This window comes from Pseudorca crassidens, chromosome 3 (assembly GCF_039906515.1).
Source record: "Pseudorca crassidens isolate mPseCra1 chromosome 3, mPseCra1.hap1, whole genome shotgun sequence".
In the NCBI taxonomy this organism is placed as follows: domain Eukaryota; kingdom Metazoa; phylum Chordata; class Mammalia; order Artiodactyla; family Delphinidae; genus Pseudorca; species Pseudorca crassidens.
In genome coordinates, this window is record NC_090298.1 from 37,429,437 (window position 1) to 37,501,525 (window position 72,089).

At 37.4% G+C, this 72,089-nt stretch overlaps 1 long non-coding RNA gene across 2 annotated transcripts; it reads left to right on the forward strand.

Moving 5' to 3' along the window:
* Positions 1-26,613: 26,613 nt before the first annotated feature.
* Positions 26,614-48,326, forward strand: LOC137221267 (uncharacterized). 2 transcript variants are annotated; one of them, XR_010941955.1, is made up of 4 exons: positions 26,614-26,800; positions 30,614-30,641; positions 45,545-45,619; positions 48,022-48,326. It is a non-coding gene; the product is annotated as an uncharacterized lncRNA (long non-coding RNA). The 2 variants fall into 2 exon arrangements; XR_010941954.1 differs by lacking the exon at positions 26,614-26,800 and having other exon boundaries at positions 27,865-30,641.
* The last annotated feature ends 23,763 nt before the right edge of the window (positions 48,327-72,089 follow it).

The following is a 72,089-nucleotide window of genomic DNA, read 5'->3' on the forward strand; positions in this document are numbered from 1 at the left end:
GGTAGAGAATGGATAGGCTTTTGATTTAGTTTAGAAAATCAGATTTTCATATTGTTTTTTAGCTTCTTTTTAATCTGTAGAATATAAGATTATTTTTGTTGTCGATGTGAAATATGTAATTATTATAGAAAATTTGAAAAACACAGAGAAGTGGGAAAAATAATCTCATACTGTTAACATTTTGGACTGTTGCCTTATATCTATGCATTTTTGTCAACAAAATGTTTTATGTTTTTATTTCATAATCATCAAATTACTGTAAGTTTCTATATTCTATGAATAGTCTTTTGGGGGTATTTTAAAAGGTGATTGAATAGTAACAGTATTCTGTTACTGAAGGAGAAATACTTAAACATGAAATTTCCACAATATTAAGTTCACATTCATTTACAGAGGAAAAGAATCATAATTTTTTCAATTGTAAAAAACTTGAACATGATAATTCTTTAAGATTAGCTAATGTGGGTGTAAATATATTTAATGTTGGACTGGTTCACAAGTATGCAGATGATTATATCCTTTCAGTATATTTGCAAGATTTCCATATCTCACTACCTTAGTGTGATTCATAATTGGAAAAATAAAGGATCTGTGTATTTGGAAGCCCTAAAGGAAGAAAAAATATCTATACAATTATCCTCTGGTAAAGTGTAATTTGTTGAAACTTTCAGAACTAGGATTTTAAATATCATTTAAAAGAACAATGCCAGAGAATTCTAGGTCTCAGGTTACCTGAAAATGTAAACAAGTTTTAAAATCGGTTTGACAGTTGGATCTGAAAATCTAGATTGAAGTCTTGCTTCTATCATTAACTAGCTAAGTGACTTAGGACCACTCAGTTTTTCTTGAATTCAGTTCCTTCATATAATAAATTGAGGGGATTGAACAAGAAGATCTTCAAAATCCCTCCTAACTCTAATGTGCGATGAATCATTCCTTCTAAGCCTGTCACAGCAGATGTGATTTGCCATTAACATTGTTTTTTTAAATTTCTTTTTTAAACCTCCTGTTTCCAAATGACAAAATGGTAATGTTCTTGAGAGCTGGAGAGTTGTGTGGGGTTCAGCTTGCCCTTTCACTAAATTTCTTCAGTTGTGATATTTTTCTTTCATACATTTTCCCCCATGGCACTATCCCCTGAGGGATAGACTCATAAACTTTTAGAATAAAAGGAAATTTAATGGTCGTCAAGTTCAACCCACGATTCAGTGCTCAAATGTCCTCTAAAACATTTGCACCAAATACTCGCCTCTGTGCCTGAAGGTTGAAGATTTATTACCTCCCAAGGCTGCCATTTTCCCAGTTCGTACTGTACTGATTACTAGACAAAGTTTATTTTGAGTTGAAATCTCTTTTCTGGTAACTTCTTCCCATTTATAATTGCCTATCTCAAGGTTATTTGGATATCTTCTCCATTTCCTTTCATCAAGTACATTTTTTACATCTTACTGTGTTCTCTTTTTTAAAAAATATTTATTTTATTTATTTGGTTGCACCAGGTCCTAGTTGTGGCATGTGAAGTCTTAGTTGCAGCAGGCATGTGGGATCCAGGTCCCCAACCAGGGATTGAACCCAGCCGGGCCCCCTGCATTGGGAGCACAGAGTCTCAACCACTGCACCACCAGGGAAGTCCCTGTCTCACTATGTTCTTTTAATTGGAAACAACCTAACTGTTCAACAGTAAGGGATTGGTGAAATAAATTTTTCCCAATCTATATAAAAGGAGTACTGCATTAGTTTTCTAGAGTTGCCATAACAAATAACCACATATTTGGTGGCTTAAAATGACAGAAATTTATTCTTTCACACTTTTGGAGGCCAGAAGTCCAAGATCAAGGTTTGGCAGAGTCATGCTCCTTCTGAAAGCTTTAGGGGAGAATCTTTCCTTGTCTCTTCAAGCTTCTGGTGGCTCCTGGCATTCCTTGGTTTATGGCAGCGTAACTCCAATTTCTGCTTTGTCTTCACATGGTCTTCTTCGCAGTGTCTGTGTGTGTTCTCTCCTTTTCTCACAAGGATGCCAGTGATTGGATTTAAGGTGAACACTAAATCCAGGATGATGTCATCTCAAGATCCTTAACTAATTACATCTTCAAAGACCGTTATTTCCAAGTAAGTTCACATTCTCAGCTTCCAGGTGGACATGAGTTTGGGGGGGATACTATTCAACCCATGACAAATACTATAAAACTGCTTAAAATGATGAAATGGATAAGTACTCAATTGGTCATACACTATCTTGTAGGACCAGGCACAAGTTCTCATTGATCGTTTGGGAACATCCTATTTTAATAAGTCTATCATCATTAAGCTTTTTAACAAATTATCAACATGTGTAGTGTTATATGTTGAATTGTGCCTCCCCCCCCCCCCCAAATTATACTGAAGTCCTAACTCCTAGTACTTCAGTGTGTGAGCTTATTTGGAAAGAGTCACTACAGATATAATCTGTTAAGAGGAGGTCAGACTGGGGTAGGGTGGGCTCTTTATCTGATATGACGGGTGTCCTTACAAGAAGAAGACACAGGAGAGAAAAACCACGTGACAACAAAGGCAGATTGAAGTGTTGCAGCCGCAAGCCAAAAAATGCCAAAGATTGCCAGTAAACCACCAGAAACTAGGAAGAAGCAATGAAGGATTCCCTCCTACAGGTTCAGAGGAACATCTGCCCTCCCTGCCAACACCCTGATTTTGGACCCCTAGCCTCCAGAACTGTGAGATAATAAACCTCTGTTGTTTTAAATCACCTAGCTTGTGGTAGTTTGTTTTGGCGGCCCTAGTAAACCAACACGGGTACAGTTGACCCTTGAACAAGATGGGGGGCTTAGGGGTGCCAGCCTTCTGCACAGTCCAAAATCTGAATATAACTCTACAGTTGGCCCTTTGTATACATGGTTCTGCATCTGTGGATTCAACCAACTGTGGATCCAGTAGTACTGTAGTATGTATTTAGTGAAAAAAATCGGCATATACGTGGATCTAGACAATTCAAACCTGCATTGTTCCAGGGTCCACTGTAGTTTAAAAAAACAAAAGAAACTCTGAGCTCTGGGAACAGGATTTCTGAACTCTAAACGCCTCCACCAATAATAAGGTGGGGTTTTTTTTTGGTTTTTTTTTTTAACATCTTTATTGGAGTATAATTGCTTTACAATGGTGTGTTAGTTTCTGCTGTATAACAAAGTGAATCAGCTATATATATACATATATCCCCATAACCCCTCCCTCTGCGTTCCCCTCTTACCCTCCCTATCCCACCCCTCTAGGTGGCCACAGAGCACCGAGCTGATCTCCCTGTGCCATGCGGCTGCTTCCCACTAGCTGTCTGTTTTATGTTTGGTAGTGTATATGTGTCCATGCCCCTCTCTCACTTTGTCACAGCTTACCATATACTTCCCCCTCCCCATATACTCAGGTTCATTCTCTAGTAGGTCTGTGTCTTTATTCCCGTCTTACCCCTAGGTTCTTCATGACCTTTTTCTTTTCTTTTTTTCTTAGATTCCATATATATGTGTTAGTATACGGTATTTGTTTTTCTCTTTCTGACTTACTTCACTCTGTATGACAGACTCTAGGTCCATCCACCTCACTACAAATAACTCAGTTTCGTTCCTTTTTATGGCTGAGTAATATTCCATTGTTTATATGTGCCACATCTTCTTTATCCATTCATCTGATGATGGACACTTAGGTTGCTTCCATCTCCTGGCTATTGTAAATAGAGCTGCAATGAACATTTTGGTACATGACTCTTTTTGAATTATGGTTTTCTCAGGGTATATGCCCAGTAGTGGGATTACTGGGTCATATGGTAGTTCTATTTGTAGTTTTTTAAGGAACCTCCATACTGTTTTCCATAGTGACTTTATCAATTTACATTCCCACCAGTAGTGCAAGAGTATTCCCTTTTCTCTACACCCTCTCCAGCATTTATTGCTTCTAAATTTTTTGATGAGGGCCATTCTGACCGGTGTGAGATGATATCTCATTGCCGTTTTGATTTGCATTTGTCTAATGATTAATGATGTTGAGCATTCTTTCATGTGTTTGTTGGCAATCTGTAATAGTAAGTTTTTTGAAGCCTTGATTACTGCTTTCATCATATGCACTGTTTTCTTGACACTTGCGATAACTTTCAGCCTAGAAATGCTATGGCTTTAAACTGAAGTTTGCCTAAAGCTAGAGTAGAATGTCTTGGAATTCCATGATCAAGATAGCAACTTTGTGGAGGACTGAGATTTTCCTAGATTGAGCCCAGTATCAACTAGAATTTTCCCTGATCTGAAATTTCAGTAACTTAATCAAGAAAACTAAGCCTTACGCTAAGAACAATCAGTGGGTTATAGTCTAATAGAATCAGTCTTAACTCTGTGCCGGGAAAGGGCTCCGAATTTCAGTACGGGTGAGATTTAGAGACAAATCTCTCTTTCTCTGTCTCTCTCTCAATCTCTTCCACCATCTTTTCATTTTGTTAAAATTGCTGTTCCTACATAGTTGATAGTATGTTGATAGATAGTTTTCTAAAATGTCCAGGAAACCAAGGTAGAGAAATTTCAAAACGTGCTTTTCCATAGCTATCTTGGAGAGAAAAAGGGAACCAGGCAGAGCAATAATTAGAGATAATGGCTTAAAATGAAATAAAAGTAGTAGAGATTTCTAGTTCAAGCAACATGGTAGACTAGGGCATCAACTACTTTCTCCCTCTATTACAGATTCTTTATAAAGAAATGTACCATAAGAAGGTACACTAAAGTATGACTGAGCTGAAAGGAAGGAAGGAAGAGAGGAAGGGAAGGAGGGAGGGAGGGAGGGAGGAAGGAAGGATGGATCCGTAAGTGGGAACCTATTAGTACACTTAAAGCCAGAACAGTGAGCTCTGAGTGGTGCCTCTGCAGCCTGGGTGATATCATGCCTGGATATGGGCTGTGGAGTTTGAGCATATTCACGTTTGCTTGGGGAAAGGAGGCATGGACATAGCTAAAGACTGTTGAGCTTAGAGATTGGAAAACAGCCCCAATCCTCCTATGAAAGGGACTAGAAGAAAGGCAATCCACAGAAAATGAAGCTAAAATATCCTTAGCCTCAGTATCAATGTGGGGAATGCAAATGAAAATAATGAGTTACTATATTATTCTCATTGTATTGGAAAAAGAATGTCTAAATACCACATATAGTCTTGGTGTGGGGAAATGGGAGCTCTTGTACACTGCAGGCAGGCATTTAAATTGGTGGAACCACTTTGGATGCTGCTTTGTAGTACTTTGTGCAGTGGAAGATGAACATGCCCTGAGACATACCAGTTGCACTTCTAGATCAATACCCTGAATGTACGCTCGCTCAGGTGCACAAGAAGATGTTGTAAGAGATTATTCCTTGAGGCACTGTTTGTAATAGGGGAAAAATGGAGAACTTCTGAATGTCTAGCGATAAAGGAATAGATACATCAGTTGTTATATGTTCATATGAACATACTAGTGTTTAAATGAATGAACATGAACAAATCTGGAAAACAAAGTTGGGGAGAAAAAGCAAGTTGTTGAAAGATATGGTCAGTATCATCCCATCTATGTAAGTTTTAAAAATCCAGAGAATATTACATTGGTAATGCTATACAGGTGTAGTAAAATATAAAAATATAAACTGTAAGCTCTGTACATACTTTTGGATATTACAGTATGATGAGGGAGGAAGTGGAATAGCATTGGAGTGAGATGGTGGTTATGTTTGGTGGTTCCGTTTGGTTATTTTAGTTGTTTGCAACATTTTATTTTAGAAAAGAAGGAGGATCAGATATAAGTATGGTAAAATAATAGTATTTGTTAAGTTTGAATGATGGGTATATTGGTTTTCATTCAGTATTTTCTAAGTTTTCTGAATGCTTGAAATATACATATGTTAAAAAATTTATGTAAATGTATTGTTTTGTGCCGGTCTCAGTCTATTGATAACCAGTGTTGTGGCTGGACCAGCCCTTATGGTTCTTATTATGACTGCAAGATGCCCTCAGCAATAACCATCACCAAACTTGGAAAAAAAAAGTTTTATTACTTAAAGGTCCTGGAAATTACATGGCACACCTGGGGCCACACAGCAAGGTTGCCGGTAGAGAGAGAGAGAGAGAGCACGAGGCTGGGGTTCTGTGTTTTGGGGGATTGAGGGTGGGGACCTAGGATTTCACGGGCTCACTCTTTATTGGTGAATTTAAATATAAGTGGAAATTTTAAGCACAGAAAGAGAAAAAAAAGCAGCCCAAGTGGTCAGTTACAGAAATCAACAAAAATCTCTAAAACAAAGGAGACTAAAGCAGGGTGGCAGTGGTGTCCTGGCTCTATTTCTGTGGCTGGCAATGTGTTTATCTGAGATAGCTTTCTTTGAGGGGATGACTCTTTGTAGTGGATGACAGCAATCAAAGCTTAAGTCAGGCACTTGCATTACAAAAGAGAAAAAAAACACCCATTCAGGGCTTACACTACATTTATAAAAATAAAAATAAATATAACATGTCGTATATAACAAAAGCTCTGTGTGTGTATGTGTGTGTGTGTGTGTGTGTGTGTGTGAAAAACGTAGGCAAAGGAAAGGCAGGACAAACTTCTGAGTAGTATAAACATGGAGAATCCTAGGACTAAGAAACTGGCTTAAATGCACGAACTTATTTGAGAAACCACATTCCCATATGACAATCTAGTACAATTTTCTGGTTTTAAAGTACAGGCATACCTCAGATATATTGCGGGTTTGGTTCCAGACCATTGCAACGAAGTGGATATCGCAATAATGTGAGTCACACGAATTTCTTGGTTTCTCAGTGCATATAAAAGTTAAGTTTATACTATATTGTAGTCTGTACAATAGCATATGTCTACAAGATAATGTACACACCTTAGTTAAAAAATAGCATATTTTTAGCAAAAAAGTATTTTTTTTGTGAGCAGTATGTCTTAATAGTGGGCTTAAGATATCCAGTAAGCAATGTTGTAAATATAATCATCCAGTCTTTGTTGTTCCATTTCTAGATTGCGGAGTAGACTGAGCATAATTCTTAAGGGCCCTAGGATTTTTGGAATAGTAAATGAGCATTGACTTCAACTTAAAGTCACCAGCTGCATTAGCCCGTAACCAGAGAGTCAGCCTGTCCTTTGAAGCTTTGAAGGCAGGCATTGACTTCTCCTCTCTAGCTATGAAGCTCCTAGATGGCATCTTCTTCCAATATAAGGCTTGTTTTGTCTACACTGAAAGTCTCTTGTTTAGTGTAGCCACCTTCGTTAATGATCTTAGCTGGATCTTCTGGATAACTTGCTGCAGCTTCTACATCAGCACTTGCTGCTTCACTCTGCACTTTTATGTTATGGAGATGGCTTCTTTCCTTCAACCTCATGAACCAACGTCTACTAGCTTCAGACTTTTGTTCTGCAGCTTCCTCACCTCTCTCAGCCTTCACAGAATTGCAGAGAGTTAGAGCCTATCTGTGGATTAGGCTTTGGCTTAAAGAAGTGTTCTGGCTGGTTTGATCTTCTATCCAGACCACTAAAGCTTTCTCCATGTCAGCAATAAGGCTGTTTTGCTTTCCTGTCATTTGTGTGTTCCTTGGGTAGCGCTTTTCATTTCCTTCGAGAACTTTTCCTTTGCATTCACAACTTGGCTGTTTTGTGCAAGACTCACCTTGGCTTTCAACATGCTTTCCTCACTAAGCTTAATCATTTCTAGCTTTTGATTTAAAGTGAGAGACGTGTGGCTTTTCTTTAACTCGGACAGTTAGAGGTCATTGTATGGTTGTTAATTGGCCTAATTTCAAGACTGTTGTGTCTAGGGAATAGAGAGGCCAGAGGAGAGGGAGAGAGAACCACTGTCTTAAATGAGCGCAGTTTGTGGCACCCCAAAACAATTACAATAGTAACATCAAAGATCACTGATCACAGATCTCCATAACAAATACAATAACAATGAAAAATTTGAAATACTGCAATAATTACCAAAATGTGATATAGAGACAGGAAGTGAACAAACGCTGTTGGAAAAATTGCACCAATAGACTTGCTCAACACAGGGTTGTCACAAACATTCAATGTGCAAAAACAAACAAAAAAAAGCACTGTGAAGTGCAAAAAAGTCAAAGCTCAATAAAATGAGGTATGCCTGTAAGCCAGAGAAGTTTAGAGATTTGCCCAAGGTCACATGTATATTGGTGTAAAGCTGGGTCTAGAATCCAAGTGTTCCGAGTCCTGTCCCATGTTCTTCCTAAATTGCCACAAATAGGTCATTAGTGTACAACTCATGATTTGTACTTTGGCTTCATAAGGTAGATCATGTTGTGAGCTGTATTTCATAGATTCCCTTTATTTTATATTCTCCTAGTTCTTTCTATAGTGAAAGGCATTTTGATGTATTAATATTAGGAAGCCCAGAGTAACTCTTGAGGTGATACAATTTACTTCCATGTGAGAATCTTCCAGTTGGCATCAAGCTTGAGACTCAAGTAATAATTAGCTTTTAGGATTTTTTTGCAATACAAAATCAATGACTTATTGACCTATCTCTGTTTGCCAAGCCAGGCTTAAAGTAGTAGTACAGGTGTGCTGCTGTCACACCAAAAGATCAGTTGTTTGAGAGTTCTGCTGGTATGTGTACTAACTAGCAATCTTTTGGATTAAAAGAAAAATATATTGTTTATTTTCAACTCTAGTTAGTAATAAAAAGTGTTCAGTGATTATATTAGATTCCAGATTGTCTTATCTTTTCTTGACAATCTAGATAAATAGACTGTGACTAGACACCATTTTTAGTGTTGTCAAATATTTTGTAGAACTACATAGATTTTGTGTAGAAGGGGTTATATTTTTAGCAAAGGAATTGTTTCCTTGGGGAAAAATACTGAAAATGGAAGCATTAAAACAAGTGACAGGGAATGGAGGTCATTTATTGTACCTATCTTCTTTGTCCTATGTTTATAGTCACTAAGCATTCCCTGGGGAGGGAGCAAAGAGCTGGGTATCAGGAACTGGATTCTTGCTATTCTGATAAGTCCACCTTTATCAGTTATTTGCCATATGTCATTTCTCCATCTGGAAATGGATTTTTTTTTTAAATACATGGACTCCCGTATTATTTTTAAATTTATTTTTGGCTGTGTTGGGTCTTCGTTTCTATGCGAGGGCCTTCTCTAGTTGCGGTGAGTGGGGCCCACTCTTCATCGCGGTGCGCGGGCCTCTCACTATTGTGACCTCTCTTGTTGCAGAGCACAGGCTCCAGACGCGCAGGCTCAGTAGTTGTGGCTCACGGGCCTAGTTGCTCCGCGGCATGTGGGATCTTCCCAGACCAGGGCTCGAACCTGTGTCCTGTGCATTGGCAGGCAGATTCTCAACCACTGCACCACCAGGGGAGCCCCTGGAAATGGATTTTAATGCTAAATAATCCAGAGATACAGTGTGAGAAGGTATTAATTAATTCTTATTAAATATAGCCATTTACAGGGCTTCAGTATCGATGTTTGACTGTTTGAAAATGTTAAAACATCTGCAGCAGAGAGGCATTGGACATGGGGGAAAGTAACAAAACATTTAATTTGGACCTTCTGCAGGAAGCAGTATGACAGCTTACATGATATGCTTTGGAGGTTACAAAGGCCTGTTGCAGGAGTGGTTTGTTTCTGCTCCACGATGCCCGGGGTTTCACCTGGTAAAACTCAAGTGCTGGGAGTGACTCAACACCTACAGTCTGGGGTCATCTGGAGCCACCTTTACTCACATGTCTGGCAGCTGTTGCCAGCTGTTGGCTGGGATCTCAGCTGGAGCTAGCTGACTAGTCTACACGCACTTGGCCTTTCTATGTGACCTGGGCCTCCGCACAGCATAGAGGACTTAGAGTGGTTGAACTTTTCATGTGATGGCTCAGGGTTCCATAAGGGAGTGTCTAAAAAGAACTATTGGAGGCTGCATGGCCTTTTCTGACTTAGTCTCAGAAGTCCCATAGCGTCACTTCCATTGTGACCAGTTATAAACCTACCAAGAATCAAGAGAAGGAGGCAGAGACCCCTCTCCCTGACGACAGGAATACAAAAATAATTTGGAATCATGTTTTAAAACTGACAGAGGCACCTAACTGAGAAGGAAATCCAAAAAAGAGGGGAATATATGTATACATATAGCTGATTCACTTTGCTGTACAGCAGAAACTAACACAACACTGTAAAGCAGCTATACTCCAATAAAAATTAAAAAAAAAAAAAACTGACATAGGCTACATGACTTGAAGGCCTCTAAAATCAAAAGAAGAGGACAACAAAAGGAAAATGGTGAGAAACTCTGCCCTCTTTTCCCAGAGCAGGCTGCCTGTGGAAGGTTCAGCTCTAATTAAGCTGTGGCCGCTACCAGCTATCCAAGTGTTGCTTTAGTGATTACTCTGAGGTTCTCACACGTCTTCTTTCAGGAAGCCCTCCACACTAACATTAGATTAGCATGGACAGTAGGGACCCCTAGCCTCAGCCACATTAATTGGTCTGTGTTACCCACTAGGAGGGAGTAGCAAAAAACGGTCACTTCATCATGTCAGCCTACTTAAAATGTTCAGTGTTAGATTACTCACTCCCAGATGTATGAAAAGGTTTTTCAGGTTTCAACACTATTTTTAGTACAATTTCAAGGAATCTCCTTCCTTAATATAGAGCTCCTCAATATAATATTCTCTTCCAGGAGTACTACCTGTCCTCACACCTACCACAGAACCTTGACGGGACTTGGTTTCACGATTCCCGACGCAGACCCCATGTCCTCTCAGACTCATGAGACGAGACGTTTTTGAGAAGGAGCTGATTATCCCAGTCAAAAACTGGCCGTCCAAGTCTCACTGTGGTGTGGACTCCACAGTGCTTCCAAACATTTTTTTATTTCACAGAGCCCAAAGAAATTTATATTTACTCAGCATCCTCTTTTAAATAGGAAGGGTCTATTTTTAATCAGTGGCAACTGGCTTATGTATTCCTCCCGTCCGTTTCTCCACGTGCCTGTGTAAAAGGAATCAATATTTGTATACCTATAGCCCATTCTTGCCAGGCTGATTAGGAAACTGGGGGTAGAGAAAACCACTCTGGACTAGGGTTCTAAAAATCTAAATTCCAAGCCTGTCTTTACCATGTGAGTCGTCTTATGCTCTTGGTCAAATCAATTGCCCTTATTATTTAGCACTTCCTTTTGCCTCACTTTCCTTTCTCCATTTACTTCTTTCTTCTTCTACCATTCTTTTCCCCATAAAATAGTTCTTCATATTTTTCATTAATGATACTGACCTTACCTGTCCTTCCTGTGCCAATGAAACAGATCATCTTTGGGAGATTATCTCTTCTTGCATAGAAGATGCCTGTATATTCTAAGTGACAATTTAGGTGACTCTGTTTTGTCTATCTGGCAGTGTTTACCAGAAAAAGCTTTTTTTTTGGCCATCGTAGGGAAACGTGTTAGCTATTTGGAATGGTTTCACTGGTTGAAATCCGAACCTAGATAAGGAGACTGTAGCTGCTCAACTGGCATCCCAAATCCTACAGTAAATCTGAAGACACTTATAGTTTGATAGTGCTACGGAAAGGAAGCCTAAGAGAAACTTTTCTTTTGAGCAAACGTGTGACCCAAATGTGACATGCTTCCACTTTAGTTATATCTTTCCCCACGTTTCCTTAGCTGAATATAATTTTTTCCTTCGGGTGGTAGATAAAGATAAAGGAACCAAAAATCAATGTCTGAAGATGAAGTCCTCGGAGTAAAGGAATACAAAACAAGGTATGAGAAGGAATGATGGGGACTGAGTGTGGAGGTGGATGTAGGCTTGTGGTGAGTGTGGGCGTCATGGTGAGTGGGTGGAATGGTGGCAGAAATCAGAGGGCTTCTCTTAATACAACATTCAAAGCAGAGGAAAAGCTTTCATTTTGGGGGGTGGGGGGGAAAGAAAGTGAAAAATCTTCCCTGGCCAAATATACTCCTCAATGTGATTTGCTGATTTATAGAAGAAAATAGGAGTGTTTCCTAGTTTTAGAAAAGGATGTAACAGAAAGAAACCACGACACAGATAAAGGCAGGTCATGGGCTTAGCTGGTACGTCTTGGCTGGCAGGGTCCTTTCATGGTCCACCCTTGGAGGGTTGCCACATGCTGGGTCTCTGCTCAACAGCTGTATGTCTTGAGACGACAGCACACTGGGAAGAGTCAGTCACTGGCTGCTGTGGATGTGAGAGGAAGGAAGAGACAGAATGAATAAAGGGCCAGATAATGCTGTACAGGCCAAGGGAGCAAGACAGACCCTAGGGTGAGAGGTGCAAAGCCACAGACTAAAGAACCATTTGGTTAACTTTGCTATAACCATGATCCCCATCATTGACTTTGTCAATGTGGAATGAAGCACAAATACTCTGAGAGGATTCATGACAATAACTTGCATGTTTGTTTGTTTATTCCACAAACACGTATTGCATAGGATGGTGTGGGAAGCACTGAGCTGATCATGGGGGAACCAATGATAAGAAGTCAGACTCCACTTTAAGGAGCAATCAGAGTGGAGTCAGAAGGAAAGACTGTATTCCATGTATGGCTCATCTACCACAAATAATTTATAAAGACTTGTCTCGTCATTTCAGGCTCAACTTTTTCTCCAGACTGACCTAGTTGTGTCCAAACAACAGTTTCACGAATTTTAAGAGCTGGTGGGAGTGGAGTGGTTGTAATAGTGTGTTAGTGGGGGTGGTAGGCTAGAAATACCCCTCCAGTAGGTACCCACATTCTCATCCCTGGAGCCTGTGGATGTTCTCTTATTCGGAAAAAAGGCTGTTTGCTGACACCTTGATCTGAGTCCAGTGAAACTGCTTTTGACCTCTTGGCCTCCAGAACTGTGATGGAATAGATTTCTGTTATTTTAAGCCAGGAAGTTTGTGATAATTTGTTACAATATCCACAGGAAACTAAAGTAGTGAGGAATGGCCTGTAAAAATGTGAATATAGTCTTGCTGCTCTTAATTTTTTTGATGATGCCATATTCCTCCCAGTGATGTTTGGGCATATGTATTTATACTATATACCAGAAGATTATTCTTCCCCTTTCCTCTCTTCCTTCCTTCCCCATCCCTTTCTTCTCCTCCCCCCACCTTATCTCTCTCACACACACATCCATGCATGTGCAGAAATAAAAATGAGGCAGTATTGTTGCAGAGAACCAAAATGCCTTGGTGATTTATCTAAACCAAGATAATTATTTACTTATAATGAGTTCCAAAATCCTGCTTTTTTTTGGGGTATTGAAAAGTTTTAATGTTTAAAAAAAGAAAAAAAAAGACAGGAATATACCTCTCTAAGTCTCATAAGTACATTTCAGGGTTGCAGAAAATTTGCAGCAAGAAAGAACACTGCTCTGAGAATCTGAAGATCAGATTTCAAGTTTCATCTCTGCTGGTAACACATTTAGGAGATCAGGATTTTCCAACAATTCAATTCTTCAATTCTACGGAAAAGTAGAATTGATTTGCCCTAAACTATCAAAATCCTGCTTTGAAGCATGTGCTTCTTCAAGAACTTGAGGTTGGAAACAAAGTGTTGAAAACCATAGCAAAATGTTGATTGTATGTACAATAACTTTGCCATGTTCTCTGCTTTTGAATTTTGATGTTAGTCAAAATTAGAGGCAAATCCTAACAAGTAACAAAGAGCGGTAAGTGATAAGAATAAAGGAAGGCTGATTCCTTAGCAACATCCCTGGCTTGGAGGGTTGTTTGGACAACAGCTGTAAGTAACAATTATGTTGATACCGATGGCCAGTCTATTCAAAATCATGGGCCTCCCTGGTGGCACAGTGGTTGAGAGTCCGCCTGCCAATGCAGGGGACATGGGTTCATGCCCCGGTCTGGGAAGATCCCACATGCCGCAGAGCGGCTGGGCCCATGAGCCATGGCCGCTGAACCTGCGCGTTCGGAGCCTGTGCTCCGCAATGGGAGAGGCCACAACAGTGAGAGGCCCGCGTACCGCAAGAAAAAAACAAAGTCAATTATGTTCTAAAAAGACACCATTTACATTATTGTCCACGAATCCAAAGGTAAAAATCCCCATGTTTATGTTGATTGCTGTAGCAATAACATTGGATGAGGTTAGTTGCACAATCACTGAGCACTTCCAGAAAAGTTCAGCAGCAATTTTGCGTAGATTATTAGAACAGTTGTTAGCTTCTGCATTACAGGTTAATGATGCCAGCAGTTGGAATCTCTTAAGACTCTGCATGGCCACTCCAGTAATCTTTTGTCAACTGAGTTGTTTAATGCCAGAAACAATGTTAGTGACCAGTTCAGTTTGTGGCAGGCTAAGCTGAGTGGCGAATCAAGTATAGCATATCCACTTAGCCTCAAGGAAAAGGGAAGAAAAATATCTTAACGTCTGGTCACTTGGTCAACCAAAATAAAGCAAGGATTCAGGTTCTAACAGGAGCATTCTATCATTGTCGTTGTAGCTCCAGAGTAAATGCTGGAATTAAGATTTTGGAGTTATTTAGCTCCAGAGAAATGTGGGATGTGGTTGGAGTCACTGGAGTCAAATAGTAGAAGTAAAAATGTATTCACTTCCTTCATATCTCCTGAATCACTAATGAACCTTTCCACGGGGTATTCTGCTGTTCTTAGTCAGAGGGTATTGCACCATCACTTGTGATTTTTCACATAATCCCCACATTTTATAAAATAGTTCCTTTATTAAACTATCATTAGTTGCCCAATTCAAGTGTGCATCTTTTTCTTCCTAGACCCTGATTAATTGATGGTTGGAATGTACACCAGACATAGAACATAGCCGTCTTGTTACTTTCATGCATTTATGTGAGGCTTTTCTTTAGTATGTAGTTTATATTTAAATTCCAGGATGTATTGCCCCCAAATGTAAACACTTTTCTTACATTATCACCATAAAATCTTTCAAATTAGCGATTTAACAATATGACACTATCATACAATCTATAAATCCCATTTGGATTTTACCAAACATCAAGCAAAGTCTTTTTCCTTCCTGGGTCAGGATCTAGTTCTGAAACACATGTTGCATTTTGTTGTTAGGTGCCGTCATTCTCCTTCAGTCTGAAACAATCCCTCACTTTCCCTGTCTCCTATTCCCTTGACAGTCATAAAGAGTACAGGCTTTTCATCATGTAAGATGACTCTCGGCCTGAGTCTGATTGATGTTTTCCTGTGAACAGAGTCTCAATACAAGAATATTTTCCTGCGTTCTTGGTAGGAATACAAAAGAAAGAAAAAAAAGTGCTGTGTTCTCATTCTCAATGTACCACATCAAGGCACCCGTAATTTCAGGTGATTTCCACCATTGATCACTTGGTCAATTTGGTGTTTACAAAGTTTCTCCAACTTAGAGTCATCATTTTCCTTCTCAATTTTCATCATGTTTTGTGGCAAGTTATTCTGATATTACCTCAATACATTTTCCTTATCAAATCTTACCAAGTCTTAGAATATATTGATACCTTCCATCCTTGTCAACTACCACTATAATGGATGTCAAATACTGATTACCCATTTGTATCATTCCTTATTTACTTATTAAAAATGTTTAAAGTCTTATTTCTTTATTTTTATATCAGTATGGAATAGTAGAATCCTAGAAATGTTTCTCTTACCTACTTATCTATCTATCTATATCAATATGGAATCATAGGTCACTGTTTTATTCAATAGATTGTAACTCTATATACTCATTTATATTAATACTCAAATTAGATAAGTTTTGGCCTGTGAGCATCTCCTTATTTTATTGCTTAATTTATGTCCAGGCTTATTTTCTTCTTCCCCTGTTTCTCCCTTGAGTCAGCATGTCCCCAGGAAGCCCGGGTTCCTTTTGGTGGAGAGTGGTATTTGGAAACCAAGAGATGTATTCTCAGAGTGCTTAGTGCTGCTGGAATTTTATTGCTTCTAAGCTTCTTTCATGGACAAAACTAGGAATGTGTGTGTGTGTGTGTGTGTGTGTGTGTGTGTGTGTGTGTGTATGTGGAGAGAGGGAGAGAAAGAGATGTAAGTACATACCTTTATGACTATTTCTAAATCTGCCTCTGTTTATTTTTAAAAGTCTGAGTTCATACAGATAGTTTTAGTTCTAATTCAACCTCTCAGGGTTTTTTAAAAAATAGTCTTAAAAAGATAAGTTTTAAAAGGGTAGAAGTAGTGGCCAAGATGGCAAAGTAGGAAAACCCTGAGCTCACTTCCTCCCTCAGGCACACCAAAATTACAACTATTTACAGAGCAACTGTCCATGAGAATGACTTGAAGACTAGCTGAAAAGATTTTCCACGACTATAGATATAAAGAAGGAACCACAACGAGATGGGTAGCAGGGGCAGAGATGTAGTATAGTCAAGACCCACACCCCTGGGTAGGCGACCCACAAAAGGCAGGATAATCACAATTGCAGAGGTCCTCCCCAAGGAGTGTGGGGTCTGAGCCCCGCATTGAGCTCCCCAGCCTGTGGGTCCTGCACTGTAAAGACGAGCCCTCAGAACATCTGGCTTTGAAGGCCAGCAGGGCTTGCATACAGGAGAGCTGGAGGACTGTAGGAAACAAAGATCCCACTCTTAAAAGGCACATATAAAATCTCACATACTCTGAGGCCCACCACAGAGGCAGTAATTTGAAAGGAACCTGGGTCAGACTCACATGCTGATATTAGAGAGCCTCCCAGAGCGGCAGGAAGCGACTGGAACATCCCCTGGGGACACAGCTATTGGCAGTAGCAATTTTGGGGAGCTTGGTCTACAATAAGGACACCGATGCTGATAAGCACCATTTTGGAGTCCTCCCTCTACTTATTAGTGCCAGAGACTTACCCCCCTGCAACTGGTCTGCACCAGTCCTGGGATGCCCCAGTCCAAGTAGCTAGTCACAGTGGGACCCAGCCCCACCTACCAATGGGCTGGCACCAGCCCTGGGATTCCCCGGGCCATGCATCCAGCTGAGGCAGGACACGGCCCCTTCCACCAGTGGCTGGCAGCCTCTACGGGAGACAGGGCCTGGCAGTCAACTGCGCCAAGGGCTAGCCCCATCTACCACAGTTATCAGTCCCACCATAACAGAAGGGCCAATGCAGTTGACATAGGAGGCATCGCAGGAGAATATAGTTCTGGTGATCAGAGAGGAATGCACTGCTGCACCCCATAGAGAATCTCCTACATCAGGCCTCTTCTCCAAGATCAGGAAATGTAACTAACTCACCTAATACATAGAAATAAAAACAGAGAATTAGGCAAAATGAAACAACAGAGGAATATGTTCTAAATGAAGGAATAAGATAAACCCCAGAAGGAGAACAAAGCAAAGTGGTCCATAGTTTCTCAATTTCTTACATTTGAATGAAAAAAAAAAAAAAACAGTATATCAGTAGGGAATCATGGAATTTTCTGTTGCTAAAATATACATTTTGATAGTTATGTATACAAGGATATGCCTTACTTTTAATCAGTGATAAGCCATGGATTAAGAAGTCAGTTATCTGGAGGGCCTTTCATACCTTGTATCTCCCCAAAGTTTTGAGACTACACCATCACTGAACTTGTCAGCTAGGTTGAAAATCCTGCTGTACTAAGCTTTTGGTACCTGTTAAGTGTGTTTCACATTTTCCAAATGTGAGAAGGAAACTAAAGTTTGTAAACTACTGTTTCAACAGACCTTCATATGTAAAAATCTGGATTTAGATAATAGACAAATTGGAAGTAACAGCTTTAAGATATTCCAAACACTTCTCATGTTCTTCACATGTTCAATGGCCATGTGTACCTAAAAAACTCTCAGGTTTCTTTCTACAGCCGGGAGTTTGCTCCTGATCACCACCTGGATGTCCCAAATATGCTCAAACTCCACATGCCCCAAACTGGACTCATTAGCCTGCTATCCTTTTCAGTGTTCCCAAATCCATGGATTCGCACAGCTGTTTACACAGTCTCCCATCTGGAAAGCTGGGAGTCTTTTTTTTTTTTTTTCCGGTATGCGGGCCTCTCACTGCTGTGGCCTCTCCCGTTGCGGAGCACAGGCTCCGGACACGCAGGCTCAGCGGCCATGGCTCACGGGCCCAGCCGTTAAGCAACATGTGGGATCTTCCAGACTGGGGCACGAAGCCGTGTCCCCTGCATCTGCAGGCGGACTCCCAGCCACTGTGCCACCAGGGAAGCCCTGGGAGTCATTTTTCACATCCATACTTTCCTTCCCATATCCAGCCAGTTACCAGGTATTGAAAATTCCTAAAGATGTTTCCTTCTCACAATTCATTTCTTCCCCTACCTATTCTGTCTTATTTCAGATCCTCATCACTCATCTGGACAATTCCAAGGGTCTTCTAAAGTTCCTTGCCTCCAGTCTCACTGCTCTCTACTTAGCCTTCACAATGCAATCAGAAGGATACAAAGATTTCCCCCAGAATGAATGAAATCCATGCTTCATAGCAAGGCCTGCAAGACCCCTGGTCACCTTTCTGGCCTGAAGTCCTGTCATTCTTCACTTTTTCATGTTTAGCAATACTGAACAAGATGTCTTTCACTAAACGTACTGAATTGATCCTGAGCTCCTTGTCCTTACGTGACGGAGCTCCAGATTTACCTTTATATGTGAACCGCTTCTTGGTTCCTCCGCACAGACTGAGGCTCACCGCCCATTTACTCCACACAGACGTCCATTATATCCCCATTGTATTGCATTTATTGTTCCTAGGTTCCTTAAGAGTATGGATTGCGTCTGTTCTTTGTTCAGGCTCTAGTACATTGCACAGTGCCTGGTACATTATAATTCTCAGTAAATATCTGGCTAATGAATGAATGCATCCCCCTGATTAGAACCCTCAACAAAAGCAATCAAAATATAATTTACTATGCAACAAAATTTGACTTACAAATTTTGGAGTTGCGAATACATTGAATCTTCTACTGGCTTCACTCATAATCAATCAGAATATTTTAAGAATATAACTATCTGATTTGAATATGTTGACCTTTTGGGGAAAATATAGTTTGCAGCTACAGTGGATTCTCACATAAGTGCTGTAAATTATAGACACCAACACATTTATTATCTCTACTGTCTACTTTGTGTCTTTTCCTCTTTATGATCAGCAGAATGCTTTGTATATCATATTTGTTCTCTTTTGCAAGACACTGTGTGGGCGCTCTGATGTGTAATTTGCCCATGCAAAAAGGAAAATCACTGCTGGAGAAAACTGTAGGCGGTGTCTGTTCTTACCTTTGGGGAAAAAATATTGTTTCATAACTCGTCCCAAACTTTGAAGACATTTTCTATCTTAAGACTTTTCTTCTATGTTATTGTGACTATAGTTGGTCAAGGCTTCTGGCATCATGTTCATTCATTCATTCATTCAATGAATGTTTATTGAGAACCTAGTACTTGCCAGATATTGTCCTAGAGGATAGGGTTACAAAAATGATTAAGACAGAATCCCTATCCTCATAGAGATTGTAGTATAGTAAGAAAAACAAGCCACTAAAGAGACAATTACAATAATGATAAGTATTATAGTAGGTAACCTGAATACAGCTGAACTACCATGTAGCCCATTTCAACAGCATGGTGTCCTACTGGGTATGACATGCATGAGAAACTCAATCTAAAGATTGAAAATTAAATTATTTTTGTGTGTATTCTTGAAAAATGCCAAGAGTGGTTGTCCCATGAAGCACTGCAAAATATCCTAAAAATCTGCATTCCCAACCATCCCCCCAGCTGATAAACACAGTAAGGCTGCTGCCCTCAATTTTCTCTTCACCCCTTCCCCAACTTTTGGTTTATTTGCTCTTTCCCCACTTCCTCTTTCGTTGTCTCTCCTTCTTCAAATTCTCTATCTAAAAATTCACACCACTCTTGGTCTTCTCTATTTATTTCTCCTTTCCCTCCTTTGTTTCAAATCTACTCTTTTCTTTCAAGAATAGACTTTGCCTACCTTAAAGTAAGTAATCTAGTTGGGTTTGTTTGATTGTTTTTTGGGTTTTTTTTGACTCTGCCGCTTGATACCTACACCATAATCTGGCCGACACAAGAATCAGGATAATAAATAGCTCAGAAGCCCAGCAAGGATAGGAGAGTGAAGGAAGATGTGACCATTCATGCATTAACATTTTTTCCCCATCACGATAAGAAATTATGACAACCCATCATACCTTCCTTACAGAGGTGGGAATTCTAGGAACAAATTAACACTTTCCAGTTTACACAAAACAAAATGGAACCATGATTATTAAACTCCCTAGACCTAGACACTTAAAATTATGAAAAGAAACATTTTGCTGCTAAAATGGAATGGATATTAAAATCAAACAAATAAACAAAAAAGAGAATTCTAGATAACCTTTTAGAACAATTTGTCTTAAGAAATCCTGAAATGAAAACTTTTGGTCCTGGACTGAAAAGTGGCTGTCAACTTTGGAAATATACTAAATTCAAAATAGACTAGACTCTAGTTGTGTTGTGCCTTTGTATCAGTATAAAAGCCAGTTGTGTGCTGACAATTTGCTCCTCCCAAGCTTGGAAACATTTTATTGAGTTATCACAAAGGACTTTTGAAATGATCTAGTTCAACTTTTAGCCCAGTGAAGAAATCTCTTCCATAAAGTGCTTGATAAACAGCCGTTGACCTTCCTCAGGGTCAATCTGGAGGATGGGTTAAGGTGGGCCGTCTAGGAGAGGATTCCCCATGAAGAAAGTATTTGAGATTTATGTCTTAGAAGTGGGGTAAGAAGGCAGCAGATGGAGAAGGGAAGGAAGGACATCCCTAGGTAGAGGAATTGCATGATGAAATGAGAAAGGGATTGAAATATATACTGTGTTTGCAGAAAATCCAGTGGCTTGATATTATTGTGGCATAAGAGTTTAGAAAAATGAGAAATAAAGATTGGAAATATATTTTGGGAAAAGTGATGAATTCTCTAAATGCCACTGCAAGGAGTTTGGAATTCATCCTGGAAGCAATGAAGAATTCAATCCAACTAATTGTGGGAAGCCTTCTACAATTTTTTAAGTTGGAATAAATTCTTCTTCCCACTGGAGAGATAAAAATAAATGAATGAATAACTAAATGAATCACCTCCAAAGGGTGGGTTTTTTTATGTAAAAGGAAAGTTTATTGTTTATTGTTTCCATTTAGTCCACACCTGGGAGGGGACTCTGGAATGAGGAAGGCCGCTGGGCTTGGAAGGCTCCTTGTCGGGCTTGAAGGTGAGCCTTCTGCCCAGTCTGTTCTGGGGCTGTCAGGCCTCTGGAGGTTGATCAGGTGGTTGCGCAGAGGTGGTTTACACCCTCCAGGACCACATCTTCATGGTGGAAAATGGAAACACAGAGACGTAGGTGTAGGATGCCTGCATTTGCAGGTGGACCAGACAGTTGGTGGTGGTTTTCACTTTGGTGGAATAATTCTGGCAGATCTGACAGCTCATGGTTGGTTGGCAATGAGGATTTAACCGCAAAAAATAACTTTAGCTGATCTTGGAAGCTAAGATCCTGCAGAGAAGTGGTCCTGGAGGATGGACTGGAGAGGGGATTGGAGGGTGGTCTGAATCTCTGGGTCCATTCGTCCAAACACTGGTAAAGTGAGCTGGCACCAGTGGGCGCTCTGTGCCTTTGCAAATAAGGGAAGTATGCCTTTAAGATTATGGTTCAACCCAATCAAGAGAAGAAGGAATAAATAAATAAGAGTATGATGGTACTTATTCTACTGAAGACTTCTCTCCCAGTTGTCAGGGTCATTGGCTAAGCATTTAGTGGGATAAGTATTCAAACATCTGAGACTTCTATCAACAGTATGACCAGCAACACATTTCGTTTAATTACTTGGAAAGATCTTTTATTTCTAGGACTAAAGTCAGAGACAAAATAAACTACATCAGGACCAGACATACTCTAGTAATACCAAATTTTTTTTTAATTCACATATATTACATCTGGGTTTTCCAGACATTTTATGGGATAATTATGGCAAGGATAATTATTGTAATTTTAGAAAAGAGGAAACTGAATCTAAGATGGTTAAATGATTTGCTTAAGGCCACAGTTAGGGAGGGGAACCCTAGGGTGCAAACCTAGATATTTCCAGTTCTAAGGCTACTGATTTTTCTTAAACCTTACAATGAATCCCAGATATACTTTAATAAAACATATAGTCAACTTTATGAGGAGGACACAAAACGAGGTCCACTGGAATGACAAAAGAATGAAGTATACACTATGTAAATATACAAATTATTTTCTACATCTATATTGATAAATCAAGTGCATGCAGGTGACAAAGCAAACTACAATGTTAAGTACATCCAGTGTGAGCAGAGATGAACTAATAATGCTGGGGAAATTATTATTTTACTATGAAACATTCTTCACCTCTATTTGTCTTTGGAGATGTAGCACAGGAAATTTGCCTGAGGAGCAGTTCTGAGAAACAAAAGATGCAGACAAATTTTAAGGAGGTCAGATGAGTGCTAGGGAAGAAAAGTGCCCAAGGAAATGTTACTAGAACAAATGTATTTAATCTGCGAATGGTTATTTAAATGGAATTTTTCTTTTGCTTTGAAGCTTTAACTAAGTTTTTAAAAACCTATCTTGATTATTCATGATGATGGGTGTCTTTAATTTCTCCCACCAGGTTTTGTTTGTTCAGTCTCTCCCTAATCCCTAACAATATAATTCCCTGGTTCACTTCTCCCCTCCTCCCCAAACAGGGATATTCACAGTGCTATGCGTGTAAGAGATACCGACTAAGTATGTGTAATTGATCTAAAGTCTGACTTAGCTTTGTTTTTCTGACAGCAACTATATATGCCATGAAATGGATGGAAAAGAGAAGCAATAAAAATCCCAGGTAATAAGTAGACTTTATAATTAGGCACTGAGTAATTGATAAATGTCTGTAGTTAAATGTAGTTGCTTATAAATATTCAGCTAATTAGTTATAAATTTATAACATCCAGAATTGTTAAACACCGTCCATGAACAAGTTCTCTGTTATCTAATCTTTTCATTTTAAGAAGTTTAATCTTCCTTCCTTTCTCCCCCCACCCTTCTCTTTCTCTCTTTAACATAATATCAACTACATATAAGATGAGGATAATAATAGCACATACTTTTTGGTGGTGTTGTGAGGATTAAATGAAACAGTCCATGTAAGGTGCTTAGCATGTTCCCAGCAATGTCAGTTTATTTTGTGATAGGTTGTTTATACTGAACTCTTATTTTTGCCTGGCACTTGCCTAAGTGCCTTTGGTGAGTTATGTCTTTTTATCTTATCACTCTTACTTGGAAGATGGGGTCCATGGTCGCAGAGCCAGTAAATGCTAATGGCAATATTTGACCCTAGGTAGTCTTATTCTAGTTTCCCAATTCTTAGCCATGATACTTCTCAGTCTGGACACCTGTAACTTGCTCTTACTTTTCCTTGATGTGCAGCAAGTGCAGCTCTGCCATATTTTTCAGCAGGATTTCCAGATGTAGCAAAACTTAGGTCCTTTGAGTTAACTTGAGTGAAGTCCTTCTACAATAAATCAACAAAGAGAGATGTCACATTAATATTGAAATCACTGAGAGTTCCAAATTTAAATTAGCATTATGTTTATATTTATGTTATCAATAATAAAAGCTCTGTCAGGTATCAATAAACGCAATTTGAAATATTCTGGATATAAATGTTAAACACTTTTTACTTAACAGTTTAGAGTTCAATTACTCTTTTCCCTTCATGGCTGCAGTAAGGACTCTTGATCTGGTGGAAAATTTCACAAAATTAGGAGTGTTTTGAATGAAACAATCAGAATCCCTCTGATTTTATTAATATACAGATCTCAAAATTTAGTACTTATGTCCAGTGCTATAAAATAGCAAGTATATATTAAAATAAACCCTGCAATTAAAATTTCAGTAAAGCTCTTATATGAATTGTAGATAATTAAAAACAAGGTGTTATACTGATAATAATTTAGGGGACAATATTGGATGTGTGTATTTTTCCTTTTAAAGGTTGTAGACTTATGCTTGACTAATTCTTTGGACAACATCCCTGGCAATATTATTTTTCTTGAAGTAGTTGGTGTTCACAATTTTTAATTCTCATTACCAGCATTTAAATATACATACCAACATTTACTGTTTTGGGGTGTGTATTTAAATCAATAACTGTCAAGCACCCATAGGAAAACAGGAGAAACATGAAGTCTTTCACAGTTTAAGTAGTGTAGCTGTATCCCAGGAAGGTCTGTGCCTTAAAAGACAATTGTCTCGTTCAGAGGACTACCTTAGTTTAAAGACAGCATGTGAATCTATTGAAATGTGTGTGGATTACATACATCTTGCCTCCTGGACCCAGCCCTGGACCCCAGCAGTTGACCCAGTGTCGAGCATATAGGTGGATCTTAATATTTGTTGGATGGGTAAATTCTGACTGATCAATGGAAACACTAGAAATGTGATTTTGTGTGTGTGTGTGTTGGGGGGAGCGGTGGTTTTTAGATGGGAGAGATTCATTCATTCCTGCATAACAAGTGGAAAAAAGTTTGTAAAGCAAAGGTTTTAATGGCAAAGGCTTTGAAAGTAAAAGTTTATTAAAAATTCAGAATCCAAACTTGGGTATGAATGGTAAGTTCATGCAGTGTAGCTATCTTTTACTGTCCTCTTTTTGTACACTTTATTTTAGAGGCATTGACTGTTAACGCAAGATATGTCTTGGATAAATATGAATTAGTGGAGCAGAAAAAAAATGATAAGTAAACATTTTCAAAACAGGTTAGAATTAGAAAATATGTTATATAAGGACATATATTCTCCCTCAAGTCTTCACGTATCTAGTGAGTTTGCTATTTCTGTAGGAAACATCATCTTGCATGAGGAGAGAGGGCATTTTAAACTACATAAACAAGGGCTTCCCTGGTGGCGCAGTGGTTGGGAGTCCGCCTGCCCCTGCAGGGGATGCGGGTTCGTGCCCCGGTCCGGGAGGATCCCACATGCCGCGGAGCGGCTGAGCCCGTGAGCCATGGCCACTGAGCCTGCGCGTCCGGAGCCTGTGCTCCGCAGCGGGAGAGGCCGCAGCGGGGAGAGGCCCACGTACCGCAAAAAAAAAAAAAGTAGACTACATAAACAATTCCATCTAGTTATAAATAGATTGTGTTCTAGAAGTTCATTTGAAAGTTAATTTTTTAGAAGTTATAACCTATTTTCCTGAGGAAGCAATGTGAGAAATAGGACTTAGATTCTCAAGGTGCCAGAAGGTGTAACGACTTGTCCAAGCAATTTAATGTAAAAACAAGTGCTCCGGGTTAAGAAAGAGCTGGATTCAAATTCCACCTCTCTAAGTGATAGTTTCCTTCTCCATAAAATGGTGCTAATTATAACATTCACTTCATTGTGTCTATGTGGGTTAAATGACATGGTAGATTATTAAGTGCAGTGCATGCTTCCAAGCAAACATTGCTCAAAAATGGAGACATTGTTTCTCCCATTACAATAAAGCCTACAAAAATCCATGCTCTCACGGTATTTATACTATCTTTATTGTATCCCATTCCTTTTGGGGCCCCAGACATTGTTAGTATTTAAAAATTATCTATGTAATTCTGCTCTGCTCTGGACAGACTTCCATACCTTTCTTCATTCTCTTTTCTCAGCTGGAAATGAATCCATATACTCTTTTTTCTTCCAAGTTCCAGCTCAAATGCTGCTTTCTCTAGAAAGGCTTTTTCCTCACTGGAGCCAGAATTAATGAAGAAAAACTCAAATGGTGAAGAAGGAGCTAAATACTAAGCAGAGCTCGTTCTAGAACCAGAACAGGCCAGTAGACATGTAGGTTTGCCTGCTTTTGAGGGTGGGTAGGGCAGGTGGTTTAGTGTCCTGGGTTAGGATAGGGCTCTTTTGTTAGAAGTAGACTAGGTGAGAGCCCTAATCAAGGATCTGTCAAAGTAAATCAGAAGGGACTGAAGTAGCACGGAAATCCAGCTGGAGCGGTACTGTATAAACTTGACAGTGAGCCATATAAAAGCAGGAGCATTGCTAGACTCTCACAGTCTAACACAGGGTTAGTTAGGTGTTCGTTAACTGACTTGGTGATTTGATTAGAAAAGACAGATGGAAGAAAGAAGGAGAGTATACAAGCTAAGTTGTACAGAGGTTCAAAAGTCTATTAAGGCACATTCGCTGAAGTAAAACGTCATTCAATGTGTAGTTTTCTATGCAGTAAAACAGCCTGCTGCTTTTAAATTTTTTAATTAAAAATTTTAATTTTTGCTCTCATTCACCAGTTCCCTTTTAAGAAGTAATTCCAGCTTTCATTTCAAACCATCAGTAGGAATATCCATATTCCTCATGTGATGATTTAGAATAGAGCAGGGTGGTGGGGTGAGACAAAAGCCTTTAGTGGATATTAAAAACTATGATGCTTTAATTACGGGACTTTTAAATTTGCACGTACTCGGTAAACACGTTACCCTTATAAGTTTCATGGCTCAGGTGTACGCATTTATAGAAAGAGCGGACTCCTTTGGGAGGAGAAGGATCAGATACACATTAGCAGACTGAATTAAAACTTGTATCATCTTCTTTTCTTTTTTTTTTTTTTTTTTTTTGCAGTACGCGGGCCTCTCACTGTTGTGGCCTCTCCTGTTGCGGAGCATAGGCTCCGGACACGCAGGCCCAGCGGCCATGGCTCACGGGCCTAGCCGCTCTGCGGCATGTGGGATCTTCCCGGACCAGGGGCACGAACCCGTGTCCCCTGCATCGGCAGGCGGACTCTCAACCACTGCACCACCAGGGAAGCCCAAAGGTATATCTATTTCTGATTACTTATCCTTGCTTTTTTTTTTTGGCTCACAAAATTATGTCAATGATTCAGACTTTTCTAAGGAAAGAATTTTACATTTTTGGTAAATGTCAGGTGTTTTTTGTCTTTGTGTTTCCTTAAAGGGTAACAGTTACCAAAGGCTGTATGATACCTTGGTACCTAGTATATTGGGAAGATAGTAGTTTCTGGCTTTATTCCAACTCTTTCATTCAGCACATGGCCTTCCCAAGGGGACTGTTCTACTTTATAACTATGCTGTATGGGCAATCGTTTTAGCCAGGTGCAGTGGAAATTTTTATCCCTTTTATGAATGCTAAGCCAGCCACCCCTTGATGCATGTGTTGCATGTGTTTCTATGAGTGCCTATTTGCATGTACACCTTCCGATTTTGTCCTTGACCTTCGTGTGTTCTATTTCTATTAGAGCTCTTTGGCTTATTTCCTTTCTTTCTATGGTTTTTAGTACAATCTCTGTATGTACCAAAGATGCCCCATTTAAACTTCCAACCTGTATCTCTGTCCGGAATATTCAGATACATCTATCTAAATGCCCCCTGAACATCTCAAGTTCTGGATCCAACAGACAGCTGTCATAGTGTGGTTTGTAAAGAGAAATATATATTTGGTCTTTGTCCCCATTCGTGGCACAGAAGTCCTGAGTCCCTGGGATTTCCTAAGTGATGAGAGCAATGGGTGTCTTCTGTTATGCTCATGAAGTGACTTTTGAAAAGCCCCTAGGTAACCTAAGGCTGAGGGCTGGTTGCTAGTGGAGCCAACCACATGATTAGAGGGTTGGAACTTTCAGTACTCCCGCCTACTCCTACCCCAGCCCCACATCTGGGGAGGGGAGAGGGGCTGGAGATGGAGTCCAATCACTAATGGCCAATGATGTAATCAGTCATGTCTAAGAAATGAAGCCTCCAAGGAAAGCCCGAAAGGATGAGCTTCAGAGAGTTTCCAGACTGGTGAACACATGGAGATCTGGAGAGAGTGGTACAGTGGGAGAGCATGGAAGCTCCCCACCCCTTTCCCTAGACCCAACCCTATACATCTCTTCCATCTGGCTGTTCATCTGTACCCTTTATAATACCCTTTATAATGAACTGGTGATTTATTAAGTAAATGTTTCTGTGAGCTGCTGTAGTAAATTAATGGAACCCCAGGAGGCGGGTGTTGGAACCTCTGATCTATAGCCTGTGAATTAGAAGCACAGGTGACAACCTGGCTTTGGGATTAGTGCTGAATTGGGAGTGGGGGAGAGGGGCAGGCTTGTGGGACTGAGCCCTTAAGCTGTGGCATTTGATGGTTAACTCCAGATAGATAGTGTCAGAATTGAGCTAAACTTGTGAAATGCCTGGTCAGTGTCCACAGAGAACTGAGTTATTTGCCTGGTGGTGTGGAAAGAACACACATATTGGACAGTTCAAACTCAATATGTTAGAATCTTAACACATAATATTTTCTCTCCTTCTTATACATTTTCACAACAACATGGTCCTTTTACTGTACCCTTATTTCAGTGAAAGTCACCTTTATTTATGTAGCTACCTAAGACTGTAATCTAAGATCAAAATTCAACATCTTCCTCATTTCTTACAATTAATTCACCCTCCTTAACATCTTTAGGATCAGTTTCTTTTTCTTTCCTTATATCACCACCTTACTTTGGGGCCTCATAATATTTTGTTTGCTTTACTGTGATAGTCTCCAAAGTACTTAGCCTACATTCAGTCCAGCTCTTTTCCAATCCATTTTTCATACTTTACGCATCCACAGTGATCTTTCTAAAACACAAACCTTGGGTATTAAACTTGTCTAACGTTCATCTGGCTCGGTAAGTTCTGTGAGCTTACCACGTCTGATTCAACTTGGCATCTCTACTGTTTAGGTGAATACTAGATACAGGATATTTACTAATGCATTCCCTTATTCATTCCTTCACTTTAAAGGAAGTGAAGGTATTTAAGACCTTCTGTGATCCAGGGACTGGTACATGTACTGGGTATACAAGTGTAAACAAGACAGCTAAAGTTCCTGTTCTATGCAAAAAAAAAGTGGTCTGATATGATAGAAAGTAGACAGAAGTGGATATTTTATATAGAGTTATCAGAGAAGGTCTCTCTAAGGGGCCTGGAATCTTTAAGGATGAGAAGGATTCAGCCTTGAGAAACAAAAAGGTGACTGTATATCTGGAGCAGGGTAGGCTAAAGGGAAATTGCAGTGAGGTAAGATTGCCCAGCTGGGAAAGAGCCAGAAGACAGAAGTGGTCAGTACACTTTCCTTCACTGTCTGAGTGAATATAAAGAAGTAGGTGGGGAGCTTCTTTATTCTTTGACTTGGCCAGACACTAGAAGAGTTGCTTTGCAATCTTTCCATGCTATTGCCTTTACGTTTCCATTGGATACTGAAATCTGCAATCTGTTTAAAAGTAGTCAGTGGGGATTAGTGAGCTCTGTTGTCTTTTAGACTGTTGATTGAGGACATGCAAGTGCCAACAACGAATAAGCCCGCAAGTCCCTGTAATATTTAAAATGGATCCATTTTGTGACATATTTTCCCCAAGTTTTTCAAAAGCCTTAAGCGGAGACTCAGAAGGATGACTCCAGAGTGAATTAGCATCAAAAAAAAGAGGAAATGATTCCTTTGTTTTGATTCATGCTGATGGGCCTGCCTTCACATCAGAGCAGGAAGTCCTCTGATTCTTTTTTAAAGCACTATCAAATTCATATATGCTTTCTGTTGTCTGCATAAATTTCCAGAAGTGTCTAAAATTCAAATAGTTCAGCTTACTAACTGCATCTTCAACTCCTTATATGCAGAGGCAAGACAGTTCTATTGAAGAAAATTCAGGATAACTAGGACAGAATTGCAAATTGTAATTCCACATACAAGAGTGTTGATTTCACAATAATGTAAATAACCAGTACCAAGCTGCATGGTATACTGAAGTGAATTTGATTAGTTGGTTATGACACTGGATGGAATTTGGAAGTGGGTGGTAATGGAGTTCTATCAGATGTAGTAAAATATTAGGGGCTTTGGAGCCAAACAAATCTCTCTTCTTGCCTCTAATCCTCTGAGCTTTATACTTGAGAGCCAATTTCCTTTAATGCAGTACATGCCAAACTTGCCTGGTGGTAAAAATTACTTCAGGTAATCCTATCATTTTTACATTCCACAGTCCCTACTGAGACTGCTGACTCTGTAAGGGAGGAGCTGGGAAAGACATATTTAATGCCTCAGATGATCAGGAAGATTTGGGACTCACAGGCCTCGTGTGACTAATTAGACATTTTCTTATTAGTCCCTGAAAATTCCAAGGTTCACCAGTTTGAGAAACACTGACTTGGAAAACTAAAGGCTTATACTTTTAAAATATCTCTCACATGGTAATTATCACTGAAAAAGAGTGCTTAACCTTTAATCTTGTCAAAATTAGTTTTAAGGCTTACCTTTAAATGAAAAAGTAAAATTTTTAAATTCTCAGAGAACTCATAAACCCCCAAGGGAATGTGGGATGATCCTTAGTTGGAGAGACTCAGTTTTGCTACAGAGCCAACTATGACAGTTGTCACTTCATGAATTTATTGTCACTTCATTACTTCCTAACTTTTCCTTATGCAGTATCTCAATTTCTCATTCTAAAGGCATCTGAGTTGTCCTCAGATTTTGCATTTTGGAATACCTAATATATGCCAGTTGGTAAGATGTTTAGGTCTAGCTCTGTATGTGTTATCACATTAGTTCAAAAACACTATTTCAATAACTGATTTTATTTTCTGTATTCCTCTTTGAGGGTAAGAAGCAAGTCATCTGAAAATGAGGTATGTCGAGAATCTGCGTGTGTGGTAAAACAGCTTCTGGATCCCATCTTTTAGTTAGAAATCCACGAGCTCAATCTCCTTCAGTTTCTATACTCAAAAGGAAAAGTGGTTATTTATGTTCAACATGACGATTCTTAGATTGTGAAGCTCTGAACCATAAAAGCAATCCTCACCATACAGAATTTAGCTGATTACTCTGATCCAGATATTGCTAAAACATTTTCAAGGATTATTGAAATATAATGTGCAGTCTTTAATTTTTCTGTATGTATTTTTCATATAGTTTAAATCTATCTAGATATCTAGTTTTCTCTCCCATTTTTCTTTCTGTCTCCCTACCCTGACCCACACCCCCAACATACACACACACACACACACACACACACGCACACACACACACACACACACACACACACCAGTGTATTTTCCCTTGGAGTGCATCAGTGTTTTTCTGATTAAGTTTGTATATATTTCTGAGACTGCATTTGACCAGAAAATCTAGGACATGGAGGAGGAGAATTGAAACTTTGATTAGAAAATGTGACTTTAGGTCATTATAAGAAATTCAATTATGTACTAACTAGTATTCTCTCCAAAAATAATTATGATAAATAATATTTTGCTTTGAGATGTCATCAAGAGTATCAAAAGATGAATTGTCCTAGGCTACATACTATGTATTTTGCAGCACACTCCTTATTTTAGATTTATTACTTTAAATAAATCAAATATATACTTAAATAAATATGAACTCTAGGTCCTCAAATAAGAATAAGATATACATTTCCTCCTCTTTTGGCAATCTCTATCACAAAATAGGCCAAGATGTGCCACATTCAGTCCATGGGAAATTTGCTTTATTCTGAAAGTGCTACTCTAGCCTTTCCGTATGAAATAACGATTTGCATTGAATTTGTCTCGTACTTTGGAATAGGCCATCAACTGAGTAAACTATTTGGAACGTTCACTCGAATCTTTGTTATCCCAGAAAATCTTTGTATCCTATTAAGAACTGATGTATGCTTTGTCAGTCCTTTTATTATTGTTATTCTTTTTTAGTTGTATGTTATGGTCATGAGTATTGGAAATGTCTAAGATAGATTAAAAATGGTAGGTAATTATACTATATTATTTCTCAGATGGTTAAATTAAGAGCTCACATGATATTAGGTATCATGTGTTCTACATGGAAGAAGACCCTAAGACGTATTTTAAAGGGTAGTTTCTCACATAGTGATTATTAACGAAATAATAAATTTCAAAAAGCAATAACTGTGCTATGATAATGCTTTTTTTAATACCGGTGAAATTTAACAAATACACCAAATTACAATTCTATAAATAACTTATTCCCTATGTGATTCATTAAATATATAAATGATCCCTTGTTTAGTCCTTGCTTAACTAAACCTGTTATATTTCCATCTAACAATATTGGAAATTACTTTTTTCACAAACATGTCTTCTTTTTCATTTGGTAGTTTGTCACTTTGGAAAAAAAAATGATTTCAAAGTAACACTTCATGCTACACACATGCTATCCACCATGTTGGATTTAAATAAAAAATGACAGGACTTCCAAGTTTTACCTTTTTTGTGTGTTACCTTTAGATTATTGGTGAAGAATGAAGAATTCAATATCATATATAATTTAAAACAAATGAACATTGATTTTTGAATTTGCTTTCCCATTTTGTGAGGTTATTTCCCAGATCAGAAAATGTCACTGTTATAAAGTAATAAAGCCATACCGGGGCGATCCAACTGAAAGAAAGGAGAAAAAGACTGTACAGTTTCTTATTTTAAAAATGTTTTCCTTTCTTATTAGAGAAAATTTAGAAAATACAAAAAGGAGAAATAAGAGAAAAAAACCCACTTTAAATATTATCCTTCAAAGGTCGTGTCTTTTAACCTTTAGTATATTTTCTTCTAATGTTTTATCTATGTTCACCTTTAGGGATTTTCATAGGTGTATATAAGCAATATCAAATTCTATTTAGTTTTCTTTTTACCAGTACACATCATATTTTGCTGTATTATTATAAATTTCTCAGAGATACAGTTATGAATATCTGCAGAATATTTTACTGGTTTAATATCCCATAATTCATTCCATTATTACTCTGATTAGACAGTTAAAGAACCTCTAATCTTTCGTTATTTTGTGTACAGCTCTGTATTTCTATCATTGACATGTTGCATTTCTCTATGATTCTTTTTTTTTTGTAAAGTGATGATTTAATTATTGTTTTCAGATTTTGTGATTATATTCCTAGAAAACACAAACTTATCAAAAAATTATATTGACATATTATGCAGAATTGTACAGAATTATACAGACAAAATTCACTGAAGAAAATGAAAGAAGACATAATAAATAGACTGATGGTTTGTTTCTCTGGATAGAAAGATTCAATAAAATACAAATACACATTATCTTTCCATTGTTTCTTGTTTGTTTGTTTGTTTTAACGTCTTTATTGGAGTATAATTGCTTTACAATGATGTGTTAGTTTCTGCTTTATAACAAAGTGAATCAGTTATACATATACATATGTTCCCATATCTCTTCTCTCTTGCATCTCCCTCCCTCCCACCCTCCCTATCCCACCCCCCTAGGTGGTCACAAACCACCGAGCTGATCTCCCTGTGCTATGCGGCTAGTTCCCACTAGCTAGCTATTTTATATTTGGTAGTGTATATATGTCCATGCAACTCTCTCACATTGTCACAGCTTACCCTTCCCCCTCCCCATATCCTCAAGTCCATTCTCTAGTAGGCCTGTGTCTTTATTCCCGTCTTACCCCTAGGTTCTTCATGACATTTTTTTTTCTTAGATTCCATATATATGTGTTAGCATACGGTATTTGTCTTTATCTTTCTGACTTACTTCACTCTGTGTGACAGACTCTAGGTCCATCCACCTCACTACAAATAACTCAGTTTCGTTCCTTTTTATGACTGAGTAATATTCCATTGTATATATGTGCCACATCTTCTTTATCCATTCATCTGTTGATGGACACTTAGGTTGCTTCCATCTCCTGGCTATTGTAAATAGAGCTGCAATGAACATTTTGGTACATGACTCTTTTTGAATTATGGTTTTCTCAGGGTATATGCCCAGAAGTGGGGTTACTGGGTCATATGGTAGTTCTATTTGTAGTTTTTTAAGGAACCTCCATACTGTTCTCCATAGCGGCTGTACCAATTCACATTCCCACCAGCAGTGCAAGAGTGTTCCCTTTTCTCAACACCTTCTCCAGCATTTATTATTTCTAGATTTTTTGATTATGGCCATTCTGATTGGTGTGAGATGATATCTCATTGTAGTTTTGATTTGCATTTCTCTAATGATTAATGATGTTGAGCATTCTTTCATGTGTTTGTTGGAAATCTGTATATTTTCTTTGGAGAAATGTCTATTTAGCTCTGCCCATTTTTGCATTGGGTTTTTTTTTTTTTTTTTTTTTTTGCGGTACGAGGGCCTCTCACTGTTGTGACCTCTCCCATTGCGGAGCACAGGCTCCGGATGCGCAGGCTCAGTGGCCATGGCTCACGGGCCCAGCCGCTCCGCGGCATGTGGGATCTTCCCGGACCAGGGCACGAACCCGTGTCCCCTGCATCGGCAGGCGGATTCTCAACCACTACACCACCAGGGAAGCCCAGGTTGTTTTTTTGTTATTGAGCTGCATGTGCTGTTTGTGTGTCTTGGAGATTAATCCTTTGTCAGTTGCTTCATTTGCAAATGTTTTCTCCCATTCTGAGGGTTGTCTTTTGGTCTTGCTTATGGTTTCCTTTGCTGTGCAAAAGCTTTGTAGTTTCATTAGGTCCCATTTGTTTATTTTTATTTTTAGTTCCATTTCTCTAGGAGGTGGGTCAAAAAGGATCTTGCTGTGATTTATGTCATAGAGTGTTCTGCCTATGTTTTCCTCTAAGAGTTTGATAGTTTCTGGCCTTATATTTAGGTCTTTAATCCATTTTGAGCTTATTTTTTGTGTACGGTGTTAGGGAGTGTGCTAATCTCATACTTTTACATGTAGCTGTTCAGTTTTCCCAGCACCACTTATTGAAGAGGCTGTCCTTTCTCCACTCTATATTCCTGCCTCCTTTATCAAAGATAAGGTGACCATATGTGTGTGGGGTAATCTCTGGGCTTTCTAGCCTGTTCCATTAATCTATATTTCTGTTTTTGTGCCAGTACCATACCATCTTGATTACTGTAGGTTTGTAGTATAATCTGAAGTCAGGGAGCCTGATTCCTCCAGCTCCATTTTTCATTCTCAAGATTGCTTTGGCTATTCGGGGTCTTTTGTGTTTCCATACAAATTGTGAAATTTTTTGTTCTAGTTCTGTGAAAAATGGCACTGGTAGTTTAATCGGGATTGCATTGAATCTGTAGATTGCTTTGGATAGTAGAGTCATTTTCACAATGTTGATTCTTCCAATCCAAGAACATGATATATATCTCCATCTATTTGTATCATCCTTAATTCCTTTCATCAGTGTCTTATAATTTTCTGCATACAGGTCTTTTGTCTCCTTAGGTAGGTTTATTCCTAGATATTTACTTCTGTTTGTTACAATGCTAAATGGGTGTGTTTTCTTCATTTCACTTTCACATTTTTCATCATTAGTGTATAGGAATGGAAGAGATTTCTGTGCATTAATTTTGTATCCCGCTACTTTACCAAATTCATTGATTAGCTCTAGTAGTTTCCTGGTAGCATCTTTAGGATTCTCTATATATAGTATCATGTCATCTGCAAATAGTGACAGCTTTACTTCTTCTTTTCCAATTTGCATTCCTTTTATTTCCTTTTCTACTCTGATTGCTGTGGCTAAAACTTCCAAAACTATGTTGAATAAGAGTGGTGAGAGTGGGCAACCTTGTCTTGTTCCTGATCTTAGTGGAAATGGTTTGTTTTTCACCATTGAGGATGATGTTGGCTGTGGGTTTGTCATATATGGCCTTTATTATGTTGAAGAAAGTTCCCTCTATGCCTACTTTCTGCAGGGTTTTTATCATAAATGGGTGGTGAATTTTGTCGAAAGCTTTCTCTGCATCTATTGAGATGATCATATGGTTTTTCTCCTTCAATTTGTTAATATGGTTTATCACGTTGATTGATTTGCATATATTGAAGAACCCTTGCATTCCTAGAATAAACCCCACTTGATCATGGTGTATGATCCTTTTAATGTGCTGTTGGATTCTGTTTGCTAGTATTTTGTTGAGGATTTTTGCATCTATGTTCATCAGTGATATTGGCCTGTAGTTTTCTTTCTTTGTGACATCTTTGTCTGGTTTTGGTATCAGGGTGATGGTGGCCTCGTAGAATGAGTTTGGAGTGTTCCTCCTTCTGCTATATTTTGGAAGAGTTTGAGAAGGATAGGTGTTAGCTCTTCTCTAAATGTTTGATAGAATTCGCCTGTGAAGCCATCTGATCCTGGGCTTTTGTTTGTTGGAAGATTTTTAATCACAGTTTCAATATCAATACTTGTGATTGGTCTGTTCTTGTTTTCTATTTCTTCCTGATTCAGTCTTGGCAGGTTGTGTATTTCTAAGAATTTGTCCATTTCTTCCAGGTTGTCCATTTTATTGGCATAGAGTTGCTTGTAGTAATCTCTCATGATCTTTTGTATTTCTGCAGTGTCAGTTGTTACTTCTTTTTCATTTCTAATTCTATTGATTTGAGTCTTCTCCCTTTTTTTCTTGATGAGTCTGGCTAATGGTTTATCAATTTTGTTTATCTTCTCAAAGAACCAGCTTTTAGTTCTATTGACCTTCCTATCGTTTCCTTCATTTCTTTTTCATTTACTTCCGATCTGATCTTTATGATTTCTTTCCTTCTGCTAACTTTGGGATTTTTTGTTCTTCTCTCTCTAATTGCTTTAGGTGCAAGGTTAGGTTGTTTATTCAAGATGTTTCCTGTTTCCTAAGGTAGGATTGTATTGCTAAAAACGTCCCTCTTAGGACTGCTTTTGCTGCATCCCATAGGTTCTTGTTTGTCGTGTCTCCATTGTCATTTGTTCCTAGGTATTTTTTGATTTCCTCTTTGATTTCTTCAGTGATCACTTCGTTATTCAGTAGTGTATTGTTTAGCCTCCATGTGTTTGTATTTTCTACAGGTCTTTTCCTGTAATTGATATATAGTCTCATAGCGTTGTGGTCGGAATAGATACTTGATAAGATTTCAATTTTCTTAAATTTACTGAGGCTTGATTTGTGACCCAATGTATGATCTATCCTGGAGAATGTTCCATGAGCACTTGAGAGGAATGTGTATTCTGTTGTTTTTGGATGGAATATCCTATAAATATCAATTTAGTCCATCTTGTTTAATGTATCATTTAAAGCTTATGTTTCCTTATTTATTTTCATTTTGGATGATCTGTCCATGGGTGAAAGTGGGGTGTTAAAGTCCCCTACTATGAATGTGTTACTGTCGATTTCCCCTTTTATGGCTGTTAGTATTTGCCTTATGTATTGAGGTGCTTCTATGTTGGATGCATAAATATTTACAATTATTATATCTTCTTGGATCAATCCCTTTATCTTTATGTAGTGTCCTTCTCTGTCTCTTGTAATAGTCTTTATTTTAAAGTCTATTTTTCTGATATGAGAATTGCTACTCCAGCTTTCTTTTGGTTCCCATTTGCATGGAATATCTTTTTCCGTGCCCTCACTTTCAGTCTGTATGTGTCCCTAGGTCTGAAGTGGGTCACTTGTAGACAGCATATATATGGGTCTTGTTTTTGTATCCATTCAGCCAGTCTGTGTCTTTTGGTGGGAGCATTTAATCCATTTACATTTAAGGTAATTATCGATATGTATTTTCCTATTCCCATTTTCTTAATTGTTTTGGGTTTGTTATTGTAGGTCTTTTCCTTCTCTTGTGTTTCTTGCCTCGAGAAGTTCCTTTAGCATTTGTTGTAAAGCTGGTTTGGTGGTTCTGAACTCTCTCAGCTTTTCCTGTTTGTAAAGGTTTTAATTTCTCCATCAAATCTGAATGAGATTCTTGCTGGGTAGAGTAATCTTGGTTGTAGGTTTTTCCTCCTTCATCGCTTTAAATATGTCCTACCAGTCCCTTCTGGCTTGCAGAGTTTCTGCTGCAAGATCAGCTGTTAACCTTATGGGGATTCCCTTGTGTGTTGTTTGTTGTTTTTCCCTTGCTGCTTTTAATATGTTTTCTTTGTATTTAATTTTTTTTAGTTTGATTAATATGTGTCTTGGTGTGTTTCTCCTTGGATTTAGCCTGTATGGGACTCTCTGTGCTTCCTGGATTTGAATAACTATTTCCTTTCCCATATTAGGGAAGTTTTCAACTATAATCTCTTCAAATATTTTCTCTGTCCCTTTCTTTTTCTCTTCTTCTGCGAACCCTATAATTCGAACGTTGGTGCATTTAATGTTGTCCCAGACGTCTCTGAGATTGTCCTCAGTTCCTTTTGTTCTTTTTTCTTTATTCTGCTCTGCAGTAGTTATTTTCACTCTTTTATCTTCCAGGTCACTTATCCATTCTTCTGCCACAGTTATTCTGCTACTGATCCCATCTAGAGTATTTTTTATTTCATTTATTGTGTTGTTCTTCGTTGCTTGTTTCCTCTTTAGTTCTCCTAGGTCCTTGTTAATTGTTTCCTGCATTTTATGTATTCTATTTCCAAGATTTTGGATCATCTTTACTATCATTATTCTGAATTCTTTTTCAAGTAGACTGCCTATTTCCTCTTCATTTTTTAGGTCTGGTGGGTTTTTATCTTGCTCCTTCATCTGCTGTGTGTTTTTTGGTCTTCTCACTTTGCTTATCTTACTGTGTTTGGGGTCTCCTTTTTGCAGGCTGCAGGTTCGTAGTTCCCGTTGTTTTTGGTGTCTGTCCCCAGTGGGTAAAGTTGGTTCAGTGGATCGTGTAAGCTTCCTGGTGGGGGACTAGTGCCTGTGTTCTGGTGGATGAGGCTGGATCTTGTCTTTCTGGTGGGCAGGTCCACGTCTAGTGGTGTGTTTTGGGGTGTCTGTGGCCTTATTATGATTTTAGGCAGCCTCTCTGCTAATGGGTGGGGTTGTGTTCCTTGCTAGTTGTTAGGCATAGGGTGTCCATCACTGTAGCTTGCTGGTCGTTGAGTGAAGCTGGGTGTTGGTGTTGAGATGGAGATCTCTGCGAGATTTTCGCCATTTGATATTACGTGGAGCTGGGAGGTCTCTTGTGGACCAGTGTCCTGAAGTTGTCTCTCCCACGTCAGAGGCACATTACTGACTTGTGGCTGCAGCACCAAGAGACTTTCATCCACACGGCTCAGAATAAAAGGGAGAAAAAGTAGAAAGAAAGAAAGAGGATAAAATAAAATAAAGTTATTAAAATAGAAAATAATTACTAAGAACAAAAAAATATTTTAAAATAAAAAAAACAAGGAAGAAAAAAACAAACAATAAAAACGGACAGACAGAACCCTAGGGCAAATGGTGAAAGCAAAGCTATACAGACAAAATCTCACACAGAAGCATACACATACTCACAAAAAGAGGAAAAGGGGAAAAAATAATGTATCTTGCTCTCAAAGTCCACCTCCTCAATTTGGGATGATTCTTTGTCTCTTCAGGTATTCCACCGGTGCAGGGTACATCCAGTTGATTGTGGAGATTTAATCTGCTGATCCTGAGGCTGCTGGGAGAAATTTCCCTTTCTCTTCTTTATTCGCACAGCTCCCGGGGTTCAGCTTTGGATTTGGACCCGCCTCTGCATGTAGGTCACTGGAGGGCATCTGTTCTTCGCTCAGACAGGACCAGGTTAAAGGAGCAGCTGATTCGGGGGCTCTGGCTCACTCAGGCCAGGGGGAGGGAGGGGCACGGAGTGCGGCAGCAGAGGCCAGCGTGACGTTGCACCAGCCTGAGGCTCGCCGTGCATTCTCCCTGGGAAGTTGTCCCTGGATCCCGGGACTCTGGCAGTGGAGGGCTGCACAGGCTCCCCGGAAGGGAGGTGTGGATAGTGACCTGTGCTCGCACACAGGCTTTTTGGTGGCGGCAGCAGCGGCCTTAGCGCCTCATGCCCGTCTCTGGGGTCCGGGCTGATAGCCGCGGCTCGCGCCATCTCTGGAGCTCCTTTAAGCGGTGCTCTTAATCCCCTCTCCTCGTGCACCAGGAAACAAAGAGGGAAGAAAAAGTCTCTTGCCTCTTCGGCAGCTCCAGACTGTTTCCCGGACTCCCTCCCGGCTAGCCGTGGTGTACTAACCCCTTCAGGCTGTGTTCACGCCGCCAGTCTTCTCCCTGGGATCCGATGGAAGCCCAAGCCTCAGCTCCCAGCCCCGCCCACACCGGCGGGTGAGCAGACAAACCTCTCGGGCTGGTGAGTGCTGGTCTGCACCGATCCTCTGTGCGGAAATCTCCCCGCTTTGCCCTCCGCACCCTGTTGCTGTGCTCTCCTCCGCGGCTCCGAAGCTCCCCGCCCCCCTCCGCCACCCACAGTCTCTGCCCGCGACGGGGCGTCCTAGTGTGTGGAAACCTTTCCTCCTTCACGGCTCCTTCCCACTGGTGCAGGTCCCGTCCGTATTCTTTTGTCTCTGTTTATTCTTTTTTCTTTTGCCCTACCCAGGTACGTGGGCAGTTTCTTGTCTTTTGGGAGATCTGAGGTCTTCTGCCAGCGTTCAGTAGGTGTTCTGTAGGAGTTGTTCCACGTGTAGATGTATTTCTGGTGTATCTGTGGGGAGGAAGGTGATCTCCGCGTCTTACTCTTCCGCCATCTTCTCCCTCTTCTCTATGATTCTATCTATCCTTAGGAAAATAAACCCTATCAATAACCTTGTAAACAAATTTTTCTCAAATGAAGTTCAGTGGAGTTTTCCAGAGATGGCAATGGAAATTGACAAAATTTCTTATTATTGAATGTGGAGCTATATGGTTTAGAGAAATCATATTAGATATAATTGATTTAGTACTTTAAGAGTCGATATTTTTCAGGAATTCCCTTGTGGTCCAGTCGTTAGGGGGGCCTGGGTTCGATCCCTGGCTGGAGAGCTAAGATCTCAATGTTTATCAATACCCAATTTGAAAATCATTATCTGGAAAGTTATATATAAAGCAATGTAACTTTAACTAATGACAAACATTACATGAAAACAGTACATTTCCTAACTTAAAAAGTATATGTGATTATAGTTTTGCTAAATGCCTGATGTTGAATATTGTCATGTGAGGAATAAAGTAAATTCCAGCGAAAAGAATATTGGAAACCAATTCTGTCCCTCATCTGCTCTGCAATCTCTCCACGAAAGGACCAGTCTGGGACACGATGTCGATGAAATGTAGACTGCTGAACTGCATTTCCTTTTGTGTCTGGGGCACTGAATCCAAGCAAGGTTACACTGTTATTTGTTGAAATAATAGCTGCAAACGGAGAAAGTGCTATTGATCCTTTCATCAATAAATCACGAGTAAACAGTGCACGCTCCTTGAGCTGCTAGGGGAAAATTATATCTCATTTCCTGTTTGCCTCCTCAAGTAGCGCGGGATCATTCACTAAATAGGCAAAAGAGAAGTTTCAATTACGAGTTGACTTCTAACATCTTCAGAGAAAATTTTCTATGAGTTCACCTCTCATGACAAACAGGCTTTAATATAACTCTTCCTTTTCATTTCTCCTCCTCTTTTCTTCCTCTTCCACCCCTCCTCCTCCTTTCCTGCTTCATTCTCCTTCTTTATTCTTCATTGAACACTGCTTTCTTTGGAGGAATACAAGGAGACATTTCTGAGAATAAAAATCAGTTTTTAAAAGGAAAAAAAACCCAAAAAAACAAACCCAACCCTCTCCCCTGTGCTGTCTTCCCTGACAATGCAAATTGAATCGACTTCTGAATGTCTGTCAGCACTGGGTCTCAGGTGGTATTGGGGTTGCTAAGCCCTGACGAGTACACAGCACTACCACGGCAGATGAAGGATCCAGGACAGACTTTAACAGTAGCCAGTGAGGGGCACGTAGACATTGCAGGTTGTCGAGGAGAATTTGCCTGTTCAGTAAATGCAGCCGGTGATTCAGGCAACAGTACCTGAGTGCTTGTCATGGTCTAAAGATTTCACATATGATAGGCCATTGGTTTTGACATGTTACAAGACACAGGTAGGAAGGGAATTTAAGAGCAAGTAGAGGAAGCCAACTCACCGGAACTGCGGTACAGCCAAAAGACTCCTGCATACAGGGAAAATAGAGCAAGGCAAGTCCAAGCCTAGAGAAAATCCTTAGAGAAATATACACTTATGGATGTGTTCATTGCCCAATATTGTTATGCAAATTGTGCTATAATTGCATAAAGTTCTGCTGCCTATTTAGAAGTTTTAGCAGATTTTAAAGTGATTGCGTCCTCAATATGATTAAAATGAAAATCTAATTAGAAATAAATGTGTGCACACTGATTTGGCAAAATATTTTAGTATAAATGTAATAAACAAGTCACAGTTAGTTTAGGTTCTGTGTGTGTCCTTCTGTACAAGAGTAATAAAAAAAGTCAGTTAAAAAGTTAGCAAGCTTTAGATAGACTCTATTATACCATTACAGTGTCAACCAATTTCAAAATGCGATTATATCTGCAAATGGAAATAAACATTAGAGGGTGATTAAATTAAGTGTAGTTACACATCTTTTGGTTATACAAAAATCAATTATGGAAGGTACAATAGTTGTATGGTGCACTGGAGTTTTATTTTCATACCAGTCTAATGTGTAACTGTAGATAAATTATGTCCCCAACATGAGTTATTGTTTTTGTGAAAAGATCCACCAACCAACTGAGCACCAACTTGTCAGAATCAAGGCAATGGTACTTTCATTACGATGAGTCACTTCTTAAAGAATATGGGCATTGGTAATTGCTAACACAGGTTTGAGTGATAATGAAAACTCTTGGTTACTTTGACAACATATTTTCTTTTATTCAATCAAATACTGACTATGTGGAAGAATCTAAGTATGCTTGGGGAGAACTGGGGAAAGTTTGTGGATGGATAGAAAAGGCTGGATATTTCCTACCATCAGAGTTTACCTATGTCCTTTATTTTTTAGAAAAGAAATGTGACTATAAATGAAATGTTACTGATACTTCAGGCTACGAATTTTGGTAGAAGAGTGCTTAGTTTGTAATAAGAATTTTCCCCTACAAGATAGTCTTTCTTCCCCCTCTGCACCTTTAAAATAGAAGCAGTTCCTTGTTAATGTTCAAAAGTCAGTTAATATTTTCTAGTGGAGGAAAATAAAAATTGCCAGTGTCTGCAGAAAAGAGCAGTGTTATTTGTCTGAAGAGCTTTTGTTTTATTTATAGGCTGAGCAAAGAAAAAATCAAGCTAGAATCTTTCTTTTGGTAATTTATAAGTAAATATATGTCATCTTTTTTTTTTTTTTTTTTGCGATACGCGGGCCTCTCACTGTTGTGGCCTCTCCCATTGCGGAGCACAGGCTCCGGACGCGCAGGCTCAGCGGCCATGGCTCACGGGCCCAGATGCTCCGTGGCATGTGGGATCTTCCCGGGCCGGGGCACGAACCCGTGTCCCCTGCATCGGCAGGCGGATTCTCAACCACTGCACCACCAGGGAAGCCCCTAAGTCATCTTTTAATAGTACGGCTAAATTTTGAAAATGTTTCAGGCAAGCTTGAAACGATTATTATTTGTTGGGTGTAGGATTCTCAATTATATGTCTGTGTAATTGAGTTTATTGTGTTCTTTAAATCCTCTCTGTTGTCAGTAATTGACTCAATCTATCCATGTATAAAAGAAATAGATTTAAATCTCCAATTATATTTGTGACTTTTATCAATATCTTATAATTCCATAATGTTTACTTTACATATTTTAAGGCAATGCATTTATGTGTTTACATAGAAATGATTATTATCTTTTCCATTTTTATTATGTTATTTACTATCATTTGTTTATTGTTTATTATATTCTTGGAGACTATTTATCAATCTTCACTGTTAAACTTCCCACTTCATATTTAAGGAGTATATTGGAGCAAGCATCTAGCTAGATTTTGTTTGTGTTTACTGATTTTTTTAACTTATATATGTCATTTCACATTTTTACTTTATTCTTCATTTTCTGGAATTACTGTTATGTGTATGCTGGAGTCTCCCAAGCTATAATTTTTAACCTTGTTTTTAAAGTTTCTATTTTGTTATGTTTTTAGTCTACATTTTGGATGAAGTTTTCTACATCTTTGAATTTACTAATTTTCTTTTTACAATACTTCAGGTTGGAGTTTACCTTATTTTACGTTTCCAGTTTCAATGAATTTATTTGATCATTTCTTAGTATTTCCATTTTGTTTTCACCCATTCTTGCATAATTTCTTCATGATGGTTTCATAATTTCTTATTCATTTTGATGAGCGCTATCTCTTCTTTGTGCTCGGTAAGGATGCTAAACGTTCGTATTTCTAAAAATATTTTCAGATTGCCTTGTTTTCATTTTATTTAGAGTAAATTTATCAGCTATTTTTTAAGGTTGTAGGCTATCTCCCTATTCATTATTTAGAGGCTTATAATGAGTGGAAGATTTTATTTCTACCTCACCTGCTTTTACCCACTTCTTATTGGCAGTTTTATAATTTTCTCCATCCAAACTCGCTAGAACTCTCAGACCTGAACTAGGTCTTGTATTTGTGACTCAGGGCTTCTGTTCCTCAGAGATTCAGGAGCCCTGGAAACTAGTCACTAGCTAGGTGAGAATATGGCCCATGTCCTGACCTCTAGGCTGCACTTGCTTGCTTCTACTTTCCTTGCTTAATCTAAGTTTTAACCTCTGGCAGAGTTTGGTCACAGACTGGGACAATTGACCAAACCTTGAGTAGGATGAAATTTGTTTTATTGCCTAAGCTGGCATGGATCACTTTAAGTTTCTCATACTTGCCGAGTTGGGAATTCCCATCTGGCCCTGACTTCTTACAGATGCTAAACTTGGCTGGCCCATGTTTGTGTTTTGACTCCATACCTATGTTACAGAGATGGTTGTCTTATTTCAGATCTCAACTGTTTCTTTTAATTTTCTCTCTCTTTTTTTTTAATTGGTATCTTCCACTGCTTTACATTAGAAGAAACAGGTCTCAAAACATGGAGCTATAACACTATATTGTCTTTAGCTGCACTGTACAATATAGTGGCCATCAACCATATGTGGCATGTTAAATTAAAATCAATTAAAATTAAATAAAACAAAAAATTCAGTTTCTCCATCACATTAGCCACATTTCAAGTTCTCAATAGTCCCATGGGGATATTGGCTACCATTTTGGATAGTACAGATGTAGCCTATTTCCATCATTGTAGACAATTCTCTTGGGTGCTCTGTCTACAGTATGAAGCTAAATATTGAAAAGAAGACAAAAAAGGCTGCAGATATTTAACCTGTTATGAGGTTGTTGGAAGCCCTGAAGCTTACTAAATTATTGCAACAAGACATACATAGACTCTTCAGTAATAGGATTCTGAGACCATGTGCTTTATTGTCAACAACATGTCTGTAGTTGCCCACTGTGAAGTTTTCTCTGAAGTATAATCTTCTGATTTTGGAACCTGAAGACCTGGGTGCAAGTTCCAGTCCTGCCCCTTGCTAAGAATGTGATCTATGGTTATACACCTAACTTCTCTGAACTTCCATTTTCTCATTTGAAAATTAGGATAATAGTTATTTTGCCAACTCTGTGTGATTTTTGTAGTATATTAAGGTGTATTTCAGAATTAATTAATAGGTGACCTTTTTATATTTAAAATTTTACATTTCTTTAAATCTTGCTTTTTATTGTTTCTTCTCAAGTAACATAATGTTTATTCTATTTTATTTTTATATTAGAAGTATCCATGTCTAATTACATTAATAGAGACGATTTTGAGTAATAAGAAAATTATAACTTCCTTCCCAAACAGGTACGCCTATGGATTAGAGAGTGCTAATGACGGCATTCCACTGAAGAATCTTCCACTTCAGGCCTAGTGAATGAGGTATATATATTTCTGAAGCTTAATGTAATAAATTTCAATCTGTAGTGTTATAGCAATTTTAGCACCTATTACACAATATGACTCACTTTTATTAGACATAATCAGGCAAACCATGAAGCAGAGTGCTGAACCCATAAATAAGATTTGACTCTAATATTTCTATCCATCTCCATAATCAAAGAGTAATCTTCATATGTGTGCAGTTTAGTCAGTTTTTTTTTTTGGTAGAACATCTTAAGGGAAACATTTTTATCAAGACCCTTAAGTTTTAATATAACAGATTTTCAATATTGAGATCTACATAATAATTGTAAAATTTCTATATTAATTCCTGAATCATTTCACTTACTTGTAGGAAAGGCAATCTCTAATTGTACAATAAAACGCTAATGTTGAGGGGATGTAAGTAGTTAAATAATGGCAAATTTTTAACTGTTGTATTTTTTTCTACTTAAAAGAAAATATGTCTATTCTTATAATTGTTTGGTCTAAATTAAACAATATTTATTTCTCATATATGAAATTGAGACATGCATGTTCTAAAATTCATCATTTGTAGCCTATTTTAACTGTCACAGAAACTCTTCAAGGTAAGTGTTTATAACAAATGAGGTGACTGAAACGCAGAAAGTTTACTTTTCTGAAACTGGGTTTTCAGTTCAAGCTCTACTCTGTATCTGTTGTATTTCTTGTAATGAGGCCCAAAACAGAGTCCTAATTATAATATTGGTTATCTGGTTCTTACCCCACAATGAAGGCTTCTAATGTTTACATTGACTGAATTTTTTATTAGCCCTTTTGGAAACCTATTTTATACTCTTTGTTAATGTGACACCAAATAACTGTTTTTTGGAAACAACCTATGGACAGTGAATCCTTCCCAGAAGGCCTAAATATTCTCTGTTAAAGTAATCTGTAGCTTTTTCTGGACTATGACACATTTTCTGTAGAATCTTATTTTATAATCCAGTTTTAGCCTGTGTTCTGTAATTGTCCATTCACTAATGATGTCTGTATCATAAAATTATAATTATGAAGTTAACATCTAAGTTTTAGCTTGACAGGGAGCTAATTATTATTTATAATAGTGGAATAGTGTAAATAATAGTGGAATAAAGAAAAATGCAAACTAAACATAGATATCTATAGTAAAATGTTGCAATATATGCAGAGAGATAAGAAATATGACCTATTTGTTTCATTTATTGGAAACTACTAAATCAGTAAAACCTTGGGAAATTTAGTTTTCTATAAAAATGATTTTACAAGTTTTCCAGGCCACTGACAATGTGTAAGGTGAACTTGCACATTCATTTTGAATGTATGACCCAAGTTGTTCCTTTGAACTCAGATTGTAGTAATGGGGCATCTACATGGAAGATTCATGCAACTGTAATGTGAGGCTGAAATGAATTTTAAAAGATTATCTATTCCTATTCCCTTTTCTTCTCATTTTGGCTGGATCATTCCAGGTGCATAAAGTTTTAAGGCAATCAGAGAAGGAAGCAGCCTTTTACTAACTCTAGTAAACTTTATCTTGCTGTATGCTCTATTTTAAATTTATATCAGCCCTACTGGAGACAGCTCATAGGCGAATTATGAGAACAGTAAGAAAACTTGAAACTATATCAAATGAGGACAGTTGGAAGAATTTTTAGCTAACTAGCAGCATAAGCAATTTCTAAGCATTTGAACAGATGTGAAAGAGAGAAGGAGAGGACTCTTGTCTTTTAAGAGTTACCTATGCTAATGGATAAAAATTGCAGAAAGACAGATTTCAGTGATATATTGAAAATAATTTTATAGCAATCGTTGAGTGTTTTCCATATTTGAAGGTGATATTGTAGAAGGAATTAAAGCACTAAATGGGTGTTGGAAGATGGCTCCCATATTGTAGACAATACATTGAACCTCCGGGAACTTAATTTGTATGACCTAATAATTATGTCAGAGATGGAACTTAAAACTAGGTCTATTTGAAGTCCAATAAGTATGGCATTGCATCCAGTTTCTGATGCTCAGAATTTTAGTCAATGACCATCCCTTCATTTTTGCATAGGAGACAACTGAGTCCCAGATTGAGGTGAGAACTTGCCTAAATTTACATGTAAACAAAGTTTATATTTGGGTATGGCTCGTATAAATGGCAAGTTATTAATATGAATTTGTTTGCAAAGATGGGATGAATTATAGATGAAAAATTCTCAAATATTGAAGCAAGAAGACCTGCAGAGGTCATGTGTCCCGTGTAAAGCTCCCTTCTGTAGCTTGCTTGACAAATGGTTATTCAGCTAGAGCTTAAAAACTCAACTTTCTGAATATTCCTTTTCATGTTTGACAGAGAGCATTGTTATATTGAACTGAAAAACTGTCTTCTTTTCTGGTCCAACTTCTATACTTAGAAACAATAAAGAATAAATTTGTGGGCTCCCCTGGTGGCGCAGCAGTTAAGAATCTTCCTGCCAATGCAGGGGACATGGGTTCAAGCCCTGGTCCAGAAAGATCCCACATGCCACGGAGCAACTAAGCCCGTGAGCCACAACTACTGAGCCCGCGTGCCACAACTGCTGAAGCCCACGCACCTAGAGCCTATGCTTCGCAACAAGAGAAGCCATGGCAATGAGCAGCCTGCGCACTGCAACGGAGAGTAACCCCTGCTCACCGCAACTAGAGAAAACCTGAGTGCAGCAACAAAGACCCAATGCAGCCAAAAGTAAATAAATAAGTATCTTCACTATGATTAACTGTTTGGGTTATTGTTGTTCTTGTTGGTGTTTTTGTTCACTCAATTTATAGTTGAAAAAGTTAAGACTCAAGTAATAGAACAGAAGTACATATCTTGGGAAACTATATTAGTTTTTGAATTATTCCTGTGCAAAACAGAAATTAAATAACAGAAAGTGCACCAAGGGAAATTTAACTTCGTGAATTGTGAAGTAGGAGGTGAACAATGCTTCCTTTTTACCACCAGAGGTCTTCAAAAGATCTATAATAGCTGCATTTCCTCCACCTGAGGAAGAAAAATCTCTAATGACAAAGCTGACAGAGTCTTAGCAAATAATATACTCAAGAACTTAAGTAATTATTAGTGTTCTCTAGCCTTAAGGCTAAACATTTCCTCTAGGTAGAATTCAGTCCAAGAAAACAAAAAACTAATAACCAAACCCTCAAATGCAGAACAATTAAAATGTATTATTTTATATTTTAGTTTGATTTATTGCTTAATCATCTTAGTTCCTGTTGGGGAACTTCTGATGCTAATTGCAATGATTAAAAACAATATTACATGATTATCAATATTACATGAAAGTGGAAACCCACTATTATTTACATATGTTTAAGAATGTATTATATATTACAAATGTGAAAACATCCTAATTTTGCTTTTCAATTTAAAGGTTAAGGGACAATGTGGCTTAATTCCTTTGATTTATTCTAAACCACTGGGGAGCAAAGCTAAGCAAAGATTTTTGTTTCAACTTAGAAAAACAGCTACCTGTTTGGATTTTAAAAGAAAGAAAATGACATTAGATGAACTAATGGATCCTGTAATATGCATAATAATTTGAGTAACAGTTGTCTAATTTCATTGGTACTTTGTATTTCTTATGCTGATTACTATTTAATTCAATATTTACTGAGAGCTTACTACGTGCCTGCCATTTTACTAGTGATGGCATATATAAAAATTGCAATCACACATGATCTTGTTCTCAAGAAATTCACAGCTTAGTGCAGGAAAATAGGCAAAGAATTACAATTTAACTTTATAAATGCCACATTAGAAAGATGATCATAAGGGCAATGAGAACCAAAAGGTGGGCACCTAACTCAGGGAGAATCAGAAGATTTCAACAAAAAGCAGATACACGAACTAGGTATTGAAAGATGAAAAGCAGTCACGTTGTTTAAAGTAGGGGGAAGGAGAGCAGTGCTTCATGGAAGAGAAAAAATATGAGCAAAGCAAAGTGAAGGCAGAAGAGAATATAACATATTAAAGAATGATGGGAAGTGGATGAAGAAATATGCCTCGATCTGTAACCCAGGCTAAGCTTTTTGCTTCCTACACGTCAAATGAAATCGAGAAATACATCCTCGATTGTTTTATTTTGAGGGTAAAGAAAGGGCTAAGGTGAAAACATTCTTTTTATTTATTTATTTTTATTTAATTTAGGCTACGTTGGATCTTTGTTGCTGAGTGCAGGCTTTCTCTAGTTGCAGCGAGCGGGGTTTACTCTTCATTGTGGTGCGTGGGCTTCTCATTGTGGTGGCTTCTCTTGTTGCGGAGCACGGGCTCTAGGCGCACGGGCTTCAGTAGTTATGGCTCGTGGGCTCTAGAGCGCAGGCTCAGTAGTTGTGGCACACGGGCTTAGTTGCTCCGCGGCATGTGGGATCTTCCCGGACCAGGGCTTGAACCCGTGTCCCCTGCATTGGCAGGCGGATTCTTAACCACTGCACCAACTAGGGAAGCCCTAAGGTGAAAACATTCTTAATTCTTGTTTGCAATTTTAATCATTAAGCATGTAAAAATAAATAGAGGTTCCCTAATCAGTGTCCAAACAAAATTGAAAACATAAACTCACACAATGATCTGAAAAACAATTTAAAAGTTGTTTTTCTTTTTATAATCTAACCCCCCATCTCCTGATTTTTGTTTTCTCATGAACTTTTTCATCTCCCCGTTCCCCCTTGCCATAGGTTGGCATGCTTCATTTTTTTTTCTTTTTTTAAGTCTAGTGAGATGGGGGCAGTAGAGAATGAGGCATGTCTGACTTGGAGGAGAGGGGACACTAGATAATGTGGGTGTGTTCAAGGAAATGTTTGTGTGTTTAATGTTTTTGTGAGGCAGGAAACAGGAAGCATAATAAAACCATTCAAAATAGAAAGAAAGCAATATATTTTAATTATAATTTATGGTCATAACAGTACTGCCCCAAAGGGACTTAATTCAACCATCCTCTTCACAGACATTGGACACAGCTGCTGTTGTCTTTGGTTTTGATAGAGTAAAACTGTTAAAGAAAATGCTGGATTCTAGAGTTTGAGGGTTTACATTCCTGCTCTTTGCAGGATTCAATACAAATCTCTCTATTTAAATTTGAATCGGAAACAAAACAGACCGGAAACTCCTAGCCTTGCATTTAATCTTCCTCTGCCGAATTCCTTTGTTTTGTGGACTCCTCTTTGTTTCACTCCAGTGCAGGATCTCCACGAGACCTCTCATGATGGTTTGCCATCTATCTCCCCAGGCCCATTCCTTTCCTGGCTCCACTCTGCTCCAGTTGTACCAAATTTCTGTCATTTTCACATGTTGACATTTTAGGGAAGCTTCTGGGCTTTTGCACAAGTTGTTCCACAGCCTGGACATCATCTTTCTTTTCTCCCATCCTGTCTGTCTATACAATAAGACAATGATGAACTGAAGAAACTACAGTATAACAAAAAGACTTTCTTTGATAGTAGTTGTCTCTTTGCACATCAAATTCTTCCTAAATTATGAAGGGCAAGGCTCTTATGTTTTCACCGTGATATCACCTGCCTTAGTGAGTATATTTGTGTTGAATAAATGAATGAAGGAAGAGCTGTAGGGAGATAAATGGATACTGAAATAATCACATAAATTATGGAACTATTTGGATCAATTTTTTAAAACTTGATAACAGGTTAATTTCAAATCATGGTGTTTCAATATAAATAATCTATGTATCATTTGCTTACTATTACCTTATGTTTTAATTTTTAAATACCAAAGAAATAGATTTCTCACACTTTTCCAGGGTAGTCTGTTATGGCATTTGAATACAAATCTTCCCTACAATTTATTTAAGCCTGTTTGTTTCATCTTCGTGCTCTCACTTTTTCAAAGGGAAATATATTTTGTTATTTATTACTAGATTAAGCACCTGTTGAACGGAGAGTAATGGATATCTCTGGCAAGCTCTTGAGTCTTGTTAATGCTTGAGACAGGAAACAAAGGAAAAGATCCATTTTTTTCCTAATATGCTTCAAGCAATGAAAATGCATCAATACAGGTTTTACACGTTTGATCTCAACTGTCAATGCCTCTTTCCCGGGAAGCCACCTCTACTCATTTTGTTCTTGGGGAACAGCAGTGGGTCAATACTTGACTAAACATTCCGCAGAGAAGTTAAAGACCTCTGTGATGCTAATTTTCACTTCTGGACTTCGTTATAGAGACATGCTTTCTTTTTAGTGTCACTTTACTTATTAACCAGTATTTGTGAAGAATCTCACTTGTAGACTTCATGCATTTGGAATGTTGCTTTTGAATAAGGAGGCTGAAACCTTTATATTAGCCAAACAGGAAGTTGGTGTGGTATCAGCCTCTTCTAGTTCTTCCTTTACATCTAACCTGGCATTTGATAACGACACATTTAAACATGTTGCAGAAGCATTTAAACTCGGAAAAACATACCAGGAAAAACATAGCAGAAAGCACTGCAAGCAAATGAACCAGTACCATGTTGCGCTTCATTGTTACTAAAGAAAAACTTTAAATTTGAACTTCTTTCCTACTGTTTATACCATGATTTAATTTTTGAAAAATTTGCTACAAATTGATTTTTAGTTATATATGTCTGGAATTTGCAAACTACTACTGGCACCACCGAATCCAGACTGTCCCTTGTTTTTGTTAATACACTTTATTAGAATACAGCCACTCTCATTTACTGTCTATGGCTGCTTTTGTGCTATAACAGAATTGGGTAGTAGCGATAGAGTCTAAAATATTTATTGTCTTACTTTATCCAGAAAAAGTTTACTGACCCCTGATCGTAGTTTATGATACTTAGTACAATTTTCTTGGTCAGTATGATGTTATTTTTTACTACTTTTTCTTCTTGGGTAATGCTGTAACGAGATTTATGTTATACATTAAAACTTTACAACATACATTAAAAAGTGGAGATATAAATTTGTGGGCATTGAATAGAAAATAGGTTAAAATACGTATAGGAATTTTTATAAGATAAAAGCAAAATTGATAAAAGAGATGAAATAAAGAAATTATGAGCAGAATGAATATAAATATCATTACAAATATCTATCTGTCAAATAACCTGTTTTTAAGAAGCTTTTTTACTCTGACATTGTTTACTATCCATTTCTCAGGAAATAAAGTTTCTAATTAGAAAAGAGTTAATACTACCTGTGAAAATTGATATACTTCATCCATTTTAGGACAGAGAAATTCTACCAAGGTCAATTAAGATAATTTCCCCTTCTTAAGCTCTAACATTGTTATTTGTGTCATTTGTACTGCAGTTCCCAGTAATTAAAACAGCAGGTTACAGATGGGTTATTTTGGCATGGGCACACTCATTTTCTTGCCCCCAGGTTAGATGGACATTGTCTTCTGTAGGCACTGCCCATTGTCCCTCGGCAAGACTCCCTCAGATTGTCCTTGGACGAGAAAATCAGCCTAAATAGATCTCTTTTATTTGTCTCATAAGTCTTTCAAACAAACTATATTAGTGACTGCCAACTGAGTTGTTCCAAACAGGAAAAACAATCTTATGCTTTTGATGTCAACCCAACATAAAGTTAAAAAGAAAGAGGTTCTGTTTTTAAGAGAAGATTTTAAAAGAGTTTCTTTGAAGTCCATATTTATCTGTAAACTTTTATTTTTAGGTTGACAAAGAAATCACATTCCTCTGATAACTCTCTAGTTAATGTACTCCATAGCAATACCTGCCTAAAGAGTGGTAGTTAGGAAAAATTTAAGGAAGAAAGATGAAAGACGAGAAAGTTTCAAAACAATATACTCATATGTTTTGGGGATGGGAAGGCAGAGTATCAAATGCCCATTTACTCACTTACTTAAGGTTGTGTGGAAAGATCTTAATACATACTGCTTACGTCTCTTAGATGATCTAATGTTTCTGCTCCTTTCCATAATCAGAAACCATTTCTTTTTTCTCCCCCCAAGCCATTGAGTAGAAACTCAAATGGGATTTTCCAATGCATGATGGAAAATTCTATTTTAAATCTTATGATTTCTATGTGTTAAATGTGCAGCTTAAATTACACGTCAGTACGTTTGAGTTGTCACAAATTCATGGCACTGACCCACGTTCCTTTAGACAGGTTTCTTTGTTGAGAATTCCTGATGTTCAAATTAATCGGTTGCCTTGGTTTTAGATGTTATATATAGGATGTTATATATAGACTATATAGGAATATATTCCTCCTTTGAAACAAACACCCAATTGTGAGAAAAACCCTGTTTGTATCTAGAAAAGATGGGGAAATATCCAGATCGATATATCTGTGTCTCAAAATCAGAGGATTAAAATCAATGTAGTAATAAATACCTGGATGCTGTGTGATATTGTTTTGAGTAATAAAAGGGAGGGCAGTAGAAAAACTTTTTTGGTTTAGCTCTAAACTTATCAGTGTTTTGAAATTTAATTTCTTGAATTATTTTTGAAGAACTCAAGTTAGGCCTCATCTAAAGATTTACCATTAATTTAGACTGGAGCCTAATGCAGCACAATGGAAAGCACGGTATGCAGATATCAATTAGCACATATTGTGTCCACCCCCTTCCAGGTGTTCAGATAATTAACTCCATGAGGTGGTTCAACATTTTTATCCCATTGCTGACTATCAAGGAACCGAGGCCTAGGAAGAGGGTATAGTGTTTGCCCAAGGTCATGCAACTGAGATGCCATGGAGCCAGGGCAGAAAGGCAGGTGCATCTGATTTCAAAGCCAATGCCTCTTCTGTCCTGTGTTGCCTTTTACAAGAATGTGTTATCAACATCTAGAAATCTTGCTTATAAAAATCCCCCCGGAGAGTTTAGAGCAGATACATATAAATTCATAGCTGGAATATATATTCTCTACATATACATAAGTAGATGAAAAGGAAATTTGCAAATATACTTCAAATTACCTTCAATAAACTTTCTACATGCAGCCTTTGGAAAAAGCAGGATCTACCATTTAACAGAAATTGTTGACTTTTAGAAGAGTATGGCATTTTCAACTCATATTCAGTGTGTTCTCCATCTGACCTCTGAATCCTTGCCTGTTTTTCGCTTAACTTGCCTTTCTTCTTTTTAGAAAAACAATTTCGCTCTAATGGATTTTCTTTTAGGGTTGAAACTCAGTTTAATAAGAATCAGACTCTCAGAGCTGCAAGAGACCTTAAGGCAAAATTGAACCTCAACCATCATTTTACTGATGAGTAAAAAGCTGACAGTCAGTGAAGTGAAATGATTTATCTAGTCTACAAGAGGGATCCAGGCCTCCTGATTCTCAACTCAGTGGAATTCTGTGACACACTGCATCTTAATGAGATGCTCAGAGATCAAATAATTTTGAAGTTGATCGACCCTTTTTTTTTCGGTATTTATTGACCAGGTTGATTTAAAGCCATCATTACTAATTCATTGTTTGAATGCTATTTTTAATCTAAAGGCCATTGTTTGAAATGCTATTTTTAATCTAAAGGCCATGGAAAATTGAAAGATGGCATATAATGTAGGAAAGTAGATATTATTATACTTCAATATAGGCTTTAAGCTGCCTTTCCAGCCTTACCTTTCACCCATTTTCCCCTAGTTTATTCTAGAATTTGTCATATAGTTCATGCCTCCATGATTTAGCCCCTTGTGCTCCTGCATCTGGAATTCTCTTCCATATCTTGACTATCTGGAGAAATTCTACTTATTTTTCCTTTTGCATATCTTAACGTTAGCCACACCTTCCTTTGACCTTGGCAGAATTAATTTTCTACTTGTCTGTGCTATCATATCAGTTTGTGCCTTTATTGTAGTATTTATCCTTATTTTATTGCCTTTATTTCTTCACTTATCTTTCCTCCTCCAGACTGGAAGCTCCTTGAGGGCAAGATTTTTTTCTAATCACCTTAGTATCCCCATGACAACATAATGTTAGACACATAGTGGGAGCTGCAAATACATTTCTCTTGAATGAATTACTTGCACATCATGGTCTTTCAAAGACAATGCCCTAAAAGAAAAAGTAAAAGTCTAAAAGTTAGGGCTGTACGTGAGGTCACTTGATCTGATAATTATCACAAATTTTGCTGTCATTCTTACAAGTTGTATTCTGTCTAGTCACAAGGTTTGAAGCTATTGCTTTATTTTCAGTGGTCTGTGTTTTCAGTTCCTTTTTTAGTAATAGAGATTTATATGTCCCCAATCATAATTTCTTGCCTAGTTGTCATTATTGCTAATGACATTAATTTAGCCATCTCTTGACTCAAGAATAAGCTTCTGACTGCTCCTTCTAAGTTGATATAAGAAATTAAGTCAATGACAAGCATAAGTTACAGGCCTTTACATCACTTCAATTTTGGTAGAACTGAGGTTTAATATATTACACACATACATAGCACAAATCTATTATAAATAAAATGTAACTGCTCATATTTATAGAATAAATTCACATACAAATGATTTGCAGAAAGATATGTTTTTCTCTTCACTATCAATAAGAATGAAAGAAAGCTAAACTTCAGCTGTAGGACATTAATTCAATAGATTATATTTGTTTATTAGCACAAATGCATTCATCAATATAGCCCCGCAGCCCTAGGCATGATTAATAAGACACTGGGCTCCTGAAGATGGTGTCTTCTGGTCCATATATAGCATTACATAACGCACAGCTGTTGGTGATTAATCACAGTTTGTAATGGCTAGTGAGTTCATTCTGTACTCCTTAGAAAAGAAAAAATGCAATTTGTGTGTGTGTGTGTGTGATCTGAGTAAACAAATTTTGAACAAATGTAATGCTGATTTATCAGTTCCCAGTTCATTAATGGGGAGCTTTTCCTTTCCCAACGATTGAAATCAGTGAAACATCTGTCAAATTATAGTTGCATAATCTATGAGTGAAACAATGCTTAGGTGGTATAAATGAGCTACTTCCTTAGAGGTTCTCAAATTGTGCAAGAGGCAGGTGCTCAAGTGTCCCAGAATTCAGGATTCTTTAAATGAAATATCTAATAGATTTGCTATTTTTCTTTGCCATTTCAGTGAGTACAAACATGATCTACCATTTCAATAGCCCTAGTGGAAACCAGATTGTGGACTTAGGTTTTATTTAACTCTCCTTATCTTCACCCTACTTCACTGCCAGCACCCAGATTGTTATGTATTTGTGCATTACATATAGCTAAGTTAGAGGTATCCTACCTAAATGTTTTGATTAATATACTAATATTAATACTGTATTTCTTTCCTCTTTTTCTTAATGATGAAGTAGTTCTCTGACAAATCATCACTTTTATTCAGGGGAAATGCATACCCTATAGTTAATTAAATGCTATTACAAAATGCATCATCTTCCAGTTAATTCAAGGAATTGTTACAGTCCTTTAGTAGAAATTTTATCCTCTGTTTTGAGAAAAGTTTCTGTGAGTGCCTGAAACAGGTTCCTGCTGATAACTGAAAATGTGTTCCTAAATGTCCCCAGCTTGCCAGATTAGGTACCTAGGTCATTCAGTTCTTTCTTTCTAGCTACTTCTATTCACTGTGAAATTTTTTCCTGTAGAAAATGAGATGTTATGCTGCTTTCACTGAAACATCATATAAGTCAAGGGAAACTAGTGCCATAGGATAGGTTCCCCAAAAAACAGACCCTGAGCCTCTGAGATTTATGTGCAGGGGATTGCTCTGGGGAATAAATAGGAAAAATGATTGAAGAGATGTTGAGCAGGTTAAGAACATGAGCTATAATGCAGTTGCAACATGGGCTTCGGACCATCTTACAGAAAGCTCTCCACCTGGGATGGCCCTTCAGAGTTTTGTGTTTTGAGGCAAGGAGCCAGATTTTATGCTCCCATCAGCCATTGAATGCAGGCCACCTTTGGGGAGAGGGTTGATTTTGAGCCAACCTGCTCTTTCTGGCTGAGGCTGATTCCTGGAGAGAGATTAATCAGAGAGCTGTTGGCCACCAACATTCCCAGCAATGGATGAAATGAGTGTTTCAGTCCCGAAGAGGAGTTCTGGGCAACACACCACAGTATCCACTATAATGAGATGCCTAACTTTGGTACCACATTTGTAATGCCAGTTGTGAGTGATGATTAACTTGCGTGTTGTATAGAACATTGAAACCATTTAAGCAAACTGTGGGTTGCAAGCAGTGGATAACATCCAAATTATTCTATAGCATGGTTATCTTTAGATAACTTTAGAAATGCTAGCCTCTAATTTCCTACTGAGACCCTAGGGAAGTTATAGTCAAGATTATCATTAGCTTTAATGACAATAATTTGTACAGAATCCCCTGTGTTAGACAAAGATAAAAACATCTCTGCATGTGAAGCTTTGAATATACCTTTGTTTATTTTAGCCTTTAAATGAATACAGAGTTGTTTCGTTTTCAGAGGTTTTATCAAAATGACATTGAAAAGTTTCACATTTTTGTTGCTTTATTCCTAATAGATTTTCAACTGTATTAGTACCAGATATGGGTATTTTAAAATATTTCTATTAATCTGGGTTAAAAATTATAAGTAAAGAATTACTCTGACTACTAAATAAAATACTATGATTAAATTCTAAGGGTTAAAAAGATCAATTTTGAAGCTATGTTTAGAGTGAAAAGGATGATAGTAGCTAAATGATGTAAATTTTTTTTTTTTTTTTTTGCGGTACGCGGGCCTCTCACTGTTGTGGCCTCTCCTGTTGCAGAGCACAGGCTCCAGACGCACAGGCTCCAGACGCACAGGCTCAGCGGCCATGGCTCACGGGCCCAGCCGCTCCACGGCATGTGGGATCTTCCCGGACCAGGGCACGAACCCGTGTCCCCTGCATCGGCAGGCGGACTCTCAACCACTGCGCCACCAGGGAAGCCCCAATGATGTAAATGTTGATATTTATTGACACAATTGTTGCCATAGCAAAAATAAATCCAGATGTGTGGTGATTATAAAGGAGTGGCAAAGTGACATAATTGAATCAAGTACATAAAATTTGCTGGTTGAATGAACAGGTCAATTTGCATTTAACAGTAAGGGATCAACTGGTATTTGGAATGAGTATTGGTGACAGATGGTGTAGTTACATAGTCCTGTTTCAGTCAATTAACGAGTAATTGACAGATATACTCATGGTGCTGAACAATTATTTGAATAAAAATGTTTAGGACTGTTTCCTAAGCTTCAAGGTTTACCAAATGTAATTATAGTTAATTCTTTACATAAATTCCACTAAATAAGTTAGGATATTCACCAATTCAGAATGCCAGTATTGTTTTAACCATATAATTAACTCATTCTCATGGTTTGTTTGCTTAATGGAATAATTCATCTGATCTTGGTCTCTATTAATACTATTTCTTTGTCCATCAAAATGATGACCCTAACAAAATGAATACTTCTATAAAGTAAACATCAATTTTATATAGTAAAAGACCCAGCTAAATAAGACATTGGATAAAGAGAAATGGCATAATAATCATACTCAACTTAAAGTTTTGATTATCAGTGGACACTGCCCTCATAGAATTTTGTACTAGCATGTTTAGGTTAACTTATTATTTAAGCTCAGGATATATAATTTCATCTGCTTTATGTTTTCCTAGAGAAAAATGGTTCCTAGGCCATATATTATACCCCTATACTCAGAATAGGAATCAGGTAACTATAGATAGATAGATAATAGATAGATAGGTAGATAGATAAAGATACATTCTTATGAAAAAATATGGATGACTGATAGAGAAAGAAAAATATCTTAAAGCCTATGTGGGTAAAATTTGTTAAATTTAGCTGACAAAGACATTGAGATATGTCCCCCTTCCTCCACCCACAAAACAAATAGAAAAGTTGAATAAAATATCAGAGCATTAAGAAAGTTAAACTCAAAGTTACCAAGTGGCAGAAATGTTGAGGGTGCTTATAGCTGAAAAATTAAGTTGTAGACAAACTGTCCCAGCCCATGGGGATATTTGAAGCATGTATTCTTAAGAGATGGTTGGTGTTTAAAGGTCAGTGAGCATTGATCATTCAGGGCCACAGGACTGACAACTTTGAATTCTAAAAAAGAGAAGTGTACAAAAAAGTAAAAGACAAAAATTCTAGAGACTATACATACCTACACATAAGGAAATAAAAACCTCATGTGGGTTAAACAATATATACCTGCAGAAAATACTAGTCAAATACAAGCCAGATTTAATGAAATCACTCAGAAGAAAAGAATTATATTGTATTATCCATCATTCATCAAATTCAAACTCAGACAAGAGAGAATTGAAAAGAGACACTATTCTAATATTGATGAAAAATGTTCCAGATTGAAGAGAAATGTAAATTTTCAGATTGGAAGAAAACATCTCAAGTCCCTATAACCAGACACTGTGCTCTGAAACTATAAGGTATCAAAGATAAAAAAAGATGTGAAGAACCTGGAGAGAAATGACAGATAAAGAGACATAATTCAATTGCTATAATATTTCTCATTAGGAAAAAATAGATGTGTGAATACAATGAAATATTTTCTAATTGCTGGGGAGACATAGACATTCATAAACATAAAAACAAAATTAAAATGGTGTCCATAGACCCTCACTGAAAGACATACTAAAGGATATACTTCAGCAAGAAAAAAACTTAATTCATAAGAAAAGTTTGTAAAGCAAGAAAAAATAGTGACCAAACCAATTGACCTAACAAATTTAAAAATACTAAAATACTAATATCACTAAAAATAACTACTTTTGGAGGGTTTAAAAACAAGGTGGAACTTAAATACTGAATAGTAATTTAAATGACTAAAGAGGAGTACCTGAAAGGAATATACTTTGTTACATATATTTGAAAGAAAATAGTGGTATTGATTTACTTTAGATTTTATTAGGAAGAAATAAAGTTAAATGTATATGTAAAAGTTTTAAAGGAAATAGAATCACTGCAACAATAGAAATAGAATGTTTAATTTCCCAACAAGGAAGGAAATTTCTATCAAGTCAATAGAAGATAAAAGAAGAAAAAAAACCACAAGATACTAACAAAGGCATAGTAAATTAAAAAACTCAGAATAAGATGTAGAAATAAATCCAGATATATTAGTAATCAGAAGTATAATAAATTAATCATCCTATTAAAAGACCAAGACTGTCAAATTGGATTAAAAACTTTAAAAAATGTTGTTATTCTATATAAATACTAATCAAAAGAGGCAAGGGAATAGTTTTATCTGAAATATGTAGACTTAATTCTACTTCTTCCTTTCTAACATGGATACTGTTTTTTGTTTTTGTTTTTGTTTTTGTTTTGCCTATTTGCTCTGGCTAGGACTTCCAGTACTGTGTTGAATAAATGTGGTGAGAGTGAGCATCATTGTCTTGTTCCTTATCTTAAAGGAGAAGCTTTCAGCTTTTTACCACTGAGTATATGTTAACTGTGAGCTTGTCATATATGGCCTTTATTATGTTCAGGTACATTCCTTCTACACCTAATTTGTTGAGATTTCTTATCATGAAAGGATATTGAATTTTTAATTGCTTCTTCTCTACTGACATGATCATATGATTTTATCCTTTATTCTGTTAATATTATATATCATACTTATTGATTTGCAAATGTTGAATCATCTTTGCATCCCAGAAATGTCTCACTTGATCATAGTATATGATCCTTTTAATGTGCTGTTGAGTTCAGTTTGCTAGTATTTTGTTGAGGATATTTACATCTATGTTCATCAGGAATACTGGCCTGTATTTGCTTTCCTTGTAGCATCCTTGTCTATCTGCTGGCCTTATAAAATGAGTTTGGAAGAGTTCCCTCTTCTTCTATGTTTTGGAAAAGTTTGAAAAGAATTTGTATGAATTCTTTAAATGTTTGCTAGAATTCATCAGTGAAGCCATCTGGTTCTGGCCTTTTCTTTGTTTCTATTTTCAGGTGACACAATCTTGTATATAGAAAATTCTGAAGACTCCAGAAAAAAAACTGTTAGAAATAATAAATTCAGTAAAGCTTCAGGACACAAAGTCAGCAAGTTGTGTTTCTACACACTGACAGTAAACTATCTAAAAAAGACAGGACAAAACAATGTTCTCTAAAATAGCATCAAAAAGAATAAAATACTTAGGAATAAATTTAACCAAGGAGATGAAAGATCTGTTACTGAAAACTGTAAAATATTGATGAAAGAAATTGAAGAAGGTACAAGTATAGGGGAAAATATCCAATCTACATTAATTAAAATAATTAACATTTTTAAAATCTCCATACTATTCAAACCTCTATACAGATTCAAGGTAATGCTTGTCAAAACTCCAATGGCGTTTTTCACAGAAATAGAAAAAACAATCCTAAAATTTGTATGGAATCACAAAATGCCTCAGATAGCCTAAGCAATCTTGAGCAAGAAGAACAAAGCTGGAGGCATCACATTTTCTGATTTAAAACTATATTACTAAGCTACAGTAATCAAAACAGTATGGTACTGGCATAAAAACAGCCACATAGACTAAATGGAAGAGAATAGAAAGCCCAGAGATAAGACCACACATATATGGTCAACTACTCTTTTACAAAGTTGCCAACAACAGACAATGAGGAAAGGATAATCACTTCAGTAAATCGTGTTGGGAAAACTAAATAGCCATATACAAAAGATGTGGGGTGATAATAAAATATACCTAAATAATTGTAGTTACATCTTATGTTTATTTAATATTGTTAAGTTCAGAGAGCAGTGTCCTATAAGTCATTGTGATATTTACTGAACATCTGTTACATGCCAGGTGTTATGATAATTTCTGGAGATAGCAAATATGTGTCAGTCCCTGTTTTAAAGAACTCAATCTACTCAGTGGTACAGACACACAAAGAATTCCACAGGTTGGAAGAAAAAGAGGACTAAGAAAAGAATTTGAAAACACAGAGAATTTCAGAGCCCTTTGAAGGAACAGTTTTGAGTTATGTTGAGAAGAGGGATGAATAACATAGTGGTTTTAAGCAAGGAAACAAGTGGTTGCAGACCCAAAAAAGGAAATTTCCACATCCCAGTTACATAAAGTTGGTTCAGTATTAGGAAATTTAATTTACTTCATGGAAAAAAGAAAAAAAAATTATATTAGTGCCTGCCAAAGTCTTAAATACCCTTAATAGTTTGTTTCAGGAAGTAACAGCAAATATATGTGGTGAAATATTAAGGACTTTCTATTAAAATTAAGAACACAGCAAGCATTCTGATGGCCACTACAATTATTCAATACTCTTTTGGTGATTTTAGGTAATGCAAAAAGACCCAGTGTGGGATAAATGTAGTAAGAAAATGTTTTGTTTTCAGATGATATAATTGAATACCTAAGAATATCAAGAAATTCAACCAACAATCTTTTTGAACAGAAAAAAAAATTTATTAAGATAGCTGGCTACAAAAAGTCAAAACTTTCCTTTTATACTAGAGTAACAGGATGTTAAGTTGGAGGCTTTGACTGAACTCCAAGTTACAATGTGCTATGAGTCAGACTGACAGGCTGAAATTTCAAAGAAAGTGTCTGGGAACCTGCTGGTTGAGTCATCTTCAATAAGGATCTAAAATGGTCAGGTTGCTGGAGATTCAGCAGGATTTGGTGAGAGCCAGTTTGAAAAAAATCTACACTCTAGCCATATCTCCCACTCAAGGGCAGGGAAGGAAATAATTGATCCTCTTGCTCAAATCTAGGGAGAAGCCTTCACTAACTGGGGAGTGAGCAAAGGGGGCATGAGAGGGGCTCCTGAGTTGTTGGAAGTGGTCTGTGTCTTTATCTAGGCAGTTTTCACAATAGTGTGTGCACTATGTGAAAATTCATTGAGCTTTACACTTATGACATATGCCCCCCCCCACTTTTTTTTTTTTTTTTTTTCCGGTACGTGGACCTCTCACTGTTGCGGCCTCTCCCGTTGCGGAGCAGAGGCTCCGGATGCACAGGCTCAGCGGCCATGGCTCACAGGCCCAGCTGCTCCACGGCATGTGGGATCTTCCCGGACCGGGGCAGGAACCCGTGTCCCCTGCATCGGCAGGCGGACTCTCAACCACTGTGCCACCAGGGAAGCCCCACCCCCACTTTTAAAAACATTTTTATTGGAGTATAATTGCTTTACAAAGTTGTGTTAGTTGCTGCTGTATGCCCTTTAATGTGTATTATACTTTAAAAATTTTACTTAAAAAAAAAAAGTCTTTCTTTGGCTTGTTGAAGTTAGACACTATACAGCTAACTGGGCCTTTTCATATCCCCCAGTCTTAAACTGATTGGAAGTCTTTAAAATAAAAATATTTTCTCAGGGATTATTGAGAGATGATCCTACATAATTGAAGCTTGCAGGACTGCTATCATCATTATTTTTTACACAACCATTTTCTTTAACTTTTGTAGAACTAAAGCAGGGATGCCAAATTGAATACAAAGACTCCGACAGGTCTGGATGATTGGTGGGATGGGTGTGGAAGTCTAATATCATCCCAAGAAGGTGATAAAATCCTTGTCTAACACTGAGACTCCATTGCACTGTGCCTGGTTCATAGAATTTTCTCAATAAATATTTGTTGAATAGATAGGTTAATGGAAGGATAGATGGATGGGTGGATAAAACAGAGGGAAAGTTTATCATAAATGACAGAGAGAATAGAGATGACTAAGAAATCAATTTCTGGATTATCAGAAGGTGGATCACTCTAATTAGCAGAGGATCTGTCCCTGGTATTTGTTTCCTGTCCTGATTGATTGCATTGACTTCATGTCCAAGTCCAGAGGCTATCAGGAGTGCTGTGAATGATGTCTATAAAAGTGGTTTCATTAAACCTCAGTAAGACTTGAAACACAAGTAACAATGCTCAGAAACAGAGTGAACCCTTCTTCCCCACATTACAACAAAGCATGGTGAAATTTTGAGATCTGTCCCTGTAGCAGTGAGTTTATCCTTGACCACTTAGAGCACATGTCCTGGGGTTAGCAACAGTAATCGATGGACATTTGTCATGTGGCTACAACCTGTACTGACAGGTGTTGGAGATAATAACCAATATCATTTGAATTTTTCTGCTAATGCGACTTAATTACAGAGCCAGGACCAGGGCCCTGTGCTGCAAGACCCTGAATGTAATTGTCTCCTTGACTTTTGTACTCTAGGTACTTTTCCTGCTTCACACTAGTTCTGGCCTTGCTTGATAACATTAACTGATAGTAACTAGAGAATCTCAGGTTAAAAATATGTATTTCACTGTCTCCCATATCCACTGATGAAGCTTCTTAACAAGCAAATACGCAAAATGGTAAAGCTAACAATACTGACCTTAGGTAATTGCTTTTAGTGGAAAATGACAATAAATGTGAATTCTACATCCCAGACAAATGTCAGTTATTACAATTTCTACTCAGTTAACTTCCTTACACATTGATTGAGGTCCTTCCCTAGGAGTAAGTAGACAGCCAAAGATGATGACAGCACAATCATTGTACTTGGGAGCCTAACGCTGATTTATTTTACTAGAATATTTTTCCCCCTAACAATGGTAATACGTATACAATGACCAGTCTCCAGTCTCTTATCTTATATTGTGGCTAAGCAAGACATTTTTTTAAAAAAGTTTTAAAACCATTTAAAAATTAGGAAAGCTTTCAAATTATATATGATGTATAGCATGCTGACAGGCAAACTTGTATGCTCTGAAGCAAAGCACCACTCAGCAAAACTGTAGTTTTATTTCTACAGAGAATGATGTCAAAAAGCTAGGACCAATTCTGGTGAATGTAGGCTGGTGTGGGACCTAATTTTAAAAATAGAAGTGTCCTGACTAATCTGTTATGCTGGCAACAGATCTAAAGACTATAGACTGATATTTTTGAAGATCTGAGAAAATGAAGACAAGCAAAGACAGATTTGCCTTCACCATAGTGGTTGAGATAAATACTTCATTCAGTTAGTACCGCAAGGAAATTTCATTTAGATTTTTAACTTTTTGGTATATAATTCACAAAGGGAATTTGTCTCACTTCGAAAATAACTTCAATTATCAAACAACAGAATACATGTTTTTTTACACTGGAAAAACATTTCAGATTTTTCTGACAATGCCCTAGATTCTGGGAAAAGAAAAAGCAAAAGCAAACTTTGTTTTCTAGAGTTTTCCTAACAAAGTTCATGCATTTGTCTCTGTGGAAACAGTCTAATTGTTCTGGGTAATTTTGCCACCATATGTTGTCAGAAATTTAACTTTTTTTTTTTGCTGTACGCGGGCGGGCCTGTCACTGCTGTGGCCTCTCCCGTTGCGGAGCACAGGCTCCGGACACGCAGGCTCAGCGGCCATGGCTCACGGGCCCAGCCGCTCTACAGCATGTGGGATCTTCCCGGACCGGGGCACGAACCCGTGTCCCCTGCATTGCAGGTGGACTCTCAACCACTGCGCCACCAGGGAAGCCCAGAAATTTAACATTTTTTAAAGGTTAGATTGCATACTTCTATTTGTTTCATTAATCTCGAATGAGGGTTAGTCATATAAAACATTTTAAATTGTTGTGAATTGACCAATCTACTATAAGAACTTACATCCTGAAAGAAAGGAAGACAATTGCCTATCGTGTTCCCAATGATCTGACCTGCAAATGTAGACCTGGATGTTGAGAAGCAAACCAAAGAACTTTGCCGTATGGTGGCCCATATGCAGCTTCCATACAGTGCACTGAGAAAGGGCGTTCACATAGTCTGAGCAAGTTCAAGGTGACTTCTGTAGGAGGAGAAGATCCAGCTATTGAGAGAGAAGGAGAAGGGAGGAGGAGGAAGAAAGGGAAAGGGAAGGAGAAAGGGGAAGGCAGGAAGGGATGAGGGAAGACAGATCTAAATGAATTTTTGCATTTAATATCTGAGCTCAGATTTGAGTGAACACAGTGGTGTGCTAGAGCTGCCTGGTACCAGCCCAGAGCAGATTGTGGACATCTCTTCCCAACTCTATGCTCAGTAATATCATATAGGTTGCTTCAAACAGACCATAGCAGAAGTATTACACTGCAAAAATAAGCAAATGCTACAAATCAGGGCATCATCTGTTGCTCCCCTCCCCCCAACTCCAGGAGCTAAACATTTATGGGCTTACTCTGGTAGACCTGGAAACTCTCAATGGCCGCTGTGATAAAGAAAAGCAATGTAAGGAAATAGAAACAACTCTTGAGCTAGCATGAACGGATCAAGGAGGAAAGAAGGAGAGAAACTCAGGGTGGTCATGAAAATAATTTCATCTCTGAGGTGATCATGCCTACCCGAAAAGCACACCCCGTTACTGAGCTGACTGGGAAAAGAACACTGGCTGTTTCTCTGGTGGAACATTACTGATGTGTGACCCAGGCAGACACTAGAAATAGATCAGGTAGTTTTCCTGGGGGGTTCTTGGATTAGCAGGAAGTAGTCCATTTTTAGGGTGTTAAATAAGATTTGGAGGTAAAACATAATTAAAATGTGATATACATTTGGAACAAAATGAGATAAATACAGGCACTTTTCATGAAGATTTGAGGAAGATTATGAGTAGAAAACCTTTTTAATCTCTTGATTCAAATCATTTTGGTATAATCGATTGCCAGTGCTGCTCATAATAGCTGACTTCTTCAAGGTTCCTAGAATGTGCCAGAATGTCCTAGAATGGGTTATTGACTTGATATACATTATCTGATTTGATACTCATGGAAATCATATTAAATAAGTACTATTATTATCCTCATTTTACAAATAAAGTAAACGAAATTTAGAAGTGTGAAAACACTTGCCCAAGGTCTGGTCCAGACTCTCAGCTGTTAGCTGTTTTAGCATGTTTTGCTGTGCCATTCCAGGAGTTGCAAAATCTATTTGAAATGGAAAATTCTGCATCAAACTGAGTAACTGAGGAATGATTCTCAAGTCAGAAAAAGTACCAGTGGGCTTAATTTTTCTATTATAACTGTGGTCTAAATTGGTAACTTTTACAGTACCCTTAATATAGAATATATACTTCTCATACATATCCATTATATATAAAGTATTATTTTATTAGTAAAAAAATATGAACAAACCTGATTCACTGTGTAGTGTCTATCTAGAAACTTCAACAAGCTAAAGAAATAATTTTTCTTTTTTTAAGTAAATTTTTGAAGTATAATACACATAAAATACACATGGCCTATGTCATAAATGTAAAGCTCAATGAATTTTCTTATAGTGTATATACAAGTGTAAAAGCTGCTTCAGTAAAGAAATAGACCATTTCCAATAATCCAGGAGCCCCTCTCTTGCCCTCCTTGGTCACCCCTCACCCCATACACAATACAACTACTACTATCCTGACTTTTATCACCAAAGATTATTTTTGCCTATTTTTGAATTTATAGAAATGAAACAATAAAGCATGAAAATGTATTTGACTTTTTTTTTGTTCAATATTATATTTGTTTGGTCCATCCATGCTATTGTGTGTCATTGTAGATCATTATCATTGCTGCAAGATATTTCGTTTTTTATTTACTTATTTGACTACTAATGGAAATATGGATTGAGAAATATCATTAAAGCATATTTCCTCCTTTACTCTTCCATCTTACGTTAAATCTTTTTAGCTGCAGGAGAAGGTCTTGGGAGTTGGAAGGACTTCTTAAAAGAATTTGCCAGCAAATACACTAATATAAATTAATCTCCATCTTTATTCAAATTTAGCTTTACATAAGTTGTCTTATTTACTAAATTCCTAAAATTTTAAACATTCCTAAAGCACTTCAGAGACAGAAGAGTTTCTTATTACCTATTCCACTCAGAGACCTCAAAGGCCGTTGTAAATTTACATGTGATCCAAAGCTTCCCACATACAACCAATATGGATGTAAAGATCTTTAGTAATCCTGCCAGCTACTTTGAAGCTAAAACTTGGACTAAGTATAAACCCTCTCACAAAAACTCTTGTTCTAAGAAAGCTCTTTAAGACAATGTTCCACTTTCTTTATATGTACTATAGCCATTTTCACAGAGTCAATGCTCAACAAACTTTGAAGATCTAAATTGAATTTGGTTATTTCAACAAATGAAAAATGGAAGCTATTATATAAAATTCATTAAGTCAATCAATGCCTAAAACATTTCCAGTCCTGTAGAAAATAAACAATTTTATCCAGCCTACAAATGTCCCTTTTCCTATTGTTCTAAAACCAGTACTTCTTAATTTCTTTAATATAGTGAAATCTGTGGACCTTCTCAGGATAGTTCTTTTTTTTTTTTTTAATTGGTTTGTCTTTGTATTATGTTGAGCTCTAAGTGGTCTTTTTGTATTTTGCATGTAAGTCCTTTTTCTCAAATATATGTTTCAAGTATTTTCTCTCAAGTCCCTGGATTGTCCCTTCATTTTCTTGATGGCATCTTTCAAAAAGCAAACTGAGGGCAAAACAGTTGATTTGACTTACTTAAAATTACCTGGCTTATAAATGTTATGTATGAAATTTGAACTCAAGTCTTCATTTTCCAAATCCTAGCTCTTAGCCATTGTGCTATGTTGCTAAAGAGTATTGAAATAATTCATTTATTTAGATTGAAATATTTTAATGAATGGCTACAATTTTTTATGAATTTTAAATTTATTTCTGTATATATGAATTGGATCTCTAAGCATTAAACTTTAAAATTAAAATAATTGATATACATTTGATAAAAACAATATAAATGCATTACTCGTTTGAATAACTTTTAAACAAATGTATTGGAAATGCTTTCTTTTTCTGTTTGTTTTAACTTATTTTATATTGGAGTATAGCCGATTAACAATGTTGTGATAGTTTCAGGTGCACAGCAAAGCGACTCATATATACATATACATGTATCCATTCTCCCCCAGACTCCCTTCCCATCCAGGCTGCCACATAACATTGAGCAGTTTCCTGTGCTATACAGTAGGTCCTTGTTGGTTATCCTTTTTAAATATAGCAGTGTGTACATGTCAATCTCTAACTCCCTAACTACTCCTTCCCTCCACCCTTCTCCCCCGGTAACCATAAAATCATCCTCTAAGTCTGTGAGTCCGTTTCTGTTTTGTAAATACGTTCATTTGTATAATTTCTTTTTATATTCTGCATATAAGTGATATCATACGATATTTCTCTTTCTCTGACTTACTTCACTCAGTATGACAATCTCTAGGTCCATTCATGTTGCTGCAGATGGCATTATTTCTCAGAATAGTTCTTGATGAACAATTTTTTTCCATATGATTTTGGTGGACCTACCCAGGAGTCTATGAAGTTTCTGTGGACATCATATTAAGAAACTCTCTTCTAAATATTTGACATCAAACATTTGTTGTGTGGCTACATGCCAAGCAATGTGCTATTTGTCACTGTGTAGCATGCATTTTCCGTGGGGTAATATCACTCTTAAGGGGATAAAAATTAGTTCTTGAGAGGTGAAAATAATCTTACTATATTTTATGTGCAACATGTAGCTATAGATACAGTACTACATTAACTGATTTACAATATATCTGTAGTATTAAAATTTCTTGGAGTAGAAACAAATAGAAAAAGAAAAAGGTATAAAATATCTCCTTAAGGGGGCAATGGAATTGCATTGGAAATGGGAAGGGCTGAGGGAGAAATACTGGGTAAGAGAGGTTTGACTTTAAGCCTTTTACGTATACATTGTAACTCACCCTAGTTTCAATTAAACATCTCCTTTTAAATATCTCTGAATATATGTTATTTTAATCAATCCAAAATGTGTTGGTAAGAATATTCAATTCTGGGAGGCATAACTATGGGTGTTTCCCACAGTAAGCAATAACATAAGTCATTTGTTCTTCAAAGCTAAATTTTAGTAATTTTTTCATGTATTTAAAAAATCTCTGAAGATAGTTTTACATACTTTATTGGTTCTGACACACTATAGATGTAATTACCTCTAATTTCTTTAATGATATATCTTGGAAAGTTACAAATTATATATAATCTTTTAGTTTTGTACTTAGTGATATGATTTGGGAAGAAATGATTATTCTCTGAAATAAGAAATATCATCATTTAGCATAATTTTGAGTAAATTTATACTTTTAAAGCTTATAGGAAGACTGAAATCTTGGGACCCATTTTTAAAACAATCAGGAAATTATCTTATAGAAAGAATGAACTAATTGTTCTGTTCCTACAGAACATTCCTGGTGGGTGATTATTTTCTAGGTATAAAGAGTATGTAATTTACTACCCAGTGGCATATTTCCTTGGGTGTTTTCTTGTCGTTTATGTTATTCACTTACTCCTTCAATACAATTACAGTGAGTTTCACCATCTACTAAGAGGTAAAAATCAAATACCTAGAAAAACACAATGACTAACCTTGGCATTTTAAAAATGAATTTTAGACATCATCCAGAAAAATATATCATCTCTCTCTTATTAATCTGATGCAGGAAATCACCTTATCAAACAATAATTTTAGCAAAAAAGCAAAAACAAAACAAACAAAGCAAAACCCACCAAAGCAACAAAAACAAAACAAAAAAATGAAAGCAAACCCTTGTTTGTGTTACTATCAATAGCTTTTCATAATGTGGGTCAACTTTCTCAAAGACTTGTATAATTTTGTTATGGAAGGAGGACCTGCCCATAAGCAAATGAGACTAAAGATCTTATTAAACTTGGTAGATTGTCTTTGGGCAACTTTGTTAAATATTATGTTTGTTCCATTGGGTTTTAGTTGGAAAGCTAGAAATAACATAGAGAAATTGTAATAATAATTCTTACTTCAAATTTTTCAGGCTTTTTGTATTTGGCTGAGTGTTATGGGCTGACTTATGCCCTGCCCCTAATTCAGATTTTGAAATTCTAACCCCAGTACCTTAGAGAGAGACAGCATTTGGAAACAGAGTTTTTATGGTGGTAATTAAGTTAAAGGGAGGTCAGCAGGATGGGCTCTAATCCAATAAGACAAAGTGCTTTTAGAAGAAGAGGAAATTTGGACATAGATGCATACAGAGGGAAAATGATGTGGAAATACAGAGAAAAGATGGCCATCTACAGGTCAAGGAGAGAGGCCTGAGAAGGAAACAACCCTGATGAACTCTGGATCTCAGACTTGCAGCCTCCAGAAGTGGAGAAAATAAATGTCTGGTATTTAAGCTACCCAGCCTATGGTACTTTGCTATGACAGCCCTAGAAAACTAATATGCCGGGTTGACATTTATAAAAAGTTCTTTACAATTTTTTGATATAATACACAGTTGACCCTTGATCAACCTGGTTAGAGACACCAATCCTCCATGCAGTGGAAAATGCATGTATAACTTATAGTCGACCCTCCATATGCATGGTTCCTCCATGTTCATAGATTCAACACCTGTGGATTGTGCAGTACTGTAGGACATAATTAGCAAAAAAATCTGCATATAAGTGGACCCGTGCAGTTCAAACCCTTGTTTTTCAAGGATCAACTGTATTATTTTCTGTGTTATTTTCTATCCATTTCCATCCCTTTGTTATAG